A 72,089-nucleotide genomic window follows, 5' to 3' on the forward strand; every position below is an offset into this window, starting at 1 on the left:
TTCTGTTCATGGACGACACTGCCCGCTCACGCCGGACCGCTGAGGTGTTGGACAAGTGGAAAGTGATGACATAGAATGTATGGAATGGCCTGTATACTCCTCGGATCTAAACCCTACAGTGAATGCCTGGGATGCCCTTCTCAGAAGTGATTTCTCAACTTACAGCCCCCACCCCCCATAACCGTGCAAGAACTAAAAACTTGAGACAGGGCTGGGACAATATCCCACAAGGACTAAAATGGTTCAAATGGCTCTGAGCACTATGGGACTTGACATCTGTGGTCATCAGTCCCCTAGAACTTAGAACTACTTAAACCTAACTAACCTAAGGACATCACACACATCCATGCCCGAGGCAGGATTCGAACCTGCGACCGTAGCAGTCGCGCGGTTCCGGACTGAGCGCCTAGAACCGCTCGGCCACCGCGGCCGGCCCCCCAAGGACTCCTCAACATTTTGGTGGCCAGCATGAATAACAGGTTCAAAACGTGGATTAGTACCCCCGAGGAGGACATATTGCTTACTGAGAATCCAATTTCTTTCTTTCTTTTTTTTTGTTTTTTGTTTTGAGTCATCAGTCTTCTGACTGGTTTGATGCAGTCCGCCACGAATTTCTTTCCTGCGCCAGCCTCTTCATCTCAGAGTAGCACTTGCAACCTACGTCCTCAATTATTTGCTGGACGGACTCCAGAGTCTACCTTCCTCTACAGTTTTGCCCTTTACAGCTCCCTCTAGTACCATGGAATCCGTTCCCTCATGTCTTAACAGACGTCCTATCGTCCTGTCCCTTCTCCTTGTCAGTGTTTTTCACATATTTCTTTTTTTCTACAATTCTGTACAGAACATCCTCATTCCTTACCTTATGAGTCCACCCAATTTCCAACATTCCTCTGCAGCACGACATCTCATATGCTTCGATTATCTTCTGTTCTGGTTTTCCCACAGTCTATGTTTCACTACCATACAATACTGTGCTCCAAAGGTACATTCTCAGACATTTCTTCCTTAAATCAAGGCCTATGTTTAATACTAGTAGATTTATTTTGGCCAGGAATGCCCTTTTTGCCTGTGCTAGTCTGCTTTTGATGTCCTCCCTGCTCCCTCCGTCATTGGTTATTTTACTACCTAAATACAATAATTCCTTAACTTCATCTTCTTCGTCACCATCAATCCTGATGTTAAGTTTCTCGCTGTTCTCATTTCTGCTACTTCTCATTACTTTCGTCTTTCTTCGATATACTTTAACTCCATATTCTGTACTCATTAGACTGTTCATTTTATTCAACAGATCATGTAATTCTTCTTCACTTTCACTCAGGGTAGCAATGTCATCAGTGAATCGTAGCAGTGACATCCATTCATCTTGAATTTTAATTCCACTCCTGAATCTTTCCTTTATTGCCATCATTACTTCTTCGATGTGCAGATTGAACAGCAGGGGCGAAAGATTACATCCCTGTCTTACACTCTTTTTAATCCGACCACTTCGTTCTTGGTGCAATATCGACCTTTAAGTTAGGAGTCTGACTGTGTCAAACATGAACATCATTTATATCTGTTATCCTGATTTCCCATGCGGAGAAATCTGTACCGTTTTTCATTATAAATATACCAATTCACTTCTATTACTAATGTCTGTGTTTCACATTCTCCATCATTTCCTGAGATTATTCATGTCCAACAATGCCTTTGATCCTTACAATTGTCAAGCAGTCTACATACGTACAATGTTAAGTCTAAATAGCACCACGAAGACACATTTTCACACTGGAGTCTTTTTAATCATGTGGTACAGTGCAGCTGAGAATCGGTCAACGTGGCTGTCGTCGCATCAAACTTATTACGTGGACATTTTCTGCAAAATTACCGAACGTCCAATCCTGTTCATGGTTCATGGTGCCAAATCCCAGTTGCAGGATGCCTATCTAACGGTTTCCATTGGGAATAAAAATTTGATTTTTGGTATTTCACATGATGCTGACCTAATTTAAACATTAAAAGTGTTGTCATAATCTAAAGAGCTACAACCTGCGCTTAAAGGTTTAATACAGTAAGTCAAGCATTAAAGTTAGGAAATGAGAATGTGTCTTGAGGCAGAGCAACAGGCAGCGCGCAAATTACCAGCACAACATTCATCCTGGTTCCAATGGTTCCAATGGCTCTGAGCACTATGGGACTTAACATCTATGGTCATCAGTCCCCTAGAACTTAGAACTACTTAAACCTAACTAACCTAAGGACAGCACACAACACCCAGCCATCACGAGGCAGAGAAAATCCCTGACCCCGCCGGGAATCGAACCTGGGAACCCGGGCGTGAGAAGCGAGAACGCTACCGCACGACCACGAGATGCGGGCTACATTCATCCTGGATTTGAGACTGGGAGCGCTTAGCGACTTCCAACAAATTTTACACACGATTTTAAATCTATTCGAAACTTTTACTCGGTAGCAGTCCTCACAAAAAGATTAAAGGAAAAAAGTTTACCGCTTAGTACAATATGTCATAGCTTAGAAGATATGACGTCGTAAACAATGAGATTCGTGAAAAACTTCAGCCTAAGGCATGACGTGTTAATTTATTACTTCTTTACTACTAACTCCATTCGCAACATATTTTGCAGACATTACCTACCACTGAATATACCTGTAGAATTATATTATTGTGCGACATGAAGTTCAAGCGATATGCCATCATAAAATTGTGATGCTTGCAAAACTGACTTTTGCATAAAACGGTGCACAAATTACCCATACTAACCTCGTCCAGTATTTGATAATGAGAGCACTTAGCGACTTCCAAAAAAACTTATATTTTCAAACCTTTTCTCGCATACATGTTTAACGTTAAATATTTGACACGTTAACTTTTTTTTGTAATGGAATGTGGGTATGATGCTCACTTCCTAGTCGAAGAGAGGTCAGATTAATGTTCTATCTGAGAGATACAGTTCGAAGAAACTCATCAAGAAAATTACACTGAGGTTCTTCAACTCACTGAGATTCATGTTACTAATAACATGCATCAGAAGAATTTACATTTCACTTGAACAGCATTTCCTTATGATGCAAAGTTTCAGCTCATACAGAAGAAGACGTTTTTACCATACGGATATCTGTATTTATGGGAGAAAGCAAACTTTCAGGCACTGCCGTATCAGATGCAGAGTATGGGCATGCAGTGAGTGCATGGCAGAAGTGTGACATCTCTAATTTAAAGGAATATGTGAAACTTCATGTGGACATCGACGTGGGCTTGCTTAAAGCTATTTTCGAACGATTCTGGAGTGTATGTAGTGGTAAGTTCCTACGGGACCAAACTGCTGAGATCGTCGGTCCCTAGGCTTACACACTACTTAATCTAACTTAAATAACTTACGCTAAGAACAACACAACGAGCATAGTGATTTACCACAGTGTCCAGAGCACGGAGTTCAAGAAAACGGTTCCCACCCCAAGCTAATGACAGTGCTGGAGGGGAAAACAAGGTATATATTATATTATCGTAATTTCCAGCAATGTCTCAAGTTTGGCTTGATTCTGGATAGAGTAATCCGCACTATTCCCTTCAAGCAGCATCCCAGGTCGAAGGAATACATTGATTTAAACACCAAAATAGGGCTCTTGTGACGTGTATATTTGAGAAAGATTTTTACAGATTTGTAGATAACACAATGTTCAACAAAACTATGCAAAATGTCAGAGAACATCGCAAAATTCACTGAGTTATCCATTGGAAGGAGCGTTATGGCGCAACAGATTGTATTGTCAGGCCAAATTTTAAATGGGCTGCAATCTCCAACAAAGATTCTATTACTCTGTAGATGGAATAAAATTTCAGCAGTGTTCACGAAACCTGTTTATATTGATACATATATATTCGACCTATCCAAACTCCAAATGTACCAGTTCATAAATCTGAAGTTACTTTATGTGGATAACGACAGCTTCACCTATTGGGTGAAGGGTTGTGATCCAATTAAATAATAAGGTGCCACTTGAAAATGCATTCAACAAGTGTGCTTACACGGCTAATAATCCTTATAGCATAACATCTGGCAATAATAGGTTATCAGTCCCATGAAAGATGAGGCAAACGGGTCACTGATTGTGGTGTTTGTAGGTCTCTGCTCAAAAAATGTATGCATATCACACAAATACTTGTGCAACCCTGAGACGGGCTAAGGATGTGTAGCTTGTGGCATCTGTGGCCCTCGTAGTTGAAGACTACTTGAAGTTCATGCATGGTGGTGTAGATGGTGCTCTGTCACCACACTGCACATGGTACGCCAGTTCAGTACTCAGTCATGAAGACATGAGGGCACACTGTCTCGCAACTGAGAAGTGGTCTGTCTCAGCATAATGAAAAGCAAGTCATTTGTGCTGACGGGCTCGAAACCCTGCCATACATGCATAGTTCACTTGAGTGACAGTCTGTGTGTATTGAATATTTTGTGAAAAAATGTGTGTGCAGATATGCAATAATGTGTAAATGGGCGAATATATAAATCTGTGTGTGTGTGTGTGTACTTTCTTTTTTTGCACACGATTTTTGTGAGTGAATGTCATGTACCTCGAGTTTTGCACATCATTTATGTGAGATAAATTGTTTTCTGCGCACCACATGTGCAAAGGCACATCATGTGAGGAAGTTAAACTGCTTTCTGCACACCATGTGTGTATTGTCTGTACAGTAGGATAAGTTTTGCTGCTGCTGGCCACGCCAAAAGAGATCGCATTTACATTGGTGTTATGTGTCACAGGGGAGATCTGTAAATAAATATTTCATATCAAAGAGTAGCTAAGGAATGTACAAGCACATCAACTGTCCCATGAGCATTCCAGTTCTGTCAAGTGTGGTTAAAATGTATGAGTCTTTCAACTGTGTTGTGAGTATTCCAAGCTGATTGAGGAATAAAAAAAGATCATCAACCGTTTGTTAACTGTGAAAGCTTTTTGAAAACGTAACCTATGAGACATTTTTTTGTGTACATATTCCTATAAATTGTTAAGTTGCTATCGTGAATACTGTATACAGTTCTTGCACTTCGTTTTTCTATATGTTATGTAAAAATGTAAAGCATATCGTTTATCTACGCTGAAAATTTAGTGAAGTACTCCAATATTTTTTGTAAGAAAGCATAGTACCTGCAGTTATTGATTTTCACCATTTTGTTTTGTTTTATGTGTTCACCACAAACATATTATTATGTGAAACAAACACAGGTGTTGTAAGATTCAAAACACTGTCAGCCATCCATTTTGCTGAACAAATGAATCTGTTTATTAAACTCAAGTCATTCGTTTATTTCATTCTACCCTGTCACATATATATATATATATATATATATATATATATATATATATATATATATATATATATATACACTCCTGGAAATTGAAATAAGAACACCGTGAATTCATTGTCCCAGGAAGGGGAAACTTTATTGACACATTCCTGGGGTCAGATACATCACATGATCACACTGACAGAACCACAGGCACATAGACACAGGCAACAGAGCATGCACAATGTCGGCACTAGTACAGTGTATATCCACCTTTCGCAGCAATGCAGGCTGCTATTCTCCCATGGAGACGATCGTAGAGATGCTGGATGTAGTCCTGTGGAACGGCTTGCCATGCCATTTCCACCTGGCGCCTCAGGTGAACCAGCGTTCGTGCTGGACGTGCAGACCGCGTGAGACGACGCTTCATCCAGTCCCAAACATGCTCAATGGGGGACAGATCCGGAGATCTTGCTGGCCAGGGTAGTTGACTTACACCTTCTAGAGCACGTTGGGTGGCACGGGATACATGCGGACGTGCATTGTCCTGTTGGAACAGCAAGTTCCCTTGCCGGTCTAGGAATGGTAGAACGATGGGTTCGATGACGGTTTGGATGTACCGTGCACTATTCAGTGTCCCCTCGACGATCACCAGTGGTGTACGGCCAGTGTAGGAGATCGCTCCCCACACCATGATGCCGGGTGTTGGCCCTGTGTGCCTCGGTCGTATGCAGTCCTGATTGTGGCGCTCACCTGCACGGCGCCAAACACGCATACGACCATCATTGGCACCAAGGCAGAAGCGACTCTCATCGCTGAAGACGACACGTCTCCATTCGTCCCTCCATTCACGCCTGTCGCGACACCACTGGAGGCGGGCTGCACGATGTTGGGGCGTGAGCGGAAGACGGCCTAACGGTGTGCGGGACCGTAGCCCAGCTTCATGGAGACGGTTGCGAATGGTCCTCGCCGATACCCCAGGAGCAACAGTGTCCCTAATTTGCTGGGAAGTGGCGGTGCGGTCCCCTACGGCACTGCGTAGGATCCTACGGTCTTGGCGTGCATCCGTGCGTCGCTGCGGTCCGGTCCCAGGTCGACGGGCACGTGCACCTTCCGCCGACCACTGGCGACAACATCGATGTACTGTGGAGACCTCACGCCCCACGTGTTGAGCAATTCGGCGGTTCGTCCACCCGGCCTCCCGCATGCTCACTATACGCCCTCGCTCAAAGTCCGTCAACTGCACATACGGTTCACGTCCACGCTGTCGCGGCATGCTACCAGTGTTAAAGACTGCGATGGAGCTCCGTATGCCACGGCAAACTGGCTTACACTGACGGCGGCGGTGCACAAATGCTGCGCAGCTAGCGCCATTCGACGGCCAACACCGCGGTTCCTGGTGTGTCCGCTGTGCCGTGCGTGTGATCATTGCTTGTACAGCCCTCTCGCAGTGTCCGGAGCAAGTATGGTGGGTCTGACACACCGGTGTCAATGTGTTCTTTTTTCCATTTCCAGAAGTATATATATATATATATATATATATATATATATATATATATAAAATTGCTTACAATGTGCCACGATGTCTGCATTGCACATGTCCTTTCTACAAGACTGGGTGCATTTACATTTCATTTTATGCAGAGACAACTTTCTATAAGGAGGAATGCATTACAACTGTTGAAATATGAACTCCTGCAGAGATCCCTCCCCCACTAGTGTTTGTTTAAATAAAGAAGCATCCAAATTTAGAGAATGCAGTGACCATACAGCTCTGAATGAATAGTAGCTTTTAATAGGATTGAGCCACTTTCTCAAGTCTCAGCCAGAATTCCACACTGTTATAAACAGCCCAACAGGTGTGTGTTGGACTGTGACATCGTAGAGCCAGTGCCAATATTCCAGCTCTGAGCCAGAATTCCACACTGTTATAAACAGCCCAATAGGTCCGTGCTTACCTGTGACATGATAGAGTTGCACCAATACGCCTTGGTCACCAACATCTTGTATCTGAGGTCAGCCATTTTGGATTCTGACGTCATAGTTAGGCTGTGTCATTCTAAGCTGGCCAGCATCATCTTGCATTTCTTACAAGCTATACTTAGGACAACAGCCGTACTTCCATAGGAAACTCAATAGCTCAATTTGGCTATTTTTTTCATTTCCTGTCAAAACTTTGAATTTTCCACAAAAAAATGAATTTCCCGCCATTTAATACGTAGGCTAATTGACCTTTGTCAGAGGGAGAGTGGTGGGGGTGGAAAAATCTTATGACCCACTGGCGACATCATTGATGGCATCACTGGTGATACTTTGGGCCGGAAACAGCCCGGCATATCATCTGCTGGTGTTCCTTCTGTAGATTTTGACTTCGCATATCAGTGATTATCTAATTTAAGTTGTTCGTGTCTAACAGTGGCTTGAGTATTGGAATTGCTTGTTTTGGAATTGCATGTTAATTACTGTCAGATGTTGAAGACTAGTTGTAAGGAACAATGTATGCTCGTTATCACTGTTCATCCACATTACTCAGTGAGTATTGTAGTGCCCCCAGAATTTTCCGAAAGTCTGGAGACACTTGTGCTCCAGCCGTAATTTTAAAGCAGGGCATAAGGATGAGCATGAGATACTGCACCCATTTATTGTTTGTGCAGGCGAAACTGGAAGGGAGATAATTCGTCGGCACTGGCAAGTGTTCAGTGCGACCTGCCAAGAATAATCAAATACGGCCCAGAAGCTCCGTGGCCGGCTGCAAAGACTAATGTAGCTTTGTGTTAATGAAAAAGAAATGTAGAGACTCGAAATAGAGACTGTTTAGTATACGTTGAACTGCTGTTGAGAATACGTGGACTGGACGTGGATAGTCAGCCACGATAAAAGCTTATGTATTAATTGTGTTCAAAAATGTGTAAATAACTGATTCTGGGTGCCCGGTAATGTGTGGGCTTACGTCATAAAGTTTAGTTGTTTTTCTGTACAAAGTAGAAATAAATATGTTCTGGTGCATTGAATGATATTCCAAGAGTAGTGTGTTTTTTAAATAAGAAGAGAGAGAGCGAGAGAGTGAAAATTTTCCCTTCCTAGCACTGAAATCTTTGGAGAAGCGTCCAGTGCTAGCAGAAGACATCGGCGCTTCAAGAAAGCAGAACCAGCATTCTTCACCAAGTAAGTCCACGAAAACGCTTAAACGGTATGGAGAGAGCTTAACATTACACCGGGCCACCGCAGTATCTTGAGCTGTTAACTGCAAAAGCCTGCAGCTGGAGTTGTTCTGATTATACTAGCGATAAATCATCATTAGTGCGCTGACTACTAGCGAGGCCACTGCTGACCACAGTGTAGCCTGTGTGGTTATAAAGGGGCTATTTCGAAGTGTATACTGAAAACGTAGACACACTATGGCTAGGGTTGTATAATAATAAGAGGGTTATTGCTCAATAGTTGCAAATGATGTTCTTCGACTAACAGCTAATATCTTATTGGTAAGTGATGTTATCATCATTAAGGTTAATAAACATCAAATGAGTGTTCTAGCTTAAGAGTCAGCTTGGCTATAGTTTCGTAAGTCGCCACTAGTTTGTCTGCTAATTCATAGTAACCATTACTACTAACCAGGTACATGTTAATACTCATGTTATTTAACTAAGTCTCCTATGGATATTGTTGTGACTATTTAACCTCTGTGTTAACCAGGTTGTGTTTGTGTGAGGCGACATACACCAATTATGCGGATGTTAGTCTAATAATTACCAGTTTTATGGAACAATTTGAACTGTATGACAGCTGTGACATTTAGTATCGATTAACGCCAGAATTTTATTTTCTTGAAGTATTTAATTCATTATTATCAGTGAATGTATTTCTACGAAATATTTAAATTGTTGGTCGATTGCATGCTTTGTTTTGTATGCTTTAAACATGATTGTTGTCAGCCATTTATGTTGTTGGTCAGAGTGATGAGGAAGTGAAGATGTTTAATAGGTCATATTAACTATTCATATTTCTGTTTCGGAACAAAATCTCTTATGCCTTCAAACTGCCTTCTGCCTTCAGCAATTCCCAGGTTCACACCATCACTGCTTATCGAAGCTGCACTGGCCGAGCTGAGTAAGTTTCGACGTTTAGCACAGGGTTCACTCTGAACACTTCGGATAGTCGAACTTCTCATCTGATTCTGAAGATCAAAAGTTGAGTTGCATGTGATATTTGTAGCTGAAGAAATGAGAAGCAACTCTGTCACAAAAACACAGAACTCCACTTCCCAGTCGTATTTTGTGGCACCATAGGAAACTTTTCTGTGATCACAGATCATCACGTGGGATGCTCTGTACTTCAAAATGATGTTTTGCACAAGGAACTTTCAGATTTCTGGAGCTTTGGCAGTCAGCACAGCTTTTGTGACAGCATAGTGGGCGAGGTAGTAGTCATTGCAAACTATTGAGCATTGATTATCATTTGTCGAGTTCGGAAATCCCACGAGAGGTCAGTCCGAATTCGATGGAATGATGCTGCTGCAGACAGCAATCTTACCAGATGGCTCGAAGGTAACTACAGCACATGACTACATCATTGGCATTTTTACAGTGGCTCAAATAGTGTTTAACACATTAGTAGAGACGTGGCCAGTGATACCTGAATCTGATTCTCTGTAGAGTCTTCACGAATCCCACATGACTAGAGTATTGTGGAAATGCTTTGAGAATGCTGGCTGTAGATAAGCTGGAACGACATGCAACAATTACCATCCCACTGAATCCTTGTTCCTCTTATACAGTCTTCTGTATATTAATTTCTCCTTTGCTCATTTCCCGCTTCTTCATGCTTTCTGTGGTTTTCAGCAGTCCTTCTGTTCAATAGCAGTGTCATTTCATGGTGTGATCATTGAGATTTCATACACGCTACTGTGTTCGGCCAAAGGATTCCTTGAAAAACAATCTGCATTCAAGTGATTGTGTCCTCTTTTGTTCACGTCATACTCCTGAAGCCTCAGGATTCATGTCACCATTTGACCCAACAGATCCATCAGGCTAGTCAAACAACATAGAGAATGGTGATCCATCACAATGGTGAACAGTTCGCCAAATAAATATGGCTGAAACTTGTTAATTCTCCAAACAAGTGCAAGGCACTCTTTCTTGGTTATAAACTAGTTCATCTTAAACTTGGTGAGTGCTCTAGAACCATAAGCCATCACCCCTCTTGGTTTTAGAGGATTTGGCGGCCTGGCAGGCGGTTGTTACCTCTGTACACTGATGTCAACAGCTGTGGCATGTTGAGGAGTAACCTCATCAGTGAGCGGTGATGGGGTTCATCCTGCAGGCCGATGGTAATCATCTGCAGTTGACTGGTGTGAATAGATCTGTTGTGGTGGGTGAAGTCTAGTATTGTCCTCCTTGGGTCTGTTCTTCTATGGGACGCTATATTTGGTTGTTGTTCCTGCATTGGTTTGATCCTGAGCTGTTGCTTGATGGATACAGACTAAGTCCGAATCAGTTGAATCCATTATTCCTGGCATGTTCAGCTGGTAGTGGAGAGTGGTGCTGAAAGTTGATACACCCCTTCTTTCACATTTTGTATTACTCTTTGACATGGGGTCGACATTCATGGCCACTATCTCTTGTGCAATCATTCCGACATTTATGGCTGCTGTATTTCTTCTCCAACTATCTGTTGTATAAGAGAAGCGGGTTCATGGTAGTCTTCCACAATTGCCATAGGGGACCTCATTCGGGACTCAGTCCAACTTCTCTTGTCTGACTCTTTTCTGTTATATTTTCTTGCTTCGCCGGCGCCACTTGATGAAGTCCTGTCTTCGTGACATCCTTTACCAGAAGTGCCTGGTAATATCTTCTGTGACTCCTCTCATAAACTGTGACATTTTGTCAGATTCTATCATATTCATATTCATGATTTGGTATAAAGCTAGAATATTCTCTATTTATGACTATGTCATTTCCTTATGATGGCTGGCCTTATTGTTCAGTAGTTCTTCCTCTAAGTGGACTTGCTGCTAACTGTCACCGCACCTTGCTTTAACTCAGTTTGGAATTTGTCCCAGCTACCCAGCTTCTCTTCGTTGTTCTTAAACCACTGCTAGGCTGTGCTGTATTAGCACATATTTGCCAAACACATTATGTCATCCCACCTGTTGTATTTGGCGACTCACTTTAATCCTTTCCATAATTTCATCAGGTCTCTGAAAAACAGTGATTGATCCCTGATGTGCAGCTGACTTACTGCTGATTTGGGATCTAATTGTATCCTGTAAATACAAGCCTAGAAAACAATGTACTACAGTTTCATTTGTCAGGTTATGTAAACTCACAAAACTGAGGATACTGGTCGCAGGGCAACCCGCTTATCCTGCATGAAGAATCTTTCCACTAAGAGAAAATAGGTGTTTGGTGTGCATTATCCGGCATGCACTTTATTGGCTCCATATTTTTCAATTATACCTCAAACAGTGACAGACATCTAGAGATCTTTGAACCTCTGTATGCATAATTAACAAATGCAGAGAAGATGTATGCGGTACTCCAACAAGATGGAGCAACCACTCACACATCCAACCAAATTATGGTCCACATCACAACATGTTTGCTGAAGACAGACTTGTTAGTAGAGGTCTCTAGCCTCGAAGATCCCCATCGTGTGATTTTTATTTATAGAACACACTAAAAATAAAGTGTATGCTCACAATCCTCACACAATAGTCGATCTTAAACGGAACATTACTAGAGAAATTAACAACATCGCGCCTGCAGAATTACAGAATTTGCTGGTAACATCATCACACAAAGTCAGCGATGACTGGATGCCTATTACCACCACTTCCAGAATGTCATATAAACAGATAACTTTTTTTAACGATAACGGTATCCATTCTCTTTCAGTTAGTTCATCGTTACTTGAATTCCGGGCATGAGGTGTACCAGTTTTACGTCAGACATCATGTATAAGATCTTTTCAAGAATATACACCATCTGAATCATTGTTTACAGGACCCTGGATTGGGAAAACCCGTGGTTGTACGTCTAGTATTGCTGTCAAATCGAATGAAGATGTCATAAAAAAATGATTTACCAATTTAAAACATGTTAGTAAATACCCACTGAATACTAACACGGAATGTAATGATGATTTACGTTTTCCAAGTTTATAGCAATTAAATAAGGGATTGGTGTAACTATAGTCGCCCATTTACGCTGCTAAGTATTCACACTGATGTAATTGCATATACCAGAAATCTGGTTAATCATCACCTCCGTTAATTCAGCCACGAAATTTGTCGATCAATGACATATAACGAGTTGCAACACTGGTGAGCGATATCGAGGAGTTTGTATCTCCGAGTTATTCCACTTGTCTGTTTTTTCCTGCTATTCCGCGTTGCGGTTACGTCTGCTTGTCAAGGACGGCTGGCTGTATATATCTCCAGCGAGACAGCTGTTGAGTACAGTGTCAGAATGAATGCCGCGAAGCGCGTACTGGCAAATGCTAGCCATTTAGACATATTTAATAGTGTATTGGGCACCAGGTCATTTCACATTTCTCAGAAGAGGTAACTATACATGACCTTTGTAGCATACTTTCGTGCGCAAAATGTAACATTAGCAGCAGGTGCTAGATATTTAAGTAGGCTACCGTAATGTGTGGTTTTGTGGAATGGTATCGTAGAAGATCCAAAAGCTGAAGATGCGATCTTGTGAGCTAAAGGAAGAAGATACAGGTACCCTGTGATCCACAGCTGTTGTATTGTTTACAATTATGTGTCGTACAGACTTCAGGAAACTTTCACCGTAGCTTGTTTCCCTTTTTATTGTGGAGCTTCCGCCTGTATAGCACTGTTGTTTATTTTGCCATCAGGTTCATTCTGTCCTGTTAATTCATTTCCTTCTAACTTTTTTCTTTACCCCCACGCTTTGTCCGTCAGATACGTAACCCTAAGTAGTAAGAGAAATGATTAGTTCTATAGTCTGATGAATACATAATGGCAATGGCATAATTTGGTATATATTTTTTTCCTCGGTCTAGTATAGAGACGACAAAGAAATTGTTGGAAAAAGAGTAGGGCCATAGTCAGCATTAATTTTGTTTTGTTATTAAATTGGTATGTGTATCTTATCAATAAAATTGTTTCCTTCTATTATATTTATTACAATATATATATATATATATATATATATATATATATATATATATATATATATATATAATTTACTATTATATTGCTGCACAATATACTCATTGACGTTTATGGGAGATGGGGCAGCTGCAGTTTCTCCCAATGCTGCATTCACATAAGTTATTGTTAAAATGTGTTTGTAATGTCGTATGAAAGAGTACAGTGAAGGAAAAAAAAGATAGAGGATTAATATTATTATAAGTATACTTTTTTACATTTATTGCACTTAATTAACTTTTCGCCTAACATAATGTAGAATTTAAAAAAATGAAGCCTTTTACACAGTAATCAAACAATGGAAACTCCAGGATGGATTGTTTGTGCTGTAATAGTAAATGGAAGTTAGGCCAGAAAATCCAGTACTGAGATAAAATTCTAGCTATACTTATTTTGTTTGTAAAAGTTTGCCCCCATTTTTTATGGTGGTGGAAAAATAACTTACTTGGTGTGGGAACTAGGCCTATGTAATTGGCAAACAAGTTTAGCATTTTACAATTCACACATGGCTGAATGGAGAACTTCAAAGTTTTCTTCTTACAGAAGTAGGAGTGAATGAGCACTCTGTGCTAATCATAGTGCACTTGGTCTCTTGAGACATTTACGTTCAAAGTCCAATTTAAGCTACTGGCAACTTGAAAACTTTAATTTTTGTATAGGATGTATTTAGTTTCCTGATCATTAATCTTGAACACCAGCATTTTCATATACTGCATTTCAACTCTGGACAATGTAGAAATTCAAACTTGTCAGTTTCAGCACTTCACTTAAATTACAGCAGTTCCAGTGTGGTTACACTAAACTTCCTCTCTATGCTTGTTGGAGCTAACATTTTCATATGTAAGGACGAGGTCCTCAAACAGGTAGTAAACAGAGGCATGCAAGAAAATGAACCCTTGCAATGTATTGCCCTTTTGTATATGATGACTTGATAAGTGTTTAGAGGAATTGCAGGGCAAATGCTGGGGCACATTCATAAAGCAGGCAGTGTAGATGGAAAATTTAACTCTTTCTTACACACATTCGTAGATCGCTTTGTCTTGATTTCCAAACAGAAACAAGAGGAAGGAATGGATAACTACTGGTATTAAAAAAATGTGTGTGGATTAGGGAACTATACGGTACTGAATATGGAGAACAGTCTGTAATTATGAGTTGAAATTCCATTACCACCAGCATTGTAGAATCCCCCACTCTGTCATTATAAAAGGAAAAACTTTGGAAAAAAAAACTGGAAGCATAAGACAAAATAATGTGGAACATTATTAAATGAGAAACAAAGAAAAATAGCAATCCAAATGAAGCTGAGCTCTGCAGGAAAGAACTCTGGCAGAAATTGCCATTTTTGGATCAATAGTCACTTCCTCACAGTGGTAACAAACATGGTACCCTTCAATAAACTGCCGGATCCACATACTTTACTTACTTGTTCAAACACTGCACACGTAACCAGCAGAATTTAGTTTCTAAAATACAAATCGCAAGGCCAAAATTCATGGTCACAAAACAGTAGCAGATAGGCAAATCAATTTCAATTACACATTTCACTCCTTCCCGTCTTTCCGGAAGTGTTAGAGGAAGTGGCCTGTGATAAAATGTCAACTCATTTGACTGAGAACTTGTTAATTGTTTCATTCACTTTTGTTAAGGATTCTCCACAGAGAAAGCAATAAAATGCCCATGTCCTAGCAAAGCCAAAGAAGGAAAATTACCATGTTGGTATATTTGCTGACCTAGCCAGGTCTTTTGAGTGTGGGGTCTCAAAATTCTCCATGGCAGACTGTCGCAGCATTAATAATGGCATCCCTTGTTGCCTCCTTGTCTAAGATATTGTACTGTAAATAGGACTCATTATTTACAGATGTAGGTAAATACTTTCTTTGAAAAATACAATTGTAATCAAGTAAACTTTGAGCAGCCTATAACCGATAAATATCAGCTGTCTACTATAACTGATGACTATTAAGGCAGTAGTTCTTTTTAAAGTAAGTTTTGTTTCTCATTTATTTGAATTTAGCTGGCATAATCGTGTATAGCACAAACCAGTATAGGGACAGTTTGTTAATACAGCATAGAGATTATTTTTATGATTTGGTACTCTTTTTTTAATGTTCACCTTCACTTGTTCCACTTTCCCGAAGGTTCTCCTTCTTGATTGACTCAGTGGAACACTATGAATGAAATTCATTTTACCAGAGCTACGCATTTATCCTCTGACTGTCACGTGGTTCTTTACACTCAACTAAAATGATAATTAAATTCCTGAGTTACTTGTGCAGAAGCAGCTTTGACATTTACTCTTAAAGAAACATCCTGCCTCTATCAATGTCTCTTAATTTGTAGACATTAAGCTGCCTTAAAGAGGCTTGCACAGGATAGAATAGCACGGAGAGCTGCATCAAACCAGTCTTTGGACTGATGACAACATGTGCAACCCAGCTTGATCTCCATGTGTAACAGGTGTCGTCATAAGTATGTGAGCATTTCCTCACTAATCGCCACAGCAAGCTTTAATTACACCTTAGCACAGCTACTAGACATCTGTACATGGAAATTCCAGGTTGGAATACCAACAGTGCCATGAAATAGATAAATTGCTGCTCACACTAAAGATAACATGTTGAGGTGCAGACATGCACAATGAAAAGACTGTTACACCTGACGTATTTGGTTAAAGTCTTCAAATAATAAAAGGAAAGCGCACACACACTAAAACAGGCTTTGGTCGCAAGCTCATTGTGTAAGTCTTTTCATCACCCCTGTCTGCAACTCAGTGTGTCATCTTTTATGGTTAGTAGCAATTATCCTTTTCAAAATACTACTGTACATCTTTAGTTCTTGCCACATATTATCACTCAATTTTACATGCCAGCAGTTCCTACTAATACTCTCTCCTCAGCTGATGCTCCTCTGTTCTCATGAGAAATACCTTCAAGTAAGTATCTCTTCTGAAGCTACGTAGGGATACTGACATGCCAAGCTCCCTGTGACATACGACAGCCCTAACACATATACTTGGTCTATGGAAAGAAGGGTGACTGTTTGACAGTCTTCCTCAGGCGCGCTCTATTGTGCCCCCTATGACATACAGTATCAAAGTTTGCTCTAACTTTGTTTTCATCTCGGAGACAGTGTCCTATTAGTAGAAGGGAATTAAAAAAAAAAAAATAGACAAAATCCTCCATATGGCTTGATAATCTAGTGTGTTAAACGCTATGCCATCTAACTTAAAGCTACCCCAGAAACAGTAGTTTCTACTGCAGTTCAAAATTTATCAAAAAACTGCATGTGTTACTTTCCCCACATCTTAATCCAATAAAGTAAATGACAAAAAATGGATATGCCCTGGAGGACTGTAAGTACAAAGTAACACTTATTCTGAAAGCTAGTTCAATTATCGAGGTAACTTGTTTTCACTTACCGTGACACCAACCATTATATCTGTGTTGAATTAGAAATGGTTACTTGTTTTAGGTTTCCATATGGACATTGACTTCAATAGTACTTTGTTGAATGAGATTTTCTTATTGGATAGCTTAAGAATCATTAGAGTATTTTGTTTTAAATAAGTGTTCACCCAACTGATATAACAATAATCAGATTAAATTTGTCACAGGTTGAAAGCAAAGATTATAGATGGTGTGAAAATTGCAAGAGATATTAGAACAGAACTGAAAGTTGAGGTGGAGAAATGGGTAGCAGAGGGCAACAGGCATCCACATCTTGCCGCTATTCTTGTTGGACAAGATCCTGCCAGCAAATCTTATGTATCAAGTAAAATGAAAGCTGCAAAAGAAGTTGGTAAGTGAGGGAATGTCTGATCCCACTTTGTCACAATAACTCCTTTCATGGTAGTTGTTAAAAAATCCTATTTTTTTTTTTTTTTTTTTTTTTTTTTTTTTTTTTTTTTTTTTCTCCACTGTTTCCTCAGTGTGTACAATCACAACATTTGTGTGCCATATGCTACCACCTCTCTCTGCACCCAGGTGAACTAGTCAAAGTCAAATCACAATGTATGCCAATTTCTAATTTACATGAATTTCAGTTAGGAGGGAAACTGTTTTCTTAATTTATCAAAGTTTTTCAGGAGTTACAGTGAAGATATTGTATATACTACCACAGCAAACTTTGTTCATCTGAAATCCACAGGCATTCTGATACTGCTACTCTGTCTTAGCTATTGACTTTTTTTTTTCAGTGCTGCTTGCTCCAACTTAGTAGATAAAGTCAAGCAAGATGTGAATAATTTTATTATTTTCAAATTTTACATTGACATTTAAGTAATGTAATTAAAAAAAACTGTGGGATCACTCCAATTCATAAAATTCCATCACACATTCATGTCTGCAGTGGAAATACTTTTTTACTGAACAGAGTAGCCTAATTGATTTACAATTATTTGTTGTTTTATATAGTAAATAAGTTGATTTTTAAGCAGAGAAAACTGCTGTAGTGTATATATTATATCTGCATGATAGATTAAATATTTAGAGCTAATAACTGATTAAATAAATTAATTTCCAGGTATAACTACAAGTACAATAGCTTTAGCAGACACTGTAACAGAACAGGAATTACTGGATCATATACAGCAGTTAAATGAAGACGTGGCAGTGGATGGCATACTTGTTCAGGTAATAGTGGAAATAGCACTTGCAAGAAGGCACTTAAAGCAGTGAACTGTTAAAAAAACCTTGTCCTACTGCTTTCTCTTGTCTTCACTATGCACTGCAGATATTGCTAATAGTGAATGCTTCATACATTCTCTTGTACAGTACAAACAAATAATTAACAAAAATTTAGTATTGTAGGTAAAACACTGAAATACCGTTAATAGTTTATTTTCATTGATGGCTGGATTATTGTGTTTCACTGTTCTTAAGATTCTTGAGTTACCTTTACATTACAAGCTGAAAATTATTTCCTTCTTTTGGGCATTGCAAATGCCAGGTAGCAACGGAATACATCAAGTCAGTGATCAAGTCATTTAAATTATGAATAAAAGTTGTATAACAATTTCCTGGGGTTGACAGATGGTTATATGGTCATATAGACATAGGAAATTGTGCATTAGCATTAGTATTGGATATGATTATGGTGCAACAAATCAATGCTTGCCAGCAAACAACTACATGCTGTAACAGCTGCAGTTTTCTTTTGGAATAAATTACTAGTATGGCTTCTACTAGCTTCACACACTATCTCATCTTATATGCAATTGTGTTGTCCAATATTCACTTTTCATATGATTTTGTAGCTGTGCAATGATTGTTGGTGCTGTGCAAGAAAAATCTATCAGGTAATGGACACAGTTCACTTTTTACTTCTATCCTCCCTTTTCTCACTGTTTCCAAATAGAAATGGGACTGAGCGATGTATCACAATGGCAAGTTATCTGTGCTCTCCCTAAATCACTCGAGGCAAATGCTGGGATGATTACTTTGTTACTTTGAAAAGAAGATGGCCAGGTTTCTTTCCCACTACAAGTTTGTCATCAGTGGAATGCTCAACCCTAATTTTCCTTCCATATTTTCTTTCCTTGTCTCCCCCCCCCCCCCCCCCCCCCAGCTTTCCTTTAAGAGAGGTTCTTGGAGACATATAATGGAAATATGATGTATGTACACCTTTGTGTCTCTCTTGCACATTAGAATTTTCATTTTGAAAAATGTACATCTGCTTGTGTTGCAATGCAGACATTGTTTATCTTAAGGTTGTATTTTTCTTTCAGTTGCCTCTGCCAGAGCATATAACTGAAAGGGCAATATGTAATGCTGTTGCTCCACACAAGGATGTTGATGGATTTAATATTGTCAATGTTGGTAGATTCTGTTTGGATATGAAAACCTTAATCCCATGCACTCCTCTGGGTGTACAAGAATTGATTAAGAGATCAGGTTTGTACTATTGCTAGTAACAAGTGGTAGGATTTAACTGTTCTGTTTGTATAAATATTTTTGGTGTTGGGTTATATGAAGTGAGCATTTTCTAGGTTTGTAATAGCAATTTGTGGAAATCACTTCATTTTACAAAAGATTTTCTGTTTATAAGTTGCAGACAGGCACAATTAAGACACTTATATAATGCTTTCAGCAACAGCCTTCATCAGCAAAAGAAACTCACACGATTCATATACACAACAAGCACACTTCACACATATATGACCACCAGCTCCAGCATCTTGGATCGAATGCTGGAATTGTTGGTCACGTGTGCATGAGGTGTGCTTGCTTGTATATATGAATTGAATTTATTTCTATTTTGCTGATGAAGGCTGTGGCCAAAAGCTTCATGCAAGTGGCTTTGAACAGTGCCTGTCTGCAACTCAACATGTCTTGTTAACGGTAAGTGGCAGTCCATTTTTTTTCCCACATTGTTGTCTTTATCTGTTACTGTTTAATTCAATGAAGGCAGAAGTAGAAAAAGTAAACAAATAATTCTTAGTGTTCATTTACTTTTGTTCTCATAATAGTTCACAAATAAGTTTCAGTGAAATAGGTTGACTATTAATTTTTCTTATGTTTCATAGGTGTAGAGACATTTGGGAAGAATGCTGTAGTTTGTGGCAGATCAAAGAATGTTGGCATGCCCATAGCAATGCTGCTTCATGCTGATGGTCAAGGTATGTTCACATTCTCAGATTTTAAGAGCCGTTATGGGTATCATAAAATTTTACAATACTAGTCTCTAATATAGTGCAACACAATTTAAAGAACAACAAAAATGTTGAATTTGCATACACTAACAGGTATTGGACCTGTTCTTTCTTTAGTTTCTATATTAAGTGTTAATTGCTCCAGAATTTATGAGTTCACAGCAGCATTCTTGTGTTATCTCCATTGTTGGGGCAGTGGTTGGAAGCTTTTATGGTATGTCAAGGAGAAAAATAATAGTTTTTTTCCTTGATGGAAAAAAATTAGTGCTGTAAGATCCAAAAGACACGATTACTAAAAGCACAATGAAAGAAGGAATATGAGAAGACTAAGTTGCTTGGATAAAGTTTCTAAAAACCACGATTGGCAAAACAAAAAATAACAGTATTTGGGAAGAGATTGTGACTTACATTGGTAAAATCAGTAAGCTACAGATAAATGAAATAAATGAATATTGACTGAATACATGAAGGAAAAATGTCACACAGATGTACATACATAGACAACTGATGACATTTAGATGTTCTGAAGAATAATCTACAGATGAAGAGACAAACATTCATTTTTTGATTATTAAAATTGATGGAAATGCAAAAGGATTATTGTATGTATCTGAAATAATTGCATCATACCTAGTACCATTTATAAGCCTTTCCATAATTTTGAAATATGGTACAGTGTAGTCGTGAGAAACCATTCCCATATTGTCTAAGTAAAGGATGTGTGGCGGCATTGAGCAACACACAACATATTAGTTTCAAATTTTCATCTGGTAATTGAAAATGTAAAGTGATCCTGCACTTGCAGGTACAGCTTTGAACACTTTTTGTGCCATTTGTAAATCTGTTTCTAACAATGATGCTCTTTGTTGTTGCAGAAATCAAACTTACGTTACACTTAAACAGTATTCACTCCTTGCATTCTAGCATTGGTAAGACAATAAATAACAGTATCATTAACAAAAGAAAAGGAAAAAATACAGCATAACTATTGCAAAGCTGTTATTCAGTTTCGAAATACTCAAATAAAACATTGGAATGTACTCTACCTAAAGAAATCAAATGACTTCTGAGAGTATGTGTGAGTGTGAGAGAGAGATTTCTGATTTTTTGGACATCTCTGAAACAAGAGACGCCACACATCTATGAATATACGTGCATTGATGACCACTGATCATTTCCATGTGGATACATGGATACACTCCCCCCTCCCCCTTCCCCCTTCCCCGAACTCCTGCGGAAATCAGTGTTAGGCTGCGAGCAATGAGTATGGTGGAGAAGGGGCGCTATGTAAGTAGTATGCAACAAGTTGGGAATTTGGGATGGACGGGAAGCATGCTCAGTTAGACAAAGTAAGTAAAGTGACCCACGTCCACAAATTGGAAAATCCGGTTTCATTTCCTGGTCCAGCAAAAATTTTAACTTGCCCCATTGAATTCATTTCAGTGTCAGATTGCATCTGATGTCAGAATTTCTACTTTATTTCGCATTTGATATTGTTTTTCCTTTGTCAATGCAGGCTTTTTCAGCGAATTTTGATGATGAAGTCTTCTCGGGTTATCAGCCAATCCAAGGCATTGTTCTGCAGCAACATTTTGACAAGCTTCCTACTTGTCATCTTCAGGCGACGTGTGAGGCTCACGTCTTTATAGTCACCAGATCGCATGCTCCTCTGCAGTGGCTGTGTCAGTTGCATGTCTCCAGAAGGGATGTCACAGATGGTGCTGGGGAGAGCCATGGACTGGGGAACTTGCTGTGTGCTGGAGGGTTCAGACATTTCGTCCTGGCACTGCCTGTCTGTTCCATCTGCTCCCTTTATTGCCTTTGCATCAGACCACTCCTGGCAATACTTGCAGCTGCTACTTCCCATGCAGAGCTCAGCTGGAAACTACTATCCTGGCAAACAAGATCATCATGGACCTGTGTCTGAACTGCCTCTTTGGTAATCATCACAGAACCCATTCGCCTGGCACAGCACCCTGCTACGTTCAAAGTGAAACATATTAGCTTCATTGATGCTGAGCTCTGTGACTACAGATTTGTTTGTTTGGCCAAGGTTAACACTTCCCACATTCTGAATAGCACTGTGAAATACACCATTGCATCTGGTCGATGTATTGTTTGTCACGATAGCAATTGATGCTATTGACTCCATACGATGGTAGTCCTAATCTGTCTTTCATTGAGCTGAGTGTAGTTTTGGTTTTAGGTGGGAATGGTTTTGACATTATTTTTCTCCAGAATCCTGGCAGTTCTGGCCCTGGCTGATCCAGCATGTGGAAGGAATGCCAGTTGGTTACTCTTCTTCCAGGTTATTTCCTTGCTTGGCTGTAGATCATATCTCTGAGTAGCTGTTATTGTGAAAGGTTTCCCGAGGATGATGTAACTTGTTGGGTAGACGCTCCTTGTTCCCTTGTACTCTGTGCACCAAGGTTGTAACCATATATATCTCTTGTGCTGGATGGTGGCAGCTGTACCAAAACACCAGTAGCTGCCACCATCCAGCACAACTGAAATCTATGCTCACTACCTTGGTGCATAGAATGTGAGACATAAGTGACAAGGAGAGTCTACACTCTTGAATTGCAGCACTTGTGGGGGAAATCTCTCACAGGAAAGGCTGCTCGAAGACACAGGTAAGACGCACTCTCCAGCCAAGTGAGAAGAAGAAAGATGATGACCTGGACGAAGACACAGTGTCTGGTGTTCTTTCCCTATGTGGCCGAGATTGCCAGGATTATGGACAGCAGAGCACAGCCTCAACAAAGGTAGTGCGTTTAACTTAGAACAGACCAGGGTGCTGTGCAGAACATGAAACATGTGCAACAGGAGACAGGTTCCGGGGCTCAATCGTCAAGAGGCAGTGAAGATATAGGTTCATGATGATCTTATCAACCAGGATAGTAGTTTCCAACTGTGCTCCACGTGAGATGTGCCAGTTGCGAAAACATGCCAAAAGCACTCTGATGTGAAGATGACCATGGCAGCAGATGGAATAGACAGCTAGTATGTGATGATTTGACCCTCCAGTGCTCTGAGAATGCTTCTTCACTACCATCTGCAGCTCTCTTCACCGTCTGTGACATCGGTTCCGAAGATGCATGATTGGCACAGCCATTGCAGATGAGGCAGACGAACTTATAGTCCAGTGGCTATAAAGGCAAGCAATGGACATGAGTCCAATATTTTGCCTGAAGATCACGAGTAGGAACTTTTAGGAACTTTGTTGAAATGTTGCCACAGGACACTGCCTTAACTCAGCTGATAACCAGAGAAGACATAATCATTATTTTTATTTTTTTCTGTAATAAAAATGTGAAAGGTGCTCTTTTAATTTTGAAATCCTTTGTATTTGACTTCTAAATGTGATTGTTAATTGTGATAAAATACAAAAAAAAGCCCTTTCCTTTCAGACATCTTAATTTGAATGAAGCCACTGCACCTTTGTGTTACTGAGTGGGATTAGAAGTGTAATATGATGGTTAGAACCGTTGAACATGTGCGGTTTTTATTTGATTGCATTTTTTTAATATAATTTTTCTAAAGTTATTTAGTAGCTGTTCTAGTCACTGGAAACATAAAACTTTGTGTATATACATATAGATGCTATAATCTCTATGCACATAAAGTAAATTCTGTTGCAGGAGAAACTTCAGCAATGGATGCTACAACAACAATCTGTCATAGATATACACCACCTTCACAGCTTGCTACACTGACAAAACATGCTGATATAATAGTTTCAGCTGCAGGTAAGCAACTTTAACATAAGCCAAAACTTTTTATTCAATAGGAACACACCTATTAAAGGCCTTAATACATAGTCCAAACCTTGCAGTAAAGAATGGTAGACATTCTTCAAATAAAAATTATAACATATTTCTATTCTTCATTGTAGTAAATGTATTCCTCAACCTTCCTATTTGTATAAAGCTGCAATGGACCTCCTGCCGCCCCCCCCCCCCCCCCCTCCCCCGCTGGCCGGTGTGGGCGAGCAGTTCTAGGCGCTTCAGTCTGGAACCGCGCGACCGCTACGGTCACAGGTTCAAATCCTGCCTCGGGCATGGATGTGTGTGATGTTCTTAGGTTAGCCAGGCTTAAGTAGTTCCAAGTTCTAGGGGACTGATGACCTCAGATGTTAAGTCCCATAGTTCTCAGAGCCATTTGAAACCCCCCTCCTCTCGCAAAACATACAAAACAATAAGACAGACAGAAAATGCTGCCATCTTCCTGAGTGACAGCTTTGCTCAGCAGTGTGTCATATATTAGCAATACTTATCTCAACAGACAAATTAATTTAAATGATATTAGTCTGATGAACAGAATTTTCTCAGTAAAGCAGTCTCATCTTTTCAGCAAAATGCCACATTTTATTCCATCTAAGTGGATTGATTAAAATAGATAATGTGACAATCTATGTTAAAAAATGATCTTCTTACACTACAGTAATCATTTTTTTAAATTTCTATGAACCTTTCCTATCTTGATTTTGTTTTTATTGCTGTTGGCACTTAGTATAGAATAATTTACACAGAAACATAATAACATGAAGTGAGGTAATCTGCACTTTTCCACTGCTTATTCCAGCTGTTTCATATTTTTATGAACTGTTATTAGCGAGTTATTTTGAGAAAAGTATTAACTGTAATGAGTAATATGTCTTGAAAAAGCTAGTTGGGGAGCTTGAGTTAATTTGGTTGCACAAGCAATAATTGATTCCATACTACTACTACTACTACTACTACTACTACTACTACTAATTTTCTGGTAGGACAAACAAAAAAAATTATTTATACAAAAAACAAGAGTGTAACACAATCATCCTCCTTTGCTGGCCATAGCAGTCTGCTACTCACTGACTTTTCATTCGGTAATTGGTGTATGGGACAGGTCTTGCATGTAGGTCTATTGCAGGGATAAGAGCCACGAGGTGAGGGGTTGGGGGTAGGGATGGACAAGGACAGTGTTTGATTTAGAAGGGGGGGGGGGGGGGGGAGGTTCCAATACTGTTGTCTTCCAGGAGGGGGTGTTAGAAACTGACTTCTGAAAACATTAATTTAACACTTTTTGCACCTTTTGGAAATGTAAATGTAGCATATGCACTAGTAAAATATGAAGTTCTGTCATACCACATTTCAAAATCTGCAGTTCAGATTTATTTTTGTCAGAGGTACCAGTGCGTACTGACACAAATCGAGCACTGCACAAGGACATTGTTTAGGTTCAGTGGGTGGCAGAATATCACTGGAAAGGGGGGAGGGAGGGTGGTAGATGGTGTAGAATATTCTTCATTTCAGGTCATGATGAAAGGTGGTCTAAACCCTGGCAGAGAATGTGATTCAATTGCTCCACTGCAGTGCTCCTTTGTGGCCAGACAGCAGGCTTGTGAGAGGTGTTAGGTGACTGAAGGGACAAGGCATGGGAGATCTGTTTCTGTACAAGGTTGGGAGGGTGATGTCAGTTTGTGAAGCCCTCAGTGAGACCCTTACTATATTTGGAGAGAGACTGCTCTTTACTGCAGATTTGACAGCCACAGATGGCTAGGCTGTGTGTAAGGGACTTCTTGGTATGGAATGGGTGGCAGCTGTCGAAGTGGAGGTATTGTTCATGCTTGGTAGGGTAGATGTGAACAGAGGTACTATGTAGCCATCCTTGAGGTCAAGATCAACATTAAGGAAGGTGGCTTGTTGGGTTGAGGTGGTCTAGGTGAAGCATATTGGACAGAAAATGTTTAGGTTCTTGAGGAATGGGAATAGGTTGTCCTCATCTTCAGTCCAATCACAAAGATGTCATCAGTGAATCTGAACCAGGTGAATAGTTTGAGATAGTGGGTGGTTATGAATGATCCTCTACATGACCCACAAATAGGTTGGCGTAGGATGCTGTCACGTGGATGCCCATTGCAGTACCACAGATTTGTTTTATGTTATGCCTTCAAAGGAGAAGTAATTGTGGGGGAGGCTGTAGTTGGTCATGGTGACTAGGAAGGAAGTTTTAGGTTTAGAATCAATTTGGTGTTGGGAAAAGTAGTGTTCAGCAGCAGTATGGTCATGGAGGATGTTAATGTGGAGTGCAAAGATGGCATCAACACTGATGAGCAGAGTGCTGGGTGGTAAAGGATCAGAAACTGAGAAGAATTGGTGGAGGAAATGATTGGTGTCTTTTGCATGGGGCAGTAGGTTACAGGTAATAGGTTGAAGGTGTTGGTCCATGAGATCAGAGATCCTTTCTGTGGGAGTGCAGTAACCAGCCACAGTGGGGCACCCAGGGTGGTTGAGTTCATGAACTTCAGGAAGCACATAGGAGTACTGCAAGTGGTGGGGTGAGGAGACAGATAGACTCAGAGGAGAGGTTGTGGGATGGGCCTAAGGACTGGAGATCCTGATGGATTTTGGAAATTAGGTCACTGTGGTAGGTTTTATAGGTGGATGTGTCAAATGGCTAGTGGAGACCCTTTGCCAGGTAATCCTTGTGGTTCATAACCACAGTACTGTTTTCTGGAAGTAGGATTATAAGTCTGAGATCAGTTTTTAGGTGATGGAGAGTGAGGTTGGTTTCCATGTTGTGGGATTTGGGGAATGACAGTGAGGTGACCTGTAAAGTTAGGAAATTCTGGAAAGTTAACAAAGAGTGATTCGGGGGCAATGGGGGTGGATCACAGTTGGATGGAGGAGTGAACTGAGTCAGGCAGGATCCAAGTTTTTTTTTAGGTTGAGGCTTAGTGATAGGGTTAGTGGCAGAAAGTATTTCTGCTCTACAGACTTGGAGAAGGAGAGGTGGTCTTCAACAAGCCCATAGTGATTGAATTTGGGAGTGGGGCAGAAGGTAAGTCCTTTTGAAAGGATCAGTGCTTCTTTAGGACTCAGGGACTTTGGAGGACAGGTTCATGACAGTGTTTTGGATTTGTTTTCGTTGTGGCTTCCATATGGTGGTGGAAGGAAAATTCTGAGGGGTGTGGTAAATGTAGTATGTGTGCGAGGCATGGTTTGCCAGCAAGGAGGGGATGAGGGAGAGATTCAATGGAGGCTGTCATCGAGCTGGTTGCGAGTGGTTGTCCAGGTGGAACGGGAGGTGAACAGGTTGGAGAGGTTTTTTGAGGTGGCATTGTGCATGCTACTTTAGTTCCAGTAGGGCAAGAGTTTCAATCTGGGGGATGGGATTTAGGAATTTGGGATTGCAGAACAGGAGAATTTTTTGGGTGGAGAGAAGGTGTTGCAATGAGGTTTGGGCCTGGTTTATATATTTTTGTAGGATTAGGTTGGTGAGGGCAATGGCCTGACAGAATTTGAAGAGATAGAGGTCATTGTGGAAGGAGAGGCTACACCTGGACATTGGTAATTTGGTTGTCGGGTAGATGCCATGAGCTAGGCAATAATGCAGGAACAGTATGTGGGACTAGGTTCTGGCTAGGGATAGGGAAACTTTTTTGTATTGGTGCAGGTGGAAGGAGCAAGAAGCTTTAGTGGGATATAAGGAAACATGTAAAAATATGTGGAAAAATTCACAAAAAAGATAAAGGATAAGGTAATGGGGAAAATGGTGAGAGCTGATGAGGGATTATGGGTGACAGTGAAAGCAAAAAAAAGAAAAAAACTAAACGCACATGAATACAGAGATTAAAAAGAAATAATGAAAAGATGGTATTAGTGGGATGCTGGTCAGTGAGTGGATATGTGTGAAGATAGGGGACAGTGGGTGTAACTGTTCATATGAAAGGCTACTGCTGCCAAACTGTTGACAAGACAGCTGGACCACCCAATTGCTGAACGTGCCGCCCAACTTGTTGTGGTTCAGTTCAATGACTGCTTTACAGCATTTGTCAAATGGATCCTTCCTATCAACATTAGCATTTTCTGAAATGCACAGATGGGAACTCTCCCTACAACATATCCTCCATTCTTATAATCTCCCCCAGCCCCTCCCTCTGCTAATCACTGTTTTCCAGCTCCTTCCCTGCTCCCAATCCAGCACAGCCCTCGCCTTCTATTCCACCAATGCCATCTAAAGGTTCTTCTCTTCTCTAGTTCTCCCCTCTCCCTTTTCTGCTCCTTGCTGCCTCTCCTCCCTCCCTCCCCCCTTTCTCCCTCAACCTCAAAACAACATCCTGACTGTACACCCAGCAGTCCTATCCTGTCCCCACCACATCCCTGCATGCTCTCGCAAGTAGCACGCCACCTTCCCCCCACCCCCACCCCGCTATCCTTCCCCCTTCCTAACTCATGCCTCTTCCTTATACCCACCAACCACCATGGATTGCTGCTCACATCAGAACTTCTATTTTTGTTTTACTAGAATGTAAAAATCATTTAATACAAGGTGAATGACTTATTGACTGCAGAGTTTTTCAAATATGTATTAACTGCATTTCAGGTGTTCCAAATTTAATACGGGCAGATATGGTGAAGAAAGGTTGTTGTGTCATTGATGTTGGAATTACAAGAATAAAGGATGTTAAAACTGGAAAATCAAAACTAGTTGGTGATGTTGACTATGAAGGTAAGCAGTGTTAGTTAAAAAAAAATGGTAGAACTGGATCTTTGCTTGTGTTTTTGTGTTTGATGATGCTAATATATTGCAAGGACTAGAAGTCAGTGCATTGAAGTTTGGTTTGTTAATATAGAGAATCCCTTATTTTACATTTGTTGTTTGTCCTGCCTGTGGCAACTGCCCAACCATGATTTAGTAATTATTCAAATTTTAATAATGAGGCTACAAACCCATACTACCATCACAGGTATCAGTTACCTTAAAGGAGGAGAGTCGTATACACTGATGTGCAAAAACGTTATCACTGCCCACTGTGAGGTTGAATGCCTCCTGGTGGTGTTGCAGGTGCATGATGCAGTAAGGAAAGAATGTAAGCAAAAGAGAGGCAAATGGGCAATCATTATAGCGAAAATATGTGTTGCAAATATGGAAATCCACTGATAAGTGATTTTTGACAAAGGGCACATTGTTGTGGTGCTGTAACTGGAAACAAGAATCCCTGAAATGGCGAAGCTGGTCACCTGTTAGCATACTTCTGTTGTGAGCAGCTAAGGAAAATGGTTGAAGGATGAAGCCCGTAGGGCTTATGGTATTGGATGACATCATGATAAAATGTAGAGGTTGGAGGTTCCCCCAATATGTAATCCAGAGTAGGCAGCGATCTGTGGCAGATCAGATAAGAGTACAAGGCTCATGCAGGCAAAAGTGTTTCAGAGCACTCCATTCAAAGGCCATTGTTGAACATGGAGTTCCATGTCACATGATCCCTGTGTGTTCCTATGTTGACCCAATAGCATTATCAGTTATGATTGCAGTGGGCACAATGTCACTGAGATTTCACTGTGGATCAGTATAACCATGTCGCCTGTTGAATGAATTGCATATCTCGTTACACCAGGTAGATTGTTAGGTCTTTACACACAGTCATCCAGGAGAATTGTTATACAAAACATGCACTGAGCCACAGATGCAGGCTGGTGAGAGCAGAATTATGCTGTGGGGGTACCCTGAGTTGGTCTTCTATGTTATTTGTGGTGGTAATCAAAGGCATCATGTTGGCAGCGAACTACATGAACATTATTGTGGACCAGCTGAATCACTTCCCCCTACAGTTATGACATCTTCCAGCAAGATAACTGTCCATTTTGCAAGGTCAGAATCATGCTATTGTTGTTTGAGGAGCTTTATATTGAACTCACATTGATGTCTTAGCCAGCAAATATGCCAGATGTATACCCATTGGAAAACATACTGGGTGGCAGCTGTGTGCCTGCAAACCACCCTCTCATGGTGTGTGGGAATTGCTTGACCTGTGCATACACGTCTGGTGCCACATACTTCTGGAATCCTGTCAAGACTTGTACAATCCATGCCAAGCAGAATCTCTGTTGTACTGTGTTTGAAAAGTGGAACAACACATTATTAAATAGGTGGTAATGTTTTGGCTCGTGTGTGTGTGTGTGTGTGTGTGTGTGTGTGTGTGTGTGTGTGTGTGAGTTTTAATTGAAGGCATCATGTCGGCAGAGAACTACATGAACATTATTGTGGACCACCTGCATCACTTCCCCTTACAGTAATTATCCTAATCTTGTCCTCACAATCCCTATGTGAGCGATATGCAGGGGGTTGTAGTATATTCTTAATCGCGTAAAGCCTGTCCTTGAAACTTTAGTAGACTTTCTCAGGATCTTCGAGTCTTCCAGTTCAGTTCCTTTAGTATCTCTGTCACACTCTGCCATGACTCAAACCTGTGACCATTTGTGCTGCCCTTCTCTGGATACATTCAAATCCTCTCTTAGTCCTGTTTGGTATGGGTCCCACACACGTGAGCAGTATTCTAGAATTGGTCACATGAGTGATTTGTAAGTATCTTTTGTAGATTCATTCCACTTCCCCGTTATTCTACCAAACATCTAAAGTCTACCATGTGCTTTACCCACAACTGAGCCTGTGTGATTATTCCATTTCATATCTGTACAAAGTGTTACAACCAGATATTTGTGAGAGTTGGCGAATTCCAGCAGTGACTCATTGATAGTATAGTCATAAAATGCTAAATTTTTTGGATTGTGAAGTGCACAGTTTTACATTTCTGAACATTTAAAAGTGGTTGTCAATCATTCCACCACTTTGAAATCTTATCAAGATCTGACTGAATATGTATGCAGCTTCTTTCAGATAGTTCTCCATCATAGATAACTGCATCATATGCAAAAAGTCTGTGGTAACCATTAATATTATTCCTCCTCCTCCTCCTCCTCCTCATCATCATCATCATCATCATCATCACCGAGCGAGGTGGCGGAGTGGTTCGACACTGGACTCGCATTCGGGAGGACGACGGTTCAATCCCGCGTCCGGCCATCCTGATTTAGGTTTTCCGTGATTTCCCTAAATCACTCCAGGCAAATGCCGGGATGGTTCCTCTGAAAGGGCACGGCCGACTTCCTTCCCCATCCTTCCCTAATCCGATGAGACCGATGACCACGCTGTCTGGTCTCCTTCCCCAAAACCAACCAACCAACCAATCATCATCATCATCATCATCATTTAAGACTGATTATGCCTTTCAGCATTCAGTCTGGAGCATAGCCCACTTATAAAATTCCTCCATGATCCCCTATTCAGTGCTAACATTGGTGCCTCTTCTGATGTTAAACCTATTACTTCAAAATCATTCTTAACCGAATCCAAGTACCTTCTCCTTGGTCTGCCCCGACTCCTCCTACCCTCTACTGCTGAACCCATGAGTCTCTTGGGTAACCTTGCTTCTCCCATGCGTGTAACATGACCCCACCATCTAAGCCTGTTCACCCTGACTGCTATATCTATAGAGTTCATTCCCAGCTTTTCTTTGATTTCCTCATTGTGCACACCCTCCTACCGTTGTTCACATCTACTAGTACCTGCAATCATCCTATCTACTTTCATATCCATAACCTCAACCTTGTTGATAACGTAATCTGAATCCACCCAGCTTTCGCTCCCATACAACAAAGTTGGTCGAAAGATTGGATGGTGCACAGACAACTTAGTCTTGGTACTGACTTCCTTCTTGCAGAAGAGAGTAGATCGTAGCTCAGCGCTCACTGCATTAGCTTTGCTACACCTCGCTTCCAGTTCTTTCACCATGTTGCCATCCTGTGAGAATATGCATCCTAAGTACTTGAAACTGTCCACCTGTTCTAACTTTGTTCCTCCTATTTGGCACTCAATCCGTTTGGATTTCTTTCCCACTGACATTACTTTCATTTTGGAGATGCTAATCTTCATACAATAGTCGTTAAATTTCTGATCTAGCTCTGAAATATTACTTTGCAAACTTTCAATCGAATCTGCCATCACAACTAAGTCATCTGCATATGCAAGACTGCTTATTTTGTGTTTACATATCTTAATCTCACCCAGCCAGTCTATTGTTTTCAACATATGATCCATAAATAATATTAACAACAGTCGAGTCAGGTTGCAGCCTTGTCCTACCCGTGATGCTACTCTGAACCATGAACTCAATTTACTGTCAACTCTAACTGCTGCCTGACTAGCCATGTAAAGACCTTTAATTGCTTGCAAAAGTTTGCCTCCTATTCCATAATCTCGTAGAACAGACAATAACTTCCTCCTAGGAATCCGGTCATATGCCTTTTCTAGATTGATAAAGCATAGATACAATTCCCTCTTCCACTCATAACACTTCTCCATTATTTGCCGTAAGCTAAAGATCTGGTCTTGACAACCTCTAAGAGGCCTAAACCCACACTGATTTTCATCCAATTGGTCCTCAATTAAATACTTGCACTTCCCTTTCAACAATACCAGAGAAGAATTTACCCACAATGCTGATTAAAGAGATACCTCTGTAGTTGTTACAATCTTTTCTGTTTCCATGTTTAAAGATTGGTGTGATTACTGCTTTTGTCCAGTGTGATGGAACCTGTCCTGACTCCCAGGCCATTTCGATTATCCTGTGTAGCCATTTAAGACCTGACATTCCACTGTATTTGATGAGTTCCCACTTAATTTCATCCACCACAGCTGCTTTATTGCACTGCAATCTATTGACAGTTTTCTGCACTTCCTCAAATGTGATCCTATTTCCATCATCATTCCTCTCCCATTGTACCTCGAAATCTAAAAATTACTGAACGTATTTTCACCTACATTGAGCAACTTTTCAAAATATTCCCTCCATCTGCCCAAGGCATCCACAGGATTCACCAGCAGTTTTCCTGACCTGTCCAAAATGCTTGTCATTTCCTTCTTACCTCCCTTTCGAAGATTGCTAATTACACTCCAGAATGGTTTTCCAGCAGCTTGACCCATAATCTCCAACCTGTTTCCGATTTCTTCTTGGATGCTGCAATTATCTGTTTGGCTTTGTTTCTTTCTTCAACATAACTTTCTCTGTCTACCTGAGTTCTAGTATGTAGCCATTTTTGATATGCCTTCTTTTTCCTTTTACAGGCTGCCTTGACTGTGTCATTCCACCAAGCTGTTTGCTTCATCCTACTTTTACACATTACTGTTCCAAGACATTCTTTAGCCACTTCTACTACTGTGTCCCTGACCTTGTCCATTCCTTTTACACTGACTGTAATTGACTACATTCAACTAACTGGTACCTTTCTGAGATTGCTGTTACGTACTTGTACCTGATTTTCTTATCCTGAAGTTTCTCCACTCTTATCCTCCTACATATGGACCTGACCTCCTGCTCTTTCAGCCTCACAATCCCAATTTCACTGCAGATTAAATAATGATCAGTGTCATCAAAGAATCCCCTGAATACACGTGTGTCCCTAACAGCCTTCCTGAATTCCTGATCTGTTATTATATAGTCAATGACAGATCTGGTTCCCCTGCTTTCCCAAGATACTGGTGAATGTTCTTATGTTTAAAAAAGGAGTTTGTGATTACTAAGGCCATACTGGCACAGAAATCCAAGAGTTGTTTCCCGTTCCTGTTGGCCTCCATATCCTCTCCAAATTTACCCATAATCTTTTCATACCCTTCTGTTCGATTTCCAATCCTGGCATTAAAATCACCCATGAGCAGAATACTGTCCTTGTCCTTTACTCTAACAACTACGTCACCGAGTGCCTCATAAAAAATATCCAACTTATCTTGATCTGTCCTTTCACAATGCGAATATACTGACACAATCCTAATTTTCTTGCTAGACACTGTCAAATCTATCCACATCAATCGTTCGTTTACATACCTTATTGCAACTGTGCTGGGTTCCATTTCTTTCCTGATGTAAAGCCCTACACCCCATTGTGCTATTCCTGCTTTGACTCCTGACAGGTAGACCTTGTATTCTCCCACTTCCTCTTCTTTCTCACCCCTTACCCGAATGTCACTAACAGCTAAAACGTCCAGCCCCATCTTACTTGCAGCCTCTGCCAGCTCTACCTTCTTCCCAGAGTAGCCCCCATTGATATTAATAGCTCCCCATCTCATTACCATTTGTTTGCCAAGTCGTATCTTAGGAGTCCCTGGTTTGTCAGTTAGAGGTGGGACTCCGTCACCTCCAAAGGTCCGAGGCATTTTGCTCTGATTGTTGCCAGCATCATATTTAAAGTACCAGGGAAGCAGGTTGCTAGCCTTACTTGCCCCGAGTCCCATTTGGTTTTACCCCTAATGGCTGAGGAACTAACCGGTGGATTTGGTAGTCTTTACCGTATGAGCACAAAGGTGACCACAACTCAGAATATGTCCAAGATGCCCAGCCTTATTCCAAAGTAACTGGTATCCCAACTGTCGGGACCACTTACTTGGCCCCCCCCTGCGGGTTCGGGGGTTAGAATAGGCCCGCGGTATTCCTGCCTGTCGTAAGAGGCGACTAAAAGGAGTCTCAAACGTTTCGGCCTTATGTGATGGTCCCCTCTCGGGTTTGACCTCCATCTATCCAAATTATTCCGAAGAGCGAGCCAATTGGGGAAGGGCACCTTACGTGGTGCACTGTATCCTTCGTGCAATTAGACCTATTGCCGTCTTTCTCGTCGTTGCGATGGTGTCCCGCTCGTTTTCGATCTCATGGGCGATTACCACGCTGCACTCTGCAGTGTTTCTTTTAACTGTGACGACGACCTTGGCCATTTTTGCACCTAAGATCCAGCACGGTAGCCAGTCCGTTGTGGTGGGGTCGCCATGTACCCTCTTGGTTGTAGCCCCCTGACAACACAGGGATCGCTCTACTGATGCCTGCGCCGTTCACTCCCCACGTATGCCAAGGAGTAGATGCCCATCTCCCTGGGGCATCGGGACTCCCGGCAATGGCCATCCTGCCAGGTGGCCTTTGCTGTGGCTGGGTGGCGCCCGTGGGGAGGGCCCTTGGTCGGAGTAGGTGGCATCAGGGCGGATGACCCGCAATGAAGCGTGGTACATCATCTCTTGCTGGCGGCCAGCCGTCAGCAGTCTCTAAGCGTTCCAAGGCTCAATTCAAGGCTAATGTGTATGACCCCAAATCGTTCCCCTCCCTGGCCACACCATGGGAGGAACGAAGGGCTATGAATGAGAGCGAAAGATACTCGCCCCGGTATCTCGTCTGTACCAGAGCTGACGGGGAATCTTTTATGTCCGTGAAGCCTCAGTTCTTTGTAGAGCATTTAGAGGACAAGTTTGGGGAGGTGGAGGGCTTGTCTAAAATGCGCTCTGGGTCAGTACTGATACAAACGGCATCCTCCGCCCAGTCCCGCAGATTACTTGCTTGTGACAAGTTGGGGGATGTTAACGTTTCTATTACGCCACATAAGAGTTTAAATATGGTCCAGGGTGTTATTTTCCATAGGGATCTCCTTTTGCAGTCTGATGACGAGCTGCGCGCCAACTTAGAACGTAGAGGTGTTCATTTCGTCCGGCGCGTTCATCGGGGTCCGAGGGACAATCAGGTTGCTACCGGTGCCTTCATCTTGGCCTTCGAGGGTGATACGTTACCGGAAAAGGTCAAGGTGATGGTCTACCGATGTGACGTCAAGCCCTATATCCCTCCCCCGATACGGTGCTTCAAGTGCTGGAAGTTCGGCCATATGTCTTCCCGCTGCACTTCCAGCCTCACATGTCGAGATTGCGGACGCCCGTCTCATCCTGATACTCCATGTGCCCCGCCTCCCATCTGCGTCAACTGCGGGGAGCACCAATCACCTTGCTCGCCTGACTGCACAGTCTTTCAGAAAGAGCGCAAAATCATGGAATATAAGACCCTGGACCGGCTGACCTATACTGAGGCCAAACGGAAATATGACAGACTCCATCCTGTGAGAATGACATCTTCGTATGCAGCTGCTACAACAACTGTGCTAGCTCCATCAGTTGCGAGACTTCCAGCCAGCTCGATAAGCAGTACGACTCCTTCTGCCCCCTTGCCCGTGGGGGGCTCTCCCCAACCGGTTGCTCCTGCACCACCTACCTCAGGAGCAACCTCCTCCCACCCGTCGGGGACGTCCGTCCCCGCTTCTCAGCCGGAGAAGCGCCTAACTTCTTCGGCTACTCTCGCCCGTAAGAGTTCCCTTGGGACGCTCCCTTCCCAGGGTTCCCCCAGCGGGAAGGATGACGGCCACCAGTGGCATAAGTCCTGACCAGCAGCCGGGCGTAGGGCCTCACGATCCTCCTCTGTCCCGGAGACTGAATCGGTGAAGTCTTCCCAACCGGTGAAACCCAAGGTTCAGCGAGAGAAGTCCAAGAGAAAGACCTCTAAGGCTAAAGAACTTGCGGTGGCACCAACCCCACCTCACCTTTCGCGCTCTGCGTCTGAGGATGAAGTCGAGATTCTAGCGTCCGCTGAGGACCTTGATCTCGCTGGTCCCTCAGACGCCATGGATGCCTCTCGTCCGGGTACTGGATCGGTGGCAGTGTGTGAACAAGCGGCGTAAAATTGCCTTCCCAGTCCTTTCACGCCTTTCTCAGCCATGGACAATACCATCCTCCAGTGGAACTGCGGCGGTTTTTTCCACCATTTAGCTGAGCTCCGCCACCTTCTCAGCCTTCGCCCTTTCTTCTGCATTGCTCTCCAGGAAACTTGGTTTCTGGCGATGCGAACCCCCGCCCTCCGTGGCTATCGGGGTTATTACAAGAACCGAGCAGCTTATGAAAGGGTGTCTGGTGGCGTCTGCATTTATGTCCTTCACACTCTGCACAGCGAGTCTGTCCCTCTCCAGACGCCTTTAGAGGCTGTCGCTGTACGCGTGTGGACGCCACAGGCTGTTATCGTCTGCAGTCTTTACATTCCACCGGATGGTGATGTCTCGCAGCATGTCCTGGCTGCACTGGTCGCCCAATTGCCGCCACCTTTCTTGCTATTGGGCGACTTCAACGCTCATAGCCCTGTGTGGGGTGGGTCAGTGGCAACAGGTCGAGGCGCCATCATTGAGCATTTATTGTCGCAGCTCGATCTCTCGTTGTTAAATGATGGTGCCTTCACACACTTCAGTGTGGCGCATGGCACCTACTCCGCCATTGACCTTTCAATCTGTAGCCATAGCCTCTTACCGTCTGTCCAATGGAGTGTGCATGACGACCTGTGTGGTAGTGACCATTTTCCGATCTTTTTGTCACTACCACAGCGCCACTCTTCTGGGCGCCCTAGCAGATGGGCTATGAATAAGGCTGACTGGGACTTGTTCTCCTCCACTGCCGCTTTTGAGCCTCTCTCTACCGATGACATTGATGCGGTGGTTCAATCGGTCACCACCGGCATCGTTACTGCCGCCGAATCTGCCATTCCCCATTCCTGTGGGTCCCCTCGGCGGAAGGCTGTGCCTTGGTGGTCGCCTGAGATCGCTGAAGCGATTAAAGATCGCCGGCGGGCGCTCCAGCGTCACAAGCGACACCCCTCCCTCGACCACCTTATCGCCTTCAAACGGCTGCGTGCGCGGGCCCGCCTCCTTATCCGCCAAGGCAAGAAGGAGTGCTGGGAGCGGTATGTGTCCACAATTGGCCTCCATGTCACTCCATCGCAGGTCTGGGCCAAGATTCGACGCGTCTACGGCTATCGGCCACCTGTCAGCGTCCCTGCGCTCTCACTGAATGGAGCAGTTTGTACTGACTCCGACGTCATTGCAGATCGCTTACCAGAGCGTTTTGCTATGAGTTCCGCTTCTGCGAATTACCCCCAGGCCTTCCGCTCCATTAAAGAGCGGATGGAACGTCGGAGCCTTTCGTTTCGCACCAACCACCCAGAATCTTACAATGCTCCATTCAGTGAGTGGGAATTTCGCAGTGCCCTCGCTGCTTGCCCTGATACCGCTCCTGGGCCAGATGGCATCCACTGTCAAATGCTGAAACACCTTTCAGTGGACTGCCAGCGGCGCCTTCTCGATCTTTACAACCGTCTTTGGGTCAAGGGGGAGTTTCCGTCGCAATGGCGGGAAGGCATTGTCATCCCCGTTTTGAAACCTGGAAAGACCCCTCTGGAGGTGGACAGCTACCGTCCCATTAGCCTCACCAACGTTATGTGCAAGCTTCTCGAACGGATGGTGAGCCGGCGCTTGCATTGGGTACTGGAGTCTCGGGGCCTTCTGGCTCCGTCTCAGGGTGGGTTCCGTAAAGGCCGCTCCGCCACCGACAATCTGGTGAGCCTGGAGACTGCCATCCGTACTGCCTTTGCCCGCCGTCAGCACCTGGTCGCTGTCTTTTTCGACATGCGGAAGGCGTACGATACGACATGGCGTCATCACATTCTTTCTACGCTTCATGGATGGGGTCTTCGGGGTCCTCTGCCGATTTTTATCCGCAATTTTCTGTCGTGTCGTACCTTCCGCGTGCAAGTCGCGGCCTCGTATAGTTCCTCCCACGTCCAGGAGAACGGTGTGCCACAGGGCTCTGTTTTAAGTGTCTGTCTGTTTTTAATAGCCATTAACGGGCTTGCTGCGGCCGTGGGAAATTCTGTCTCTGCTTCCCTGTATGCTGACGACTTCTGCCTTTATTACAGCTCTACTGGCATTGCAGCTGTTGAACGTCAGCTACAGGGCGCTATCCGTAAGGCGCAGTCTTGGGCTGTAGCGCATGGGTTTCAGTTTTCGGCAGCCAAGACCTGCGTTATGCATTTCTGCCGGTGCCGAACAGTCCATCCTGAGCCGCGGCTATATCTTGCCGACGAACTCCTTGCTGTGGTGGAGACCCACAGGTTTTTGGGGGTGGTTTTCGATGCCCGGTTGACTTGGCTGCCTCATATCCGGCAGCTGAAACAGACGTGTTGGCGGCATCTAAACGCTCTGCGATGCTTGAGCAACACCCACTGGGGCGCCGACCGCTCTACACTGTTGCGGCTCTACCAGGCGTTAATCCAGTCCCGTCTGGATTATGGGAGCCTGGCTTATGGCTCAGCATCCCCATCTGCGTTACGGGTGCTGGACCCGATTCTCCACAGCGGGATACGCCTTGCCACTGGTGCTTTCCGCACCAGCCCTGTGGACAGCGTACTAGTGGAGGCAGGTGTACCTCCGCTGCGGTTCCGACGCCAACGTTTGCTGGCCGCTTATGCTGCCCATGTTCTAAGCTCGCCCGGGCATCCAAACTATCGTCTCCTGTTCCCGCGGTCGGTCGTCCGTATGCCAGAACGTCGGCCCCGGTCTGGTTGTACAATAGCGGTCCGCGTCAAGGAGCTTCTCTCTGGGCTCCAGGGTTTCACTGTTCCACCTCCTTTCCGGGCTACTTTGCATACACCCCCATGGTGTGTTCGTCGCCCTAGCCTTCGGCTCGACTTGGCACAGGGCCCTAAGGACTCAGTCCCTCCAGAGGCCTTCCGCCGCCGCTTTTATTCTATCCTGGCCACGTATCAGGGCTCTGGTATTGTCTACACTGACGGTTCGATGGTTGCTGGTCGTGTCGGGTATGCGCTCACTCTAGGGGACCGTTCCGAACAACGTTCCTTGCCGGATGGCTGCAGCGTTTACACTGCTGAACTGGTCGCCATCTTTCGTGCCCTAGAGTATATCCGCTCCTGCTCAGGTGAGTCCTTCGTTATCTGTAGCGATTCCCTGAGCGGTTTACGAGCTCTCGACCAGTGTTTCCCTCGTTCTCGTTTGGTGATGGCAATCCACGAGTCTCTGCATACTCTCGCCTGTTGCGGCCGCTCTGTGGTCTTTGTGTGGACCCCCGGTCATGTCGGTATCCCGGGTAACGAACATGTTGACCGCCTGGCGAAAGAGGCCACCAGCAAGCCATCTCTACACCTTGGCCTCCCTGAGACTGATTTGCGGGCAGTCTTCCGCCGCAAAATCTTGGCGCTATGGGACGAGGAATGGCGCCAACTGACACTGTCCAATAAACTCCGTGCTGTCAAGGGGACGACGGCTGTGTGGCGGTCATCCCTGCGAGCCACTCGCAGGGACTCGGTAGTTCTTTGCCGGCTCCGCATTGGCCACTCCCGGCTGACACACAGTTATTTACTGCGCAGGGAGGACCCTCCTGTATGTCGCTGCGGGGCGGCTTTGACAGTGGCCCACATTCTGTTGGCCTGCCCCCTTTTAGCTGTGGTCAGGCAGACATTTGCGCTGCCTGATACGCTCCCTGCCCTTTTAACAGACGACTCCGCTATGGCTGACTTAGTTTTACGTTTTATTCGGGCAGGGGGATTTTATCATTTAATCTGAGTGTTTCTGTTTTATTTTTTTGTTTTGTGTTGATTCTGGCCTTTGGCCTATGATTTTACACTGATGTTTTCATGTGTTTCTAAGTGGTTGGCTTTTCCTTTTTTATTTCTATGGTCGGCCAACCACCGTCACACTCTGTGTGGTTTTCGTTCGTTTTGTCTTGTCCTTGTCTGTTTCTCTTGTTCTGTATCGTCTGTGATCTCTTCTGTTCCTTGTTTTTATTCTCTGTGGGTGTTCTTTGTCTTTGGAACAAGGGACCGATGACCATAGCAGTCTGGTCCCTTTAACCCCCCCAACCAACCAACCAACTTACTTGGCCACTCATACGTTGCCCGTGGTTCATGAACTAGGACATGACTACAGGAACCCACACCATGAACCACTAATATTATTCCTAATGTATTAAAATAAAACATGAACAGCAAGTGTCCCAACACACTTCTACATGTGACGATGACCCTCCATCCAAGATAACATGTTGCGTTGTCGCTATCAAAAAGTCCTCAATCCAGCCACAAATTTCACTTGATACCCCATATGATGATACTTTTAACAATAAACATAGATGTGGTACTGAGTCAAATGCTTTTTGGCCATCAAGAAATACTGCATCTACGTGACTGCCTTCAACCAAAGCTTTCAGTATGTCTTGTGAGAAAAGTACGGGTTGTGTTTCACGTGATTCCAAAAAATGAATCAATGCTGGCTGCCATTGAGGTGTTCATTCTGTTAAAGATACCTCATTTTGTTTAAGCTCGGAATATGTCCTAAGATTCTACAACAAATCAGTGTCGGGGCTATTGGATGGTAGTTTCGTGGATCACTTCTACTACCCTTCTTGTGGACAGGTGACCTGTGCCTTTTCCAAGAACTGAGCACAGTTTTTTTGTTGGAGGGATTTATGATCAGCATAAAATCTGACAGGGATTCCATCAGGGCCTGGAGCTAGTTCAATTTTAACGGCTTCAGCTGTTTCTCAACACCACTGAAAATAATATTTATTTCATTCATCTTTTCAGTGTATGGGAATTAAATTGGGGTAATTCTCCTGGATTTTCTTTTGTAAAGGAACACTTGAAGCTGGGATTAAGAATTCCAGCTTGTGCTTTCAGTTCCTGTCACATTCTGTAGAGACTGGCCATTGACTTTGGTGCTACTAATAGCATTTAAATATGACCAGAATTTGTTAGGGTTTCTGAAAGATAACTTGACTGTATTCTGCTACAATGGTCATTGAAGGCATTACACATTGCTCTTTTGACCAAATGTGTTTCATTCAGTATATCTCTGTCTACAGCCAGACACTTCATTTTACACCTATTATGCAGTGACCTGTTTCTTTAGAAGTTTCTCTACAGTGACTGTATACCATGGAGGTTCCCTCCCAAAATGGACTGCTCTGTTAGGTATGTATCTATCCAGTGCATGTTCAGCTATTCTTTTAAACTTAAGCCAGAGTTCCTCTACATGCTTCTACCCTGTGCTGAAAGTTTCAGGTTCTTCATTGAGATAGGACACAACTAGATTTTTTGTCTAGTTTACTGAACATACATATCTTCCTGCTTGTTTTAGTCGTCCTTTGTACTTCGGTCATCATTGTTGCCACAATCGCATCTTGATCACTGATACCAGTTTCAAGATGGACATCCTCAAAGACGTAAAGTCTATTCACTGCCGTTAAATCCAACATACAAAGTGTATAAAAAAAATCATCTGATTTGGAACGTCTATATTTCTAAAAGTAATAAACATATACAATGAAATTTTTTTTTTAATGAATGGGAAACTTTTTTTTTCCCCTCCTTCATACCTTTTTTATAGGTGTTCAAAATGCCCCCTTGAAGTGCACCATATATGTCAATGCGGTATTCAGATTGTTCCCACACTGCAGCGAGCATGTCTTGAGTTACAGCTTCCACAGCTGCTGTTATGCAATATCTCAATTCATCCATTGTTCTTAATAATGGAGGCACGTAAACAGTCTTTTATAAACCCCGATAAGAAATAATCACATACTGTCAGGTCTGGTGACCATGGAGGCCAGTAGTGTAAGGCTGAATAATTTGGTCCAGTGTGACTGATGCATCGTTCAGTAATCCTTTGATTTAAAAATTCCATCCCTTCCAGATGCCAATGTTGCGGTGCTTCATCCTGTTGCTAAATGAAGTCATTTGAATTAGTCTCCAAATGTGGGAAAAGATAGTTCTCAAGTATATAGAGATGTGTAGCAGTGTTCTCGCCAAAGAAAAATGGACCATACACAGTTTCCCATGAAACTGCACAAAACAAATTAAATTTTTGAGAGTCCCTCTCATGTTGTACAACTTCATATGGTTATTATGTACCCCATATTCTTACATTATGATGGATCACCTTTGCACTTAAATGGACTGTTGCCTTGACACTAAACACTAAGCATGGAAGGAAACTGTCATCCTCCACCTTTCCAAGGACAAAATTACAGAACTCCACACATTGTCATGTCACATTCATGAAGAGCTTGCAGTAGCTGAATTTTGTATGGTTTCACATTTAAATATCGACACAACATACTGCAGACGGACATCAGGAGCATGTTGAGCTGCACAGTAAACAGATTTCTGGGGACTCCTTGTGAAACTATGGCGGATACGTTTGGCGTCTGTGTCACACTTGGGGATGACCCAGCGATTTGCCTTTACACAAACAACTTGTTCGTGGCATTTTATCATGCTCTGTGCTGTAAGAGGATCTACACCGTACATAGTAAGAAAGTCTTTCTGAACAGTCATTACTGACACGCACTACGCAAAACAAAGAACACAAAACCCTTTCTGTTGTCCCAACACCATTTCTACTAGAACTGAAGTGGGTACAAATTCCTGCTACCTAGTGGGAACCATGTAAAACTCGAGAGTTTGCACTTTCCAACAGTATGTTGTTCTTACACATCTCTCAAATAACATAATAGTTAGGATTTTTTTTTAATCATACAATTCTTTAGATTCATCTATATTTTCAACATGAGTGGGGTTCCTAACTATTTGTTCTAGGTAGTTTTCAGAGAATGTATTTAGTAATGTTTCACGTAATGTCTTACCATGCCCATTACTAACAAGTGTAATTTTCCCAATTGATTACTGGATAATTAAAGTCTCCAGCGATGATTTCAGTATGATTTGGAACTTGTGTACAAATGAACTGAGGTGTTCTTTAAAGCTTCTGGTTACATAAGTAGATTAGTCTAGTGAGCAGTAGAAGGATCCAGTTATCATTTTATATCCACCTCTGGTGCTGAGTCTTGCCCAAACAGTCTCGCATGCAGCTTCAATTTCCATCTCAGTGGATTTCAGTGTCTTGTCGACTGCTACAAATACACCACTTCTTTTTTCCATTTTCCATCCTTTCAATATACACTCAGATATTCCCCAAAAATCTTATTGCTTTTGATTTCAGGTTTCAACCAGCTTTCTGTACACAATGTTAAGTGAGCTTCACTGCTTTTCAGGAGTGCTTCAAACTCTGGCACTTTGTTGTGAATACTTCGGCAGTTAACCATTAGGATTTAAGTAGTGTCACCTGTGGGAGACGTTTCTTTCGATCTTACACCAATACTTCTTGGTTTCCTATAGCTCTTGTTATTTGGATTGGATGGACAGTTGCCTAATTACCCTTGTGCACACCCTGCACACAGTAGGCTACCTGAGGAGCAGCCTCTAACATTTAGTGCAAACTTGACCCATTCAGGGGCACATATGGTTGTCTCAGTTCTCAGCCCTGGGGAACAAGTCCAGGAAGTTACAGCATGTACAACATGGTCTGTCACAGAATCTTCAAAGTCTCTCGTTCAGTCCTTCCACTGGACTCAGAACCAAAGGGCTAGGATCAATTCTGGGGACAATGCTGTAAATTTTGAACTTTGTTGAAACTTCACACGCAGGGTCAGTCTTCTCAACCTTCTCTGCCAATTGCTGGAATGACCCAAGTATGACCTGGGAGCCCAGACAACAGGCATCAGTTAGTAGCACCATGTTCCCTCAATGGCTGTTCGAATAGCTTCTTCAATAAGATGATGAATGAGGCTCTCGGACAAACACACTGAGTGCACCTAGTATCCTTTCCTGTCCCTTGCTGCCATTTCTCTAACACATAACATCATTCGCTGTATGTCTGAACTGCCGACAAGTAATATACTCCTACACTTTTGTGTTTGCCTCTTGTTGACACTGAATCAAAGAGATTTTCTCCAACAGGTGAAGTGAGTCCCACTGGCTCAGATTCAGTGAGACAGCACTTCAAACTTGTCAGTTAGGGGGATTGGTACAACACCTGTGTCCTCACCCACCCTGTAAAGGATAACTAGATCTACCGTTGACACCACTCACAGTGAAGTGGACGAGCAATGACAGATCCTGTACTTTCTGAGAGGAGACAGGATCCACAGGAGAGGATAAAACTTGAGGTACCTCTGGTACTGGTACTGGTATCACAGGTACATGATTCTCAGGAGCACCAACTGCTAATCATTTGACAGTAGTCAGGGTGATTTCCAGCTGCTTACAAATGTCAGCCAATTCATTCCATGTTCGAGAACAGCATTCACAGTTGGGCTGCATTTTGGCTAGTGCATTATATTAGAAGGCAATGAACCAATAACTTTAAATTAAGCCTACTAATTACCTTCTAATCTGTTGAGCTAAAGAGTTGCTAATTCCCTATGAGAATTGAAGCAAATACACAAAATGAAATCTCTATTAAGGCAACACAAAAACCCGTGTAAAAGTTACTAGTTTCCTGAAACATTTTGAGGTTCATTATATTTGTTAACAAACTGGAAATAAGAGTTAATTTGTGATAGAGGTAGATAATATATAGGGCTACTCATCTTCAAGGGAAAACTAGATGTAACACAATATGTTAGTTAGAATACCTGTCACAGTAACTAAATCACAAATACCGATTTACTACAAATTACTCATAGATTACACAAAGGATAATGGTAACTTCCGAAAATTTTCAAAAACCCCATGTTTATTTGCATTGATATGTGATGAAATTCGAGGGTGATGTATTCTTTGGCAGTAACTGTGAAACACAAACACTGGTACCCTATGAAATAAGTACCCAAAACACTCAAACCGGCAACTTAAGAAAATATAGTTTTGTAAGAATTTGAAAATTCTCAAAAATAACCTGTTTCTCATGTAATTATGTAATGAAATTAGAGAAAGATTGTTTTGGATGAGGATAGGCCTACTGTTCCCAAAAAAAATATTTTAGTTCAACTAAGTTTTAACCCACAATTGACAATAACAGTAAGAGTTTATTCCAGCATTTCATAATATATCACAATACATGAACCATGGACCTTGCCGTTGGTGGGGAGGCTTGCGTGCCTCAGCGATACAGATAGCCGTACCGTAGGTGCAACCACAACGGAGGGGTATCTGTTGAGAGGCCAGACAAACGTGTGGTTCCTGAAGAGGGGCAGCAGCCTTTTCAGTAGTTGCAAGGGCAACAGTCTGTATGATTGACTGATCTGGCCTTGTAACAATAACCAAAACGGCCTTGCTGTGCTGGTACTGCGAACGGCTGAAAGCAAGGGGAAACTACAGTCGTAATTTTTCCCGAGGGCATGCAGCTTTACTGTATGATTACATGATGATGGCGTCCTCTTGGGTAAAATATTCCGGAGGTAAAATAGTCCCCCATTCGGATCTCTGGGCGGGGACTACTCAAGAGGATGTCGTTATCAGGAGAAAGAAAACTGGCGTTCTACGGATCGGAGCGTGGAATGTCAGATCCCTTAATCGGGCAGGTAGGTTAGAAAATTTAAAAAGGGAAATGGATAGGTTGAAGTTAGATATAGTGGGAATTAGTGAAGTTCGGTGGCAGGAGGAACAAGACTTCTGGTCAGGTGACTACAGGGTTATAAACACAAAATCAAATAGGGGTAATGCAGGAGTAGGTTTAATAATGAATAGGAAAATAGGAATGCGGGTAAGCTACTACAAACAGCATAGTGAACGCATTATTGTGGCCAAGATAGATACGAAGCCCACGCCTACTACAGTAGTACAAGTTTATATGCCAACTAGCTCTGCAGATGACGAAGAAATTGAAGAAATGTATGATGAAATAAAAGAAATTATTCAGATTGTGAAGGGAGACGAAAATTTAATAGTCATGGGTGACTGGAATTCGAGTGTAGGAAAAGGGAGAGAAGGAAACATAGTAGGTGAATATGGATTGGGGGACAGAAATGAAAGAGGAAGCCGCCTGGTCGAATTTTGCACAGAGCACAACATAATCATAACTAACACTTGGTTTAAGAATCATGAAAGAAGGTTGTATACATGGAAGAACCCTGGCGATACTAAAAGGTATCAGATAGATTATATAATGGTAAGACAGAGATTTAGGAACCAGGTTTTAAATTGTAAGACATTTCCAGGGGCAGATGTGGACTCTGACCACAATCTATTGGTTATGACCTGTAGATTAAAACTGAAGAAACTGCAAAAAGGAGGGAATTTAAGGAGATGGGACCTGGATAAACTAAAAGAACCAGAGGTTGTACAGAGATTCAGGGAGAGCATAAGGGAGCAATTGACAGGAATGGGGGAAATAAATACAGTAGAAGAAGAATGGGTAGCTTTGAGGGATGAAGTAGTGAAGGCAGCAGAGGATCAAGTAGGTAAAAAGACGAGGGCTAGTAGAAATCCTTGGGTAACAGAAGAAATATTGAATTTAATTGATGAAAGGAGAAAATATAAAAATGCAGTAAGTGAAACAGGCAAAAAGGAATACAAACGTCTCAAAAATGAGATCAACAGGAAGTGCAAAATGGCTAAGCAGAGATGGCTAGAGGACAAATGTAAGGATGTAGAGGCCCATCTCACTAGGGGTAAGATAGATACCGCCTACAGGAAAATTAAAGAGACCTTTGGAGATAAGAGAACGACTTGTATGAATATCAAGACCTCAGATGGAAACCCAGTTCTAAGCAAAGAAGGGAAAGCAGAAAGGTGGAAGGAGTATATAGAGGGTCTATACAAGGGCGATGTACTTGAGGACAATATTATGGAAATGGAAGAGGATGTAGATGAAGATGAAATGGGAGATATGATACGGCATGAAGAGTTTGACAGAGCACTGAAAGACCTGAGTCGATACAAGGCCCCGGGAGTAGACAACATTCGACTAGAACTACTGACGGCCTTGGGAGAGCCAGTCCTGACAAAACTCTACCATCTGGTGAGCAAGATGTATGAAACAGGCGAAATACCCTCAGACTTCAAGAAGAATATAATAATTCCAATCCCAAAGAAAGCAGGTGTTGACAGATGTGAAAATTACCGAACTATCAGCTTAATAAGTCACAGCTGCAGAATACTAACACGAATTCTTTACAGACGAATGGAAAAACTAGTAGAAGCCAACCTCGGGGAAGATCAGTTTGGATTCCGTAGAAACACTGGAACACGTGAGGCAATACTGACCTTACGACTTATCTTAGAAGAAAGATTAAGGAAAGGCAAACCTACGTTTCTAGCATTTGTAGACTTAGAGAAAGCTTTTGACAATGTTGACTGGAATACTCTCTTTCAAATTCTAAAGGTGTCAGGGGTAAAATACAGGGAGCGAAAGGCTATTTACAATTTGTACAGAAACCAGATGGCAGTTATAAGAGTCGAGGGACATGAAAGGGAAGCAGTGGTTGGGAAGGGAGTAAGACAGGGTTGTAGCCTCTCCCCGATGTTGTTCAATCTGTATATTGAGCAAGCAGTAAAGGAAGCAAAAGAAAAATTCGGAGTAGGTATTAAAATTCATGGAGAAGAAATAAAAACTTTGAGGTTCGCCGATGACATTGTAATTCTGTCAGAGACAGCAAAGGACTTGGAAGAGCAGTTGAATGGAATGGACAGTGTCTTGAAAGGAGGATATAAGATGAACATCAACAAAAGCAAAACGAGGATAATGGAATGTAGTCTAATTAAGTCGGGTGATGCTGAGGGAATTAGATTAGGAAATGAGGCACTTAAAGTAGTAAAGGAGTTTTGCTATTTGGGGAGCAAAATAACTGATGATGGTCGAAGTAGAGAGGATATAAAATGTAGGCTGGCAATGGCAAGGAAAGCGTTTCTGAAGAAGAGAAATTTGTTAACATCCAGTATAGATTTAAGTGTCAGGAAGTCATTTCTGAAAGTATTCGTATGGAGTGTAGCCATGTATGGAAGTGAAACATGGACGATAAATAGTTTGGACAAGAAGAGAATAGAAGCTTTCGAAATGTGGTGCTACAGAAGAATGCTGAAGATTAGATGGGTAGATCACATAACTAATGAGGAAGTATTGAATAGGATTGGGGAGAAGAGAAGTTTGTGGCACAACTTGACCAGAAGAAGGGATCGGTTGGTAGGACATGTTCTGAGGCATCAAGGGATCACCAATTTAGTATTGGAGGGCAGCGTGGAGGGTAAAAATCGTAGAGGGAGACCAAGAGATGAATACACTAAGCAGATTCAGAAGGATGTAGGTTGCAGTAGGTACTGGGAGATGAAAAAGCTTGCACAGGATAGAGTAGCATGGAGAGCTGCATCAAACCAGTCTCAGGACTGAAGACCACAACAACAACAACAACAGGTGGGTATTGATACAACTGATGAAAGATTATGCTGAAGCAATGTGAACAGTAAAGTATGCTAGTCAAAAACTTCAAATCAGCACAAGAATCTTATACACAGGGTCACACACAAAGGGAAATTCTGAAGTTAGCATTTATATGCAAATAAATGTGAATATTGCAGGGATTTTTCACTTAGGCATTTCTGTCCACACTTCTACACTGGTGTGCAGAAGAAGAATGGTGCAGTGCGAGTTTCTCAGTCAGTCTCTAAAATGTGCAGCACCAACAAAGGAAGTCTTCTGCCTGTTGCAGCTAACAATATTGTACTGAAGACCACAATAAAGGAAATTCTTAAGGGGCTTATGATACGCGTTACGTTACATGAGAGGATACATTATTACTCACAATAGAGGAAGAGTAAAGAGAAAGCTGACACAGTGAGAATGGAAAATGCGGTTGAGAAACAGCAACAGAGGAGAAGAGACATTCTCTTAAAAGCAGGCAGGAAAGTGCTAAGCCAGATTACCCAGGACAAAATATATCAGATGCAAGAGAATAGACCATTATTCACCAGTCCTCTTATATATGCTAAACTGACCAAAAAATGTTTCGCACCACCTGATAGTATATGGTTCTGAGGGAACAAGTGGAACAAAAAACTTTAGAGTGAAATAAAAAGAAAACAATAACAAAAAGTATATGTTTTGAAGTTTCCATTTATACATATCTGAGAAATCACACACTGGTGCTGAGTTTAAATACAGCGTTGCTCCACCCTGTGCATTGATGCATGATTAAATGCATTGACATGCTGTCCACAAAGTGATAGAGATGTTGCTGCTGAGGGCCCTTTTGCTCTTAGGTGTTGGTCCATCAGAGGTTATAAACAGTGTGAGGAAAATTCGTGTGCCAAGACAGTGCAAATTCCAACTGATCTGAAGAAAGCAGCAGCAGTCATGTAGGCATATACAGCAGGCCATTTCATTCAGTTGGTTTCTGCCACATGATAGATGATGATCACAAAGGGGGGCACTGTTTTGTTGGTGCATAATTGTCTTGAAAGGTGAGCCCTTGTCAAAATGTTGACAGTGGGTTGGAGGTTCCTGTCCTGATATTGCCAAGAAGGGTCTCTCCTCTATAATTAGGCTTACCATAGTTTTTTGGGTCCATTCCATGACATATTCATCAAGTTACTGAACAGTTTACTGAAACATTAAACTTAATATATATTTTCAGATGGATTTTTCACTAGGCATGACTTCTTTCACAAATGGTTTGTTTGTTGTAATGCATAATAAAATTCTCAACAAGGAAGCTCGGAATTTTATCATTTAGCAGATTTTTAACAGTAGCTACTAGAGGTTTACCCCTTTCTCAGACCATATGTACTCGTAATTGAGAAAGATCTCTCAACTGGAGCAGATATCTCAGTCAAAGACATTGCTAACTCAACCATTTCAGAAATACTGCAACATGGAACGTGTTATTTGAAACACTTTAAAAATTGTTTTTCACTTTTCTTAAATAGTATGTGGTACTTTCTCAGAGCTCGAACCACAACCTATCCTTATGTTTTGAATTAACTGGTTGGAAAATGCACATTCATGAAATACACTAAGTGATCAAAAGTAACCGTACACCTGGCTGAAAATGACTTAAAAGTTCGTGGGGCCCTCCATCGGTAATGCTGGAATTAAATACCGTATTTACTCGAATCTAAGCCGCACTTTTTTTCCAGTTTTTGTAATCCAAAAAACCGCCTGCGGCTTAGAATCGAGTCCAAAGCAAGCGGAAGTTCTGAAAAATGTTGGTAGGTGCCGCCACAACTAACTTCTGCCGTCGAATATATGTAGCGCTACACAGGCATGCTTTGTAGGCACAGAGATAAATACTGGCACAAAAACCTCTGCGTCATTAAATAAATTAAAATACAAATTCCGTATTGTTCATCTTCGAATGTAGCAGAATTTCAATGTACTACGAAAATCCGACTGGCAAGACTGTTAGGGATGTTTGTCAATATGGCCAACTGTACGTTCTGGATTTTTCCTACCTGTGAGAAGTGATGGCTGCTAATAGGAACCTGATGAAATGTGAATCACATGCAGTATTCTCTTCACCATAAGAATAATACGAATATAAACATTTTGCCATGTATTCTTTCGTGTTTGCTGCTATCTCATTTAAATCCTGTCTGCCTAATAAACTACGAAACTAGAGTGAGACAACAGCAAATGCGGAAGAATATACGTATCGTGTCATGTTTATATTCGTATTATTCTTATGCCTAATAGTGATAGTCAGAAATGAAGCACGGCAACTGACTAGATTTTTAAATCTAAAATGCCTCTAATTTCTGTGCAGAATGTAATGTACTAAAGAGACGTCTGCAAAGATTTTCAAATGGAGAAAAATGTTCGCTGAACTCTCGTTCAGAACATCTTCTGTCATACAAAGTCTATCATTTGGTTCTTGTTGATCATTATCAAAGAAAGCAGCAGTGTAAGTAACAACAAATAGCAGTCTCTTGCCATTGTTTCGCTAAGCGGCGGTAGCACGCACAAAAGCAAACCATGCCGCGAGCGGCGACAGGTCGTAAACACGCACAATCAGAATGCGACAAACAATGCATGACGCAGTACAGTAATGCATTTTCAGCTTAGAGCGACGTAAACACCTATAACAAAGAAAATGGCACATATCAGATCAAAGCAAAATAAGCAGTCGATTCAAACCAGACGAAGCACGTGAAAAAGGAAGAGTACCTGTATAAATACGAACAGAGCGCCTGACGCATAGCAATGGCTAGCTGGTAAAGCTTAACTGCTAAAAAGCTTAAGACTCGAACCAAACTACTGTAGCTGTATCGTCTTTCATTCGACCTAAATTCTCTCATATTACAATGGACCAACTTTGTTTCGATTTGGAGGTGCGGCCTAAAACTTTTCTCTCCCCTTGAATTTCGAGTCTCAAATTTCAGTTGCGGCTTAGATTCGAGTGCGTCTTAGATTCGAGTAAATACGGTATGGTGTTGGCCCACCCTTAGCCTTGATGACAGCTTCCACTCTCGCAGGCACACGTTTAATCAAATACTGGAAGGTTTCTTGGGAATGACAACCAATTCTTCACGGAGTGCTGCAAAGGGAGAGATATCGAGGTCTGTCAGCGAGGCTTGGAACAAAAAGTTGGTGTTCCAAAACATCCTAAAGGTATTCTATAGGATTCAGGTCAGGACTCAGCGCAGGCCAGTCCATTACAGGGATGTTATTGTGATGTAAACAGTCCGCCACAGGCTGTGCATTATGAACAGGTGCTCAATCGTGTTGAAAGACTCAATCGCCATCCCTGAATTGCTCTTTAAGATTGGAAACAAGAAGGTGCTTAAAACACCATTATATGCCTGTGCTGTGATAGTGCCACGCAAAACTACAAGGGGTGCAAGCCCCCTCTATGAAAAACACGACCACACTAGAACACCACCACCAACGCCAAATTTTAATGTTGGCACAACATATGCTGGCAGGTGATGTTCAGGAGGCATTTGCTATACCCACACCCTGCCATCAGATCGCCACATTATGTGCTCATCACTCCACACAACAGTTTTCGCACTGTTCAATCTTCTAAAGTTTACGCTCCTTAAACAAAGCAAGATGTTGTTTGGTATTTACCAGCATGTGTGGCTTATGAGCAGCTGCTCAACCATGAAATCAAAGTTTTCTCATCTCCCGCCTATCTGTCATAGTACTTGCAGTGCATCCTGATGCAGTTAGGAATTCCTGTGTGATGGTCTGGGTAGATGTCTGCCTGTCACACATTATGACCTTCAACTGTCGGCGGTCTCTGTCAGTCAACAGACAAGGTCGGCCTGTATGCTTTAGTGCTGCATGTGTCCCTTCACATTTACACTTCACTATCGCATCAGAAGCATTGGACGTAGGATGTTTAGGAGTGTGGAAATCTCATGGACAGGCATATGACACAAGTGACACCCAATCACCTGACCACATTTGAAGTCCATGAGTTCCACGGAGCACCCCATTCTGCTCCCTCACGATGTCTAATGACTACTGAGGTCACTGATATGGAGTATGTGGCAGCACAAAGCACCTAATATGAAAAACGTATATTTTTGGGGTGTGCAGATAGTTTTGATCATGTAGTGTATGTCATTGGTATTTATGGAAGCTTTTATAATTTCATTAATACCTTGTGCACTATCTTCTACATAAGACCAGGCAATTTCAGTTACTAAATGTATCTACTAAAACTGACTAACTTTATCAAAATTGTTATTTCCTGCTTTAAAGAAATCTCATATGTTTGATGAAGCAGTGGCATTCATAGCACTTCTATGTTTAACTGTTTTCATGTAGTCTTCATTATCACTGATCCTTTATGTCCAACACAAAGTACCACAGTACATAGTGTGCGGTAACATGTGTTATTACTCTCGTTACAATTTCAAAAATTTGTACTCCTGTTGCAGGTTAAAGCTAAACACACACTTTATTTTTGCCCATTCCCAAACAATGAGGCAAAAAAAAGAAAGATAAATTGCTTAAAAACCTGTAGACAAATTACTTCACACCTGAGAAAAACATAAACACATGGCCCCTGTGGTGTTGTCAAGTAACTAAGGTGAAACATTGTGGCTAAACAGGTAACTATAGCTCCCCATTGACATTAGTGCTTGCTTCAAGGTCAGTTGATAGAGGCACAGGCATAAGGAAATGTTTTAAAAAGTTATGTTGAACATGTACGTTTAAAATTTAAAAAAATTCTTGCCTGTAATAAAATTCTCAAACTCCGAAAGTTTTTAGCGATCCCAGATGGCACTAAAAGAACTAGGACTGTCTGGGCTAATCATGGATGTATGGTAAGCATTTCTACACTTGAAATCAGTCCTAAACATGACTGATATACTTTCATCCTGAAAACAATGGACTGCAATGCCTAAGACATGCATGGCTAGCTGGTCACCCCCCACCCCTCACATCCTTCTGTGATGGTCTTAAAGTATCAGACAAATCTTGTATCATTAGTGGAGATAACCTGACGCCGTTGATTTGGGTTCCGTGCCAGGTGTTCCCTTATCTTTGTTCTTCAAATGTCATAGTGGAGGGGGGTTTGCTCTGTGTGTAATTTGTGCTTAGTAAGCAGATTGAGCATTGAGAGATGATGGCAAACTATGGGTTAATACAGACCATCCAGTAACCTCCAGAAATCTCATTCACAGTTCTTGTCGTATTCTTCTTGACATCTCTGTGGGCCATAATTTGAAGGTAGCAATAATCAGCTGGTGGTGTTGATTGTGAATAACCACTAAGAGGCAGGCCCACAAAGTTTATTGTCTCAAAATAGTGCAACTGTTTCAACGATATCATTTCGCGCCATGAAGATGTGCTGATTGTCTAAGCCTGAAATGATTCTTTGAAGCAGGTTCACATTTGGAAACTCCATGCGCTCTACTACACTGCACTGAGAATGCAGCGTTACCTCCATGACACAGGTTGCCATACATAGTGATTGATGTGGTTAAGAGTACTGCAATAGGTTTCCAATTAAATAACAAAGCAAAATTATGCATGTCATGAAGTTGGATCAAATACTTTTTTATGTATTCACATTAAGTATTGAATTTAATTTTATCCATAGGTGCTATTGTTTCTTCCATGACTGTATTAATTTTGTAAAATAAAGAACTGTCTTCAGTCACAATCATCATTTCATTTCGAGCCTAGGGAGCTCATCATTAGGTGCTCTGACAGTCTACATCAATTTTTTTCCCCTCAGATTTAGCTTAATTCTAGTGTTTCCAGTAGTGGATACGTTGTTTTGAAGCATAGTATGAATAAACATCTTTATGTACATGTATACACTTCCCATTCTACAGCTTATTTGTAAATACATGTACGTAAACATGTTTATTCTTACTCTGCTTCAAAGCAATGTATCCACTATTGGAAACAGATCAGTTAACCTAAATCAGAGAAAAAAGCAAGGTAGGCTGTCAAAGCACCTGAAGATAAGCCCCAAAGCTCGAAATGAATCACGCGTTGAAATAAAATCATGATCATGACAGAAGGTGATTACTTTTTATTTTGTGAAATCTTTGATTTTCCATTATTGCCGCTGGTGAGATGAATACAACTAACATCTTAACAGTGGTAACACATAATCCATATGTCACTGAGGCGGTTCGAATTTTTAGTGGAATTAGCTGGTGGAATGTTCTGTGACTACTTCATTTCAACACAACTCTTGCTTTCCATATTACACCTCACAAACAGCTTAAGGCAATGGCTTTCAAAATTGGAGATAGTTCTCAGGGTGGTATCTAGGCAATAATGCCTCATTTTGTGTAAGATTTTATGGGTGAAGCACTGTTTACAAACTATGGAAAAAAAATCATAGTTATTTCTTGAACATTGTGAAGACTGACTCCCAAGGACATGAAATAATGTTTAACATAGAGCTTGTGCTGCGATGAGTCCAAATGAAATTCAACATGCAGTATTGTCATCCAGAATCAGTTTATAGTAAAATACAAACTGTACCTGTAGTATGTCTTTGCTTAAATTTGAAACAGTAGGGCAGACGAGTGGGACCTTCTCTCCTGATAGCAGGACAATGGTTTGAATTACTGTTACTTAGTCATTTGATAAAATGCCACACATTTCATGTAGTTAGTTGAAGTTCTCTCCATACGCTCTTTTCAATGCCACAGAAATGTACATAGTTCTATAAAAGATGTCATAATTCGACATTCATAAATGTTAAAAATAACTTGCATATTTCACCAGGTTGTCCACTATAAAATAACAGAAACTGCACAGTGATAAATGTACTCATTCTGCAAACCCTGGGTGGCCTGTCTTAGCTTATGAGTGGAAAAAGTGCATGGTATACTGCTAAATGAATGCTCAAGGGCTAGTAAGCTAACTGTTAGTAAGGTTTTTTCCTACATGACATGTTGTGAAAGTTGTTCTTGTAAGCTGACTGGTATGTGCATGACTATATGTGTGGGAATGTCTCTCCCTCCACAAACATTTTTAAATGTAACACTCCCATCACTTGGCAGCAATGTAATTTATAAGTAAGGTAATTAATATGCATGGCGCATTAAAGGAATAAAACAGACAGCCTATAGTGGTTAAAAGGATTCCGTCATTTACATGTGTTGAGGCTCTGGACACATACGTGAAGAAATTATTTTCATTTGACAGGCTCCCAAATTTGTAAAATCTGTCTCCCTCTTCCTTGTGCTACATTGCTGCAGTAAAAGTGTTAATTGTATGGTAATTTTGCAAACAACAAAATAAAATTCTGTATTTCATTTACAAATTATTTATGGTACTTTCTTCAGCTGTCAGTAAAGTTGCCGGGCACATAACTCCTGTCCCTGGTGGTGTTGGGCCAATGACTGTAGCTATGCTCATGAAGAACACAGTTATTGCTGCTAAGAAGACTGTTGTGTACAATATCCTCGATCCTGGAGCTGTGGTACAGAAGAAGGCTTCTCAGCTGAGGCCCTAGTAACATGACATTAAAAGTATGTAATTTTTTTGAATTTTGAGCATAAGGGTGGTGAATACACACTCTTAGCTGCCTGAAAGTTTAACACTGGAAGCAGGAACCTGATTTAAAATAATGTAGAGTGAAGGGTGTATCCTGAGTTAATTAATTGTGTGTCTGACATAGTTTGCATGTACATCCTATTATCTCAGAGTAATCTCTTTGCAAACAGTTTTTTTTTAAATGCAATTTAGTATACACTTCAGATCACTGTCATACACTGCTACACTGCTTTGCAGATATGAGGCCTTCCCCATCACCTTTGTGCTATTAACAAATTTCTTAATTGCTGAATGAATGTTACTTGTCCTATGTTTGCTCTTACCCATCATGTTTTGTTTTAGGTGATACATAGAAACCATACAGAGGGAGTATAGGAACTCCACCACAGTCTTTCAGTGAGAAGAAAATTAAGATATGTTGACTGTGATCATTGTCAGTATTGAAGCAAACTGTTGTGAAACTAAATAAGCAGTTGGAAAAATCAAGTCAAATTGGGTATTAAAAATACTGTTTTTATGCCCTAAAAACTAAATATATGTATGTAATTTGAGTGGAGTTTAAATTTTAGCATAAGTCTTATTTATTTTTATAAGAAAAAGTGATCAGTCCATCCAGTTTTTATATAATGAACAAAATAAAGATAAATATTTAAGAAGTTAATGTTTTTTTTTTATTCATTTGGTGAGAAATCAATAACTGAAACACAATATTTCTAAGAATACATTATTCACGTTGTTTAAATTATCATTGCAGCAGCACAAACTTAGTATCAGTAAATTATTTCACTTGTCAGAAAAAATCCTTTGGATTTGTGCTTCGTAGTCACACTCTGTTCTCACTGTCATTAGTTCTTTCAGACTCATTTATTGGTTGTGGCCACTATGAGCCAGGAGCAGCTCTGTCACAATCTTCCTGAATGCAATACAATGAATCAAAGTATGTAGACTTACTTTTTCAGCTTAAGAATGGTGGAACAGAGATGTTAAACAATTTAAGGTCTAAATTCTGTAAGCAGTGACCCAAAGGTTAATGTTAATGAGTCACTGTTGGTATTGATGAGCTTGAGCACATATAAATACTTGAGGAATAAACGATACCACACACTCTAAAGATAAAGTATTTGGAGTTGTCAACAGGCACATACAAATGAAAGAAAAATTGTTAGCTTTAGGAATACATCCTTTCTCAAGCTAGACTAAAAACACACACGTGCACCCCTACTGAACTGCGGCTGGACACATAATGTGAGGATTGCAGTTCAGTAGGTGGACTAGGGGTAGGTGGGGGCGGGTTGGGGGGGGAGGGGGGGGGGGGGGAAGGCAGAAAGAGGATCTGGTGAACTACCAGCTCAGAGGGAGGCAGCTAGTTTGCTGGCTAGGAATTGTAACATTATACGTATGAATGCTGGTGGTTCTGCCTAGAATTGGTAGGAGATTAATTTGCTTCTATGGCTGATTGCTAGCGGGTGGGCCCAGAGCTGAGGGTACCCAGTAGCGGTCCAGTGAGGCAACCGGTATGGCCCTGCCTAGGTACAAATGTGTCGGTGGCTTGATCGGGAAAGCATAAAATCCAGTGCAGGGAATTTGGACAGTGGTTGCTTGCTTAGCCAATGAATAGATTGTGCACCAGAAATGGTGAACTTCGGCAGTCTGAAATACGGTTTCTTAAAACTCTCAGAAATTTGATGATAAATCATTTAAATAGAAGAGAAAATCTGAATACATCTGCAATTCTAAAAATAAATAAATAAAATGATTCACCCAATGAAACAATAACATTCTCAATATCTTAAAAACTACAGAAGTTAATATTTTACAGTGACTAAATACACAGATGAGCCAAAACATTATGACCACCTACTTAAAAGCGTGTCTGTACTCCTGTGGAACACAGTTCAGCAGTGATTCTGCATGCCATGGATTCAACAAGTGTGAGACAGTTTTCCAGAGGTTTCTGGGACCAGCTGCCTATGTCACACTTGTGGGCATGGAGCTGGTGCCCAATTGTGTCCCAGTTGGGTTTCATCAGATTTAGATAAGCCCGGTGGCCAGGACATCAATGTGAGTTCACTATCATGCACCCCAAAATATTGCAGCATGATTTTGACCTTGTGACAGGGACTGCTATCCTGCTGGAAAATGCCACCGTTGTTGGGGCAGACATCAGGCATAAGAGGTTAGATGTGGTCTCTAATCGTGGTTACATAGTCCACAACTGTCATGGTGCCTTCGATTACTACTGAAGGTCCCATGGAAGCCCAGATGAATGTCCCTCATAACATAATACTACTCTCACAGGCCTGCGTCCATTGCATGCTGTATATTTCGCTCAGCTGTTCATCTGGATGACGGCATATCTGGACACAACCATCGACCTAGTTAACAATAAATAGGATTCAACCGACCAGGTGACATGATTACACTGAGCTGCGATCCAATCTCTATGATCCTGTGTCCACTGAAATCATAACTGGCGATGTTGTTGGGTCAACAAGGGAACAAGTAGGGCTCCTCTGTTCCAGAACACTATGTTCAACAGTGCGTGCTGAACGTTTGCTCCAAAACACTTCTGCCTGCCCCAGCACTGCACTCTGTTGCCAGATATGCCACAGATCACTACCTATCCTGCCTTAGAGAGTGGGCAAGCCTCTGATCCCTAGGTTCTGTGATGAGGTATGGACATCAAACTTCTTGTCGCCTACTCGTGCTTTCAGCATTCTTCAACCACTTTCCATAGATGCTCATAACAGTAGCACATGAACAGCTGACCAGCATTGGGTTTCTGGAGTGCTCATTCCCAGGCACTGGGCCACAACTTAAGTAGATTTCCGCATTTGTGCCACTTATTGTTGCTAGAATGATTCCTCATTCATCTCTGCTCCAATCGTATACTTCTTAACCACATCATGTTCCTTCAGTGGCACCAGGCAGCATACAACCTCACAGGGGGCAGTGGTCATAATTTTCAGACTCGTCAGCGTATTTTCACAATGAACTTTAGAGTTAAGTCTTTAAACATTCCATGCAGTTTGAACAAACAATATCTTGGGTGGTAGCACTGCACTATAGCTATTGTCTTAAAAGCTATATATCTATTTCTATTTTATTTATTGATTAACTATGTTTTATATATTTTCTTTATGCAGACGTTTGTCAGCTCATCATCAATCACATCCTCCATAATAGCGGCAACTGAATGTGTTATTAATGAATCACATCTTGTCATACTTGAGTTGTTGTATTACTATTTTGCTAGTAACCTTACGTAACCCTTGAGCAGTTGTTCCAAAGTATGAAGTGTATCAACCACAAATAACATTGTTTTGTACCATTCCATTGTTATTTTACAACTGTGAGTTTACTTCTATTCCTCCATTATTGCTTCAGTTGACACAGTGATACGTTGTGTTGTTATAAGCCCAAGTGAGTAGCAGGAATATAAAGTGAACAGTGAGCCAGGTGAGAAAAAAATTGACAATTTGTGCAGGAAAACTCCAGATTCTGAGCTAGCAGCACAAACCCCTAATGAGGCAGTTGCCTATGAGATAATTAGTAATTGAATAAGTTTTTGGTTTGGATCTGATGCAGGTGCACTGTTTAATGCTCCAAGTGGGTCATTACTGTGTGGTAACACTTGAACACAGCAACAATGTAATACAATGAACCCTTATCTTATTATTGTTTAATTAAACTAAGATTATACTGTCAGTTTGCTCATACATGTTTACCTTGGTGACATAGACAGCTACCCTTTACATGTGTTTAAAGTACGCCATGTGGCAGCTCATGTTTTGAAAATTTGCGTCCCTGCTCGAGGATCAAATATCATTACAATAGATATTAATTGGCAATTTAAAAGTGGTGACACCACCTTTGAAAAGAGTACTAAAACATGCTTCTATGAAGCAGACATAAGTAATTGTTTAAACAATATTTGATGATATTTTGTTGTCTTTTAACATAAGCACACTGGCACAAATCTTTATTTAAATTTATTGTAAAGGGCCTATACGTGACAGAACGTTGATAGCATTTAATTGTTAAATATAGTTAGTTTAGCAAGGAAATGATAAAGTTGAGTCAAAATCATGTATGTATAGCATAAGAATGATGTATTTTGGTGGGAATGGCCTTTGGCCAATGAGAATTGCACAGTGGCAGAACACTGCTGGTGTCAAGTGGAGAGACGCTTTTCGAGTGGGGCACTCAAGGAAGCGATTCTGAACATTTTATATTGAAATCTGTTGGAAAGCAGACCTGCCTGTGGTATTGTGGGTTATTTGGTCGTGTGGGTGATAGATTCTGGGAGCTGAACAGCCACTATAATAATTTAACTTTTGTGAGGTCTTTGCATTACAGAGTTGAGAATATACAGAGTATAAGTTCCCTCTCATTAGCTTTTGTGTGTTGTTGTCATACTGAAGTATGACTTTAAAAGAGCTGGCGAATATTTCGTCCACTGTGATCACGAAATGGACTTAGTTTTTCGCATATCTTTACTGGCTATTTAACTAGAGGATTTTGCTATCATTCTCATAAGGCTCTCAGTGCAACTTTACTGCACTTAGTAAAGTTATTTTTTTGTCTGTATTATAACTGGTTACCATAGAGTAACTTTCCATATATTTGCCATTAACTTTCTTGAATAAACATTAGTCAACATAATTTTCTGGTGTCATCTACACCAATTACAAGCATTAGAATAGAATAGTTTTTATGGCATTAGAATATAATTGTTTTTATTAATTATTCATTTATCTATTATTAATACATAATTCTAGCTAATTCATAAGATTGTCTGACTGCAGGATCACAGCTAAAGGTTATGAAACCTGCTGGGCATGAAAGCAGATGTGCAGCTCTACTCTATGATATAATTGAGCTAGTCTTTTAAACAGAGGTGTGCACAGCACAGTTACTTAAGGAGCAAGAAACATCAAGTAAAGTTGCAATTTGTTTGCTCATATGGGATGCTGTTTAGAGAAGCTGCTACTAATCAGCAGAATATCCTTTACATTACATCGCAGAATGCAGGAGGGAGGGGTGGCAGATGCACAGACTGGTAAGTGCTGATGAGATGTAGAAGTGTCAGAGCCAGTGGGGACCAGTACATAACATGGAGACATGATAGGAAAGAGAGAGGAAGGGTCAGTTGCTGTGTGGAGGATGCAGGGGATGTGGATTAATGGAGGTGGGGCCACGAGGGTTACGGAAGGGAAGGATGTGTTGCAAGAATAACTGCCATCTACATAAATCAGAAATGCTGGTGGTGGAGGGAAGGATCCATATGGCCTAGGCTATGAAGCAGCCACTGAAATTGAGCTTGTTTTGCCACTTAGTAGTCAACTTTGTTCTTGGCCATAGTTTGGCAGTGGCCATTCATTCTAGTGGATAGATGTTTGGTAGTCATGTGACATAAAGAGCTGTGCATTCATTGCAGAACAGTTGGTATATGGCGAGGCTGTTTCAATGGGCAGCCGTTCCTCTGATGAGATATAGTAAGCTAGTGGCAGGGCTGCAGTAGGAAGTGCAGGGTGAGTGAATTGGACAGGTCTTGCACATGGGTCTTCCATAGGAATATGATCCCTGTGGCAAGGAGTTGGGAGTGAGAGAGGAATAGGGATTAACTAGGGTGGTGTGTATGTAGAGATGTTGCCATAATACCACCTTAGGAGAAGTGGGAGGCGTCTTGGATAGGGCATGATGATAGAGATAATCAAAACCCTGGTGAAGGATATGGTTCAGTTGTTCCACTGCAGGGATGTATATTGAGTTACTAGGAGGGTACGCCTTTGTTACTGATTCTTGGGTTGATGGGAGGTTCAAGGGAGTGTGGGGGTATGGCATGGGAAATGTGTTTGTGGGAAATTGACTTTGTATGAAGGCCTTCATGAGATATCCTACTAGACAAAGCATTTCTTGTCACCACAAGTATGCTGTCCATGGGAGGGGGGGGGGGGGGGGGGAGGAATTTTTCGGTGTGAAAGAGATGACAGCTGTCAAAATGCAGTTACTGTTGGTGGTTAGTAGGTTTAATATGGACAGAGGTGTGGATGGAACCATCATAGAGGTGGAGGTCAACATTGAGGAAGGTGGGACATTTGATTTGAGAACCAGGTGAAATGGATGTGAGAGAAGGTGTTGAGATTGTGAAGGAATGAGGACAGGATGTCTTGGCCCAGATTCCAGATCAGGGCATTATCATCAATGATCCTGAACCAGAAAAGGGTTTGAGTTTTGCGAGGCTAGGAAGATTTCCTTTAGGTGGCCTATAAAAAGGTTGGCATGGGAGGGTGCCTACCAGCTGGCCGTGGCTGTGCCATGTGTTTTTTTATATACATCCTCTGGAAGTAATAGTTGTGTGTCAGGATATAGGTTTTGTGGTGTATGAGGCATGATGTAGTGGGTTTAGAGTCTGAAGGATGTTGAGAGGGGTAGTGATAGTGGAAAGTCCATGGAAATGAGATATTTTGGCCTACAGGCAGATGGCATCAACACTGATGAAGAGAGAGCCAGGGTGTAAAGATGTGAGAATGGTGTAGTCAGTGAAGGAAGTGGTTAGTATTTTTGGTGTGAGAGGATAAGTTTTGGGCAGTTGAGGAATAAGGATATGGTGCCTTGGCCCTGAGTCCAGATCATGGAGATATCATTACTGACCATGAGCCCTGAGAAGGGGTTTGTGGTTTTGGGAGGCTATGCAGGCAAATGCTTCACTGCAGTTGTGATGAATCACATTGACTACCTGACAGAAGTCTCCTACCAACCATCTGACTTGTTCACCTAAAAGCTCTGTCATAGTGATCGCATCCCAGAAGTCCAATGTAACTTCCAGTCTCTACTGAAATTCTCAGGCACACTGCAGAGTCTCTCCTGCGAGTCCACCTCCTGCCTCACCCCTAACAATACCCCATGCACCCACCTTCTACATGCCTTCCTAAATCATTAAAGCCATCAATGTGGAATGCCAAACTGTAGCTGGTTATTGTGCTCTTACTGAAAAAATTTCCACTCTCATTGACCGGCACCTCAAACTGCTTGAAACCTAGCCTCACACATCAAATATTCTAACCTCTTACTTCACTGACTTTCCACCATTCCCATCACTGATTTCTGATTTCTCCCCCCCCCCCCCCCCCCCCCTCCCACTGCTTTACCTCCTGGATCCCTACTCGTCATTGTTATGAGACACTTTCCAATATACCAACATCTATCTTCCTAGCCCCCCAGAACTGCCAAAATCTTGTGTAGTTCAGGTTCATTGACAAAATCTTCATGACCTGGACTCGGAACCAAAACACCCTCTTCTCATTCCTCCACAACCTGAAAACCTTTTCACCCATCTGCTTCACCTGGTCCTCCTCAACCCAACTACCCACCTTCCTGGACATTGTTCTCCACATCTCTGATGGTTCCATCCACACCTCTGCCCAGAATAAACCAAGTACCAACAATACCTGCATTTTGATAGCTGTAATACCTTCCATCACAAAAAATCCCTCTCCTCCAGAGTGGCCAGCATGGATGGCATATTTGCAGTGACAATAACTCCCTTGGACACTATGCGGAAAGTCTCGTGAGGATCTTCATAGACAGGTGCTACTCCATAAACATAGTCCATAAACAGTTTTCCCATGCCATATCCTTGCATGGTACCCCAAAAATAAGCAACAAAGGAGTGCTCCCTTGTCATTCAAATCACCTTGGACTGGAACGACTGAACTATATCCTTCACCAGAGCTTTGATTTTCTATCATCATGCCGTGCACGAGATCCTTCGCATCTTTCCTAAAGTGGTATTCCATCACCCAACCCACACAACACTTGAGTCTGTCCCTATGTCATTCCCACACCAATCACATCCCTGTGGAAGACACAGTTGCCTGACCTGCTACTCGGTCCACTCGACCGGCATTTCCTGCTCCAGTCCTGTCACAAGCTTATCCTATCCCAAAAGATGCAGTGTCATCCTTTAAAGCACTCTTGTCATATAGCAATCATTATGCAATCAATGAACAGCTTTTTATGTCTGTGTGAAAAGTTACCAGCTATCCATCGGAATGAATGGCCACTGTCAATCTGTGGCCAAGAACAAAGTCGACTACTCAGAGGAACAACATGCTCATTTCATTGGCTGTTTCATAGTGTAGGCCATCTGGATCCTTCCCTTCACCATTAGCTTTTCTGAGCTATACAGATGGGAGTTATCCTTGCAACACATCCTTCACTACCGTAACTTCTGGCTCCTATCTCCATAATTCCACTGTCCCCTCATCCTCCAACAATTGCCCCTTCCTCTGTCCCATCACCGCATCCCAGTTCATGTCTCCACATTACTATCATGAGCTGGTCCCCATTGGCTCCATCACATGCATAACATCATGTACTAGTCTGTGCACCTGTCATTCCCTCCCTCCTGCATTCCTAACCAACAAACTGGCTGCTGCCCTCTGAACCACTAGCTACCCACCCCTAACTTCTCTTCCTGTCTCCCATCTCTCTCTGCCTCAATCCATTCAGCCTGACATAGCTTCCAGCCCATCATAATCCACCAGCTTATCTACACTCCTGGCAATGGGGGTCCAGCACCCTCAATGTGGGAGCACAAGTGTGTGTTTTGGTGTGTATTTATAGTGTAGCTTGAGAAAGTATTCTGAAAGCTAGCAAGTTTTGTGTATTTTTAGCGTGCACTTGTCAACAACTCGATGCTTCTGCTTTTTGGTGAATGGTCTCCTTTACTCTTAAAATATTCACATTCAATCAGAACTTTCCTACTACTGTTCACATATATTCATATGCAAAGCATTTGATAGAACTTCAGTTCATTAGTAGGATGCTGGGATTAAGTAGCCAATCTGAAACATTTTGCACCATATTGCTAAAATGTGTTGGACTAATATCAAATAGGATTAACTGCGATATCAAATGTTACAAAGAAGGGCAGTGTGGCAAGTCACAAGTTTCACTATCAGGTATGAAATTCTGAAAAACTGTCAGATGTTTGAAAATGATCATTAGCTATCCTTCAAAAACCTACAAAGAATGTTTCAAGTGAAGTTTTAAGTGAGGATTCTAAACTATAAAAACATGCCAAGGACAACGAAAGTGATAAAATAGAAAAAGGTGGTGTATGAAATGTAGAGAGAAAAGTGTAAAAAAAGGTCAAATATTCGAAATGGAAAGTACTGACTGAACTACACTGATCAGCCAGAACATTATGACCTCTGCCCATGGTGACATGTGACTTCATAACAAAAGTATGTAAGTGGAGCAGACATGGACAGGGGATCACCCTAGCAAAGATATGGGCATCAAATGGGGAAATCGATCGAGATAAGCAACTTTGACAAAATGTAGATTATTATCATTATTATGCAGAGCCTCTGAATGAGTATCTTGAAAACAGTGAAGCTGGTCAAATGTTCATGTGCTACTGTCGTGAGCATCTATGGAAAGAAGTAAAAGACAACTACCTCTAGGTGCTAAATGGTTGGATGTCCATGACTCTTCACAGAACATGAGGCTTGGAGCCTTGTCTGCTCTACAAAGTAGGGTGATGGTGGTCTGTGTTTCAGTGCACACCGGTCATCATACTTTGTTGAACATGGCATTCCGCAGCAGGCCATCCCTACATGTTCACATGCTGACATGTTGACCCTACATCATCATCAATTACGCCTGCAGTTGGCGTGGGACCATCGGGATTCGACCATTGATCAATGGAAATGTCGGCTTTTCACATGAAGCAAATTTTTGCTACGCAAGGTTGATGGCCATCTTCACAAACGCCGTCATCAAGGTGAATGGTAGCTCGAAACATGCAGTGTGCTATGGATGCTGGCTTGTGTGAGCAGTATTATGCTATGGGAGATATTCTCCTGCACTTGCATGGGACCTGCGGTAGTAATCTAAGACAGGCTGATAGCTGCAAACCACCAGCATCCTTCATGCTTGATGTCTTCCTTGACAGCAATGTCATCTTTCAGCAGTATAATTCTCCATGTCTCGGAGCAAGAACCATGCAACAGTGGTTTGAGGAGCATCATATATGTAGATGTCTTGGAAACCAAATATACCTGATGTATCCTTTGGAATCCATCTGGGTTGCTATCAGGATCAGTCACCACATAGGCAAATAAGCAGTCCATTATTTATGCAAATTACATGACCTGTGCTTAGTAATCTAATGCCACATACCTCCAAAAACCTACCAACAAACTGTCAAATCCCTGATATACAGAATCAGTGATGTATTTTGTTCCAAAGACGGACAAACAAGCTATTAAGCATTTGGTCATATTGTTTTGGGTCATCATTGTTACTTGATAACAAAACTGAGTGCAATGTTAACTTGATAACAAAACTAAGTGCTCCTCCCAAACACTAAGAATATACTGATAACATCAACAAGAAATTGTCATCATCTAAAATAAACATCAAGTGCTGAAGGACAAGTCGCAAACTAACCTGCAAACTGCGCTCTAGTGTGAATTGTTGTTGCAGATAGTTGTAAGCCAGTAGAAAAGGAATGTCCTGAAGAATCTAGAATGATTTATCTGCTTGGTACATGTACTGGATAGTTAAGAGTGCACTTACAGTCAGAGTACTTAAGAAAATTTGTAGCTCAAATAGATCTTGTCTGATGTAGTATTTTCAAGACCACCACCATCAATAACATAAAAGGTGAATTCACTTAAGAAACAGCTCTTGATACAATTGGGCAAACCTATACAGCAGTCAAGGCTGCATCTCTGCTTATACAAAGTAGTGATATGATACATTGTCTGCTGTGTTGCTACTGTCAGCCACAGCAGAGCCTTGTGCATAATGCCATGCACCTGGCCTGGCTTGTCAGTGAAGCATCCATCACTAAGCATGTGGCTGTCCATGTTTTACATCCAAAATCTTGACTTCTGTCTGTCCTGCACACATGTCAACAAAAATAGTTCTGGCCATTACTTACATTTCTGAAGTAAATTCTTATTACTGCCAATAAAAAAAATCTTTGAAAGTAGAAAATACTTTCCATAGTTTGTGGAACTTATTTTGGGACAGTAGAAAAATACTGACTCGAGTGACATTTTTTTGTTTACTATAGCTTTTCACATGGATGAGTGGAAGAAAATGTAAATTTTTATGCTTCATTGATCCAAGTGCACAAACCACTGTCTTCTGTAAGAATGTCTCAATCTCCCTAGAATTGACCTTACTTTGAACAAGACATCTTTCCATACTGATGCAAGTGGAAAACTACACTTAAATCATTGTGGCTCCAAGTTATGGTTCCAATTTAGTGTTAAAGCTAAAGTCATAAAAGTGCAAAATACTAGTATGATGGTGATATATAGTTGGGAGTTTGTGTAACTTGTTATATTAAAGTCAAAATAGATTCAAAAGAAGAAGACAGACATCTTCATGCCTCAGGAATGGTTTGATCTCATGCATGGCTGTCAGAAACATAAACCTTTCATAGTTTGAGCCATGGCTGACCAGTATGTGGAGTTTGAAAGCCTGTCATGTCACTGCAAAGATTACCAAACAATTTTTGGAGAGGATGCAAAGATATCACAAACACAAAAAATAAAATTCTTCAGGGGCTCAGTCCTTATTCATTACAAAGATGAAAATACAGAAAAATATCTCTCTATCAACATACCAATGCTTTCATTTGGTAAGTTACGTCATCTTTGTTTTTAGATATATTTTTCCCGCGTGGAATGTTTCCCTCTATTATATTCATATCATTAATTTGAACCCAACAATCACGTTTGTTATTGTCACTGTTGCATTTCGAAATATTTTCTGTCATCTTACTTTCTCTTTTTGTTTGCGCAAGTAGTTTCACTTTGTATTCGCCTTCTCCTTTTTAGCGTAATCTACCATATAATTTTATCCTGCCTATATATACTCAATAATACGTAACCCACTTCCAAACCATAACCAAAATTATTTTTTTTCCATTTTCAGCACTACCGCTGCTGTAAAATCCACTGTTCCCAGCTCACAAACAGTTCCTTTCACCTATTAAACAACCATTTTGGCTAGTTCTAACAACTTTCGCTTTATTTCCATTTCCATTTTTCCCACATCACTGATCATTTTTAGCTGCTTCCCACAGGTTTTAACGTCATTATTTCTTCGTCAGACAATTGTTAGCCTCATTTTCATAATCTGCCACCACAAAACCACTCCTTTTAATACATTTACATGCAGTTCTTTTGAAATTTTCCCGAATTTCTCCACCCTTTAACGTGTTTTGGAGGCAACACAAAACACCTAACTATTGTGCACATCGTTGTTTACCAACCCAAGTTCACTACAGGATCAACATAGCTCAGCTTTAACCAACACTTTTTCGACTTCTTTCACACCAGATCTCCAGTTGCTTTCTAGTTCACCTTTATCTCTCCCCATATATTTTCATTTTCATTTCAGCCTCATGTTACACTTTCCACCTTCTAATACCATGTCACCCTCACAAAATCCCCACAATGACCCCATTAAGTGTTATTTACATTCCCTCCGCAAACATGCCGTCGCCCTAGCCAGATTACGCTCCCATATTTTATTTACTCAGGCTTGTCTGGCATTTGGCATTACCCCCAAAGGCCTCACACTTAAAGTTCCCTCTCTGGCTGTAACCCTTCTTTCCATCAGTCCCTATACCAGTTCCAAACTGAACAATCCATAGTCCTCACCCACCTAATCCTTCACCTGCACATCAACTCAGCCAATGAACACACTCGTCAACTCCTATCCTTAATAAAAGTCCTCAATCTTTCCTCTCCCACATCCACATCAGCTGTTCAGAGCATCCTCCTACAGGCCAACCGCAAATTAGAACAGCGTGCCACCCTCCACCTCAAAAAAAACTATCCAATCTCCTGGTTTCCCACCTCCGGAAAGGCAACTCAGTCACCCTCCACAACCTTCCCAGCAAACCTCAACTTCCTCTCATTGCACACAGACCCAGTCTCTCCCATCTACTAAATCTCCCACTTCCAGCTCCACTCCCCCCAAAACCTCAAGATTCTAATCAACACAATCTGGAACCACAACACCCTAATTCAGTAGTTAACCTTTCCTCCAAACCTCTCTCTCAATCTGAAACCTCTGTCCTATCCAAAAGCCTCACCTTCAGCCCTACTCCCAGATTCAACCAAACAGCCCTCGTCAAAGATTTACTGCCCTACACTCGTACTCTCTGCTGGAAATATCACTTTGCCACGAAGAAAAATAATCCTAATCATACTCCTAATGATCCAACTCCCCAAGACACTATCCAAATTGAACCCTGGCTGGAACAGTTCCGTCCTCCGTCACAGCGGGACCCACCACCTCTTCCTCAAAATCACCCTCTCCAAACCTTCCTGAAATTTCTCACTTCCAGCCTTGCCTCTCAATCCTTCTTGAAAAACCTTAATCCTACTCCCAACATCACCACAGCTGAAGGCCAGGCTATCCGTGATCTGAAAGCTGACCGATCCATCGTCATTCTTCCGGTGGACAAGGGTCCCATGACCGTGGTACTTGATCATCGGAAGTATGTGGCTGAGGGACTGCGTCAGCTTTCAGACAACACTACATACAAAGTTTGCCAAGGTAATCCCATTCCTGATGTTCAGGCAGAGCTTCAAGGAATCCTCAAAACCTTAGGCCGCCTACAAAACCTTTCACCTGACTCCATCAACCTCCTGATCCCACTGACACCCCGCACCCCTACCTTTTACCTTCTACCTACGTCCTAAAATTCACAAACCCAATCATCCCGGCCGCCCCGTTGTAGCTGGTTACCAAGCCCCCACAGAACGTCTCTCTGCCTACGTAGATCAACACCTTCAACCCATTATATGCAGTCTCCCATCCTTCATCAAAGACACCAACCACTTTCTCGAATGCCTGGAATCCTTACCCAATCTGTTACCCCCGGAAACCATCCTTGTAACCATGGATGCCACTTCCTTATACACAAATATTCCGCACGTCCAGGGCCTCGCTGCGATGGTGCACTTCCTTTCATGCCGATCACCTGCCACCCTACCTCGAACCTCTTTCCTCATTACCTTAGCCAGCTTCATCCTGACTCACAACTTCTTCACTTTTGAAGGCCAGACATACCAACAATTAAAGGGAACAGCCATGGGTACCAGGATGGCCCCCTCGTACGCCAACCTATTTATGGGTCGCTTAGAGGAAGCCTTCTTGGTTACCCAGGTCTGCCAACCCAAAGTTTGGTACAGATTTATTGATGACATTTTCATGATCTGGACTCACAGTGAAGGAGAACTCCAGAATTTCCTCTCCAACCTCAACTCCTTTGGTTCCATGAGATTTACCTGGTCCTACTCCAAATCCCATGCCACTTTCCTTGACGTTGACCTCCATCTGTTCAATGGCCAGCTTCGCACATCCGTCCACATCAAACCCACCAACAAGCAACAGTACCTCCATTATGACAGCTGCCACCCATTCCACATCAAACGGTCCCTTCCCTGCAGCCTAGGTCTTCGTGGCAAACGAATCTGCTCCAGTCCGGAATCCCTGAACCATTACACCAACAACCTATAAAACAGCTTTCGCATCCCGCAACTACCCTCCTGACCTGGTACAGAAGCAAATAACCAGAGTCACTTCCTCATCCCCTCAAACCCAGAACCTCCCACAGAAGAACTCCAAAAGTGCCCCACTTGTGACAGGATACTTTCCAGGACTGGATCAGACTCTGAATGTGGCTCTCCAGCAGGGATACGACTTCCTCAAATCCTGCCCTGAAATGAGATCCATCCTTCATGAAATCCTCCACACTCCACCAAGAGTGTCTTTCCGCCATCCACCTAACCTTCGTAACCTCTTGGTTCATCCCTATGAAATCCCCAAACCACATTCCCTACCCTATGGCTCCTACCCTTGTAACCGCCCCCGGTGTAAAACCTGTCCCATGCACCCTCCCACCACCACCTACTCCAGTCCTGTAACCCGGAAGGTGTACACGATCAAAGGCAGAGCCACGTGTGAAAGCACCCACGTGATTTACCAACTGACCTGCCTACACTGTGAAGCTTTCTATGTGGGAATGACCAGCAACAAACTGTCCATTCGCATGAACGAACACAGGCAGACAGTGTTTGTTGGTAATGAGGATCACCCTGTGACTATACATGCCTTGGTGCATGGCCAGCACATCTTGGCACAGTGTTACACCGTCCGGGTTATCTGGATACTTCCCACTAACACCAACCTATCAGAACTCCGGAGATGGGAACTTGCCCTTCAATATATCCTCTCTTCCTGTTACCCCCCAGACCTCAACCTCCGCTAATTTCAAGTTGCCGCTGCTCATACCTCACCTGTCACTCAACAACATCTTTGCCTCTGTACTTCCGCCTCGACTGACATCTCTGCCCAAACTCTTTGCCTTTACTGACGTGTGGTTTGTGTGTGTGTGTGTGTGTGTGTGTGTGTGTGTGTGTGTGTGTGTGTGCGTGCGAGTGTATACCTGTCCCTTTTTCCCCCTAAGGTAAGTCTTTCCGCTCCTGGGATTGGAATGACTCCTTACCCTCTCCCTTAAAACCCACATCCTTTCGTCTTTCCCTCTCCTTCCCTCTTTCCTGATGAAGCAACCGTCGGTTGCAAAAGCTTGAATTTTTTGTGTTTGTTAGTGTCTCTATCAACATACCAATGCTTTAGTTTGGTAAGTTACATCG

At 42.0% G+C, this 72,089-nt stretch overlaps 1 protein-coding gene across 1 annotated transcript; it reads left to right on the plus strand.

Annotated features, from left to right (window-relative positions):
• Window positions 1-12,693: 12,693 nt before the first annotated feature.
• Window positions 12,694-57,049, plus strand: LOC124594779 (bifunctional methylenetetrahydrofolate dehydrogenase/cyclohydrolase, mitochondrial). Its single transcript, XM_047133185.1, has 9 exons — window positions 12,694-12,849; window positions 17,087-17,271; window positions 17,995-18,104; window positions 19,199-19,364; window positions 19,997-20,089; window positions 23,764-23,871; window positions 28,490-28,615; window positions 56,178-56,363; window positions 56,731-57,049. The coding sequence occupies exons 1-8, from the start codon at window positions 12,755-12,757 to the stop codon at window positions 56,345-56,347; spliced, it is 1,053 nt and encodes a 350-aa protein (XP_046989141.1). The 5' UTR covers window positions 12,694-12,754; the 3' UTR covers window positions 56,348-56,363; window positions 56,731-57,049.
• Window positions 57,050-72,089: the final 15,040 nt, after the last annotated feature.

Source organism: Schistocerca americana, chromosome 2 (genome assembly GCF_021461395.2).
Source record: "Schistocerca americana isolate TAMUIC-IGC-003095 chromosome 2, iqSchAmer2.1, whole genome shotgun sequence".
NCBI lineage: Eukaryota > Metazoa > Arthropoda > Insecta > Orthoptera > Acrididae > Schistocerca > Schistocerca americana.

Excerpts from the sequence above, each read along its gene's own strand:
- LOC124594779 (XM_047133185.1), top strand. The coding sequence starts at position 12,755 with ATGAATGCCGCGAAGCGCGTACTGGCAAATGCTAGCCATTTAGACATA. Across the intron at positions 19,365-19,996 it reads AGAATTGATTAAGAGATCAG|GTGTAGAGACATTTGGGAAG; the intron begins GTTTGTACTATT and ends TATGTTTCATAG. Across the intron at positions 23,872-28,489 it reads TATAATAGTTTCAGCTGCAG|GTGTTCCAAATTTAATACGG; the intron begins GTAAGCAACTTT and ends ACTGCATTTCAG.